Source organism: Mytilus trossulus, chromosome 6 (assembly GCF_036588685.1).
Source record: "Mytilus trossulus isolate FHL-02 chromosome 6, PNRI_Mtr1.1.1.hap1, whole genome shotgun sequence".
Taxonomy (NCBI): Eukaryota; Metazoa; Mollusca; class Bivalvia; order Mytilida; family Mytilidae; genus Mytilus; species Mytilus trossulus.
This window is the reverse complement of record NC_086378.1, coordinates 12,396,497-12,468,585: the sequence shown is the minus strand read 5'-3', so window position 1 is coordinate 12,468,585 and position 72,089 is coordinate 12,396,497. Positions and strand designations below refer to the sequence as shown.

Here is a 72,089-nt window from a genome sequence, read left to right as displayed (position 1 = left end):
ATGTTATATCAATTGAGTATTTGAAAAAGAAAAACACATCACAGAAAAAAATGCTTACTGTACTTATAGTGTATGTAACCTAAGATAGAAAAAAAATAAAATGTTTAGATACCAGAGGTTTAATTGCGTTGTTAGTTTTTCAAACATTTTGATGATTAAAAATAATATTTTTGGGTAAATGCATATTCTAAGAAAAAGTCAGATAGAGCTCAGAAACCTGATTGAAAATTGAATAAGCAAGTATGATGAGAAAAATTAATCATTCCTGACTTGTCCATGTGGAAATACTTACAAAAAGTCTTGTGAATAGACTATGTTTATCGTTGATATGTAAAATGGTATCCCTGCTGTAGACAACATCAAAAGAATGAGGTGGGTATTCTCTCTTTGTAGCATCTGCAACTTCAAATTCCACTTGCTATACAAAACAAAATGAAACAATAATAATAAGTATAGTTTTGAAATTATGATTTGTGGTCTAACTGAAATAATCTGTCCTATAAAATGAACTAGTGTTTTAATGGAACAGCTGTTACTTAAAAGACACAAAACTTTTTAATCTCTTTGTATAAATACATGTTTAAGATCTGAAAAGAAAACTAGTACTATAATATTGATATAAAAAAAAGTATACATACATTTTCAATATGAATGATAATGTATAAATCTTGCTTAAGACAAAGACAAATTTACCTACTGAAATTTGTAAAAGAGAGATAATCAAAGTAATTGTCAATTTATTCAATTTTGGTCAGATTTTTTAAAATGGATTTCAAACTTTAAAAAAATTTGTTACTCAATTTTAGAAAAATGAAAAAACAGTTTTGAATACAATACCTCGACAGAAACTCCAACCTCCTCTCGTCTTTTCAAAGCTAAGTTAATCATATTTGAAGACAGATCTATTCCAACAACATTTACTCCAAATTCTTTAGCCATATAGAATGCACTTCCACCAATTCCACACCCGACATCTAAAACTTTTTGTCCAGGTTTAAGATCGAGTCTTGACACAAATTCCTGAAATCATACAATACAAATTACTGATACTGACTAGATAAAAACAGGTCTAGTTTAAAAGTTAATCTGTAGTTGTATGATACAAAAAGAGAAACTCCGAAATTTCCTTACTGTCTTTGAAAAAAATGAGGTCAAATCATAAAAACATGTTATTTCTGAAAATCAAAAAATGGACAAAATTTGAGAAATTGCCATTTGATGTGAAAATTATTCCTTTTTATTATTATTTCACATGCAATCATATAGTTTGTACCAATCTAAAATTATTTCAATTTCATATCTTGACGTAAGCTTAGATATATCCTCCATAATGACGCCTTTTAACATGTCCTATATTAAATTTAGCTTACTGTAATTTCAACATTTTTGTTTGAAAAGTATTTCTCAATAGAAATTTGTTGTAGCAGGTTAAGGGAGATCACCCAGGAGTAACAAATATGCGGACAATTCAAATGGGTATAAAATGGTCTATTTTCTAATGAATAAAAAGGATCCGATTTTTATCTTTTATTTACAATAAGGGTCATATGATAACAAGAAATTATAGGATATGGAAAATCACTTCCTGTGATCTTTAAGTGCAATAACTCCCAATAAGCATTGATTTGACAGTTTTTAAAATGTGACTTAATTGTAGTTCTTCATGTATAGATTTTACTTTGGACTTTCGATCGGTCGACTGTTGATGATTTAAAAATTTATGAAATGACGATAATTTTGAATCCAAACTTTTCCTATAACAAAAATCTCCTTACCTTTGTTGTTTCATATCCACCAGTACTTATATAAGTATGTCCAAATATTCTTTCATATCGTAACACACCATTCATAGAGTATTGTTGATTATCGAGGAATTCTCTAAATGTGACAAAGCCATGTGTATCTTCCTGTCGTTTAACTTTCTGTACTAACCATACAACCTGGTTGTTGTTCTTTTTATGCTGTAAATTAACACATTAAATTCATAAAAGCTAGTAGACATAGAGAAATATATATAACACAGAAACCCAAAAAATAAAGCTAATAGAAACATTTATCTACGACACAATACTAATTTCCTCATGAAAAAGTTTAAAATGTAAACTTTATAGATATAAGAAGATATGGTATGAGTGCCAATGAGACAACTCTCCATCCATTTAGTCACAATTTATAAAAGTAAACCATTATAGGTCAAGTATGGTTTTCAACACAGAGCCTTGATATACTCACTTTAACATAACTAGTAAGTGGTTTCCTGAACACCAAATCCTTGATATACTCACTTTAACATAACTAGTAAGTGGTTTCCTGAACACCTAATCCTTGATATACTCACTTTAACATAACTAGTAAGTGGTTTCCTGAACACCAAATCCTAGATATACTCACTTTAACATAACTAGTAAGTGGTTTCCTGAACACCAAATCCTAGATATACTCACTTTAACATAACTAGTAAGTGGTTTCCTGAACACCAAATCCTAGATATACTCACTTTAACATAACTAGTAAGTGGTTTCCTGAACAGCAAATCCTAGATATACTCACTTTAACATAACTAGTAAGTGGTTTCCTGAACACCAAATCCTAGATATACTCACTTTAACATAACTAGTAAGTGGTTTCCTGAACAGCAAATCCTAGATATACTCACTTTAACATAACTAGTAAGTGGTTTCCTGAACACCAAATCCAGACCATACACCATTCCTTCCTCTTCTGAGGGCATTGTGACTGAATTAAAGATGGCTTCATATAAAGCTGGATCACGATAATTTGTTGGGTTTTGATCTCTTGGTTTGTCACCTGTAAGTTATATATATTTTTTTATTAAATCCATTTCAGCGTAAATAACCTAGTGATCAAACTAGTAGTTGATGATCTTAACATGGGTTTTTAATATACAAAGGGAAACAACTCTTGTATTTCAATTACATCTTTATAATTCTCTAACATAAAGATTCCTCCATTAAAGGCAAAAGAATCTGAGACTGTTCAGGATTGAATAATTCAAATTACATTATAAAAATTATTCTTCTATGATGACCTTTTAATTTTTTTAACATGAACATACCAAAATAAAAGATTTCTCTGTGTTTCTTAAGGTAAAGTACCTGATTGATGAAAACAAGATTCTCTACAGAAGAAATAACCATCTTCTCTCAGCCAGGTGAGAGATTTTCTTAATAGATCTTGTATCTCTTCATCTTCCAAATACATCAGAAGCCAGTTAGAAAACACAAGATCAGTACTGAAAAAAACGTAACATGTTATAGTTTTATCAATTTTTTTAAAATATCAAATTCTATTTCAAATTCTAATCATGAGCTATTAAATTTGTAATGATAGAAATACACAGAAAATACAATTATTTATTGGAGGACAGGGTTATGGCAATGAGGGGCAGAAAGTGGGAGTCTGTGGTGACAAGCAGAAGTCTGGCAATAGGAACTGAGGGAGAGGGGGAGAAACATAGGGATATTTTGAGAAAATTTATTTGACTAATTTTCGTCTGGGAGTAAAGGGAAGGTTAGTTTGATTTGAAGATAGAGAAGTGAAAATCTTAGACCTAGACCCACAATCCATCCTATCTTTATTTAGTCAATGTTGTTAAAATTGCACCCAAGGTGTAAAAGTATCTCCCCAATAAACTTCTGTTATTGATATACATACCTTTGCTCTAGAAGTTGTAGTTTTGTGACATCAGAACACATGTAATCTATGTTGTTAAATTTACAATTGTTTTCCATGTTTTTATTGAGAAATTTCTGCATAAAGTCAACAGCTATAACTGATTTACTCTTCTCAGCAAATATTGATGTGTACCTCCTGATAGAAAGATAAGAAGTTTCATTTTAGTTTTATTCATCATTATTAGAATGCTTTGTTGCTAATTCTTATAAAGCCTATTAAGGAGACTTGGACTTATAATACGTCATCAAGACAGCAATAACCAACAAAAAACATAAAGGACTTGAAATGGTTTTCAATCTTTATTTCAGTCCTTTCTAAATTTGAACCAATCTTAGTCAATATATCCATTTTGGATGAGTTACCCAAACAAGAGACTTTTACCACACATTGAAATATTGAAGAATGCAGATTCAATTTTCTGAAAATACCCACACTACTATATACATTTCACAAACATCTGTCTTATTGTTTAGGAGCTGCACTTACCAAAGATTATTACAAAATTTAGCAATATTGAAGCAAGAAAGTTTAATTATCTCCCCTTTAACATTTTGGACCTGGATAATGTTCCTTGATATTTTTTCTGCAACTGTGTAAAATTCTTCAATATATGTCTAGCAGTTTAGGAAGAATTGTGCTTATATCATTCCAATTGATAACCACATTTTACAATATTCAAACTTATTTCAATATTGTAAATGTAATCAGACAGACATGGGGATTCCTTTATACCCCAGAAAAATTTGTATTCTTGGGTATAAATAGCCAATTGGTATTCTGAGAGATTTGGTATAATATAATGGGAGATAACTCAAATTTATCATTGAACTTCCATAAAATGTAATTTCGTGAAAAAAAACCACATAATTTCACCAGTAACTTCCATAAAATAATGATTTTCAACAATAACAATTGACAAAACATATTTTTATTTGAATGTCTGAAAAATATATGTAAATTAAAAAAAAAATATCCTGGGTCTGAAATTATTCATTCAACCTGTGACTCTTTGCCATGTCAGCCTCAGAATAAAAATCTTAAACTTCAAAGCCTTTCTGATAATGGAATCATATATCATCATTCCCAACATTAATAAAATATACACACCCAATGCCAGCCCCCAGTTCCACTACATCTTTACTCTTCAAGTTTGGTAAATATGAAAGTATTTCTGGTTCTTCATCTTTACACAGATCTCTGGCTGAGGAATCTAGCATCATTTCCTCTAATGTTGCATCCTGGGAATGTTCTTCCCAGTATTTTGTCATAGCATTCCTTGCTGAAAGAAGAAAGATTAGAATATAGATATAGTTTGGTTATTTTTGTTGGTGGTTTCCTGTCACATTAATGTGTTACCAACTCTTACTCAAAAAGAAAGTTATATCTATATGATAATAGGTTGGGTGTTTTTTTCTTGTCAGTATTAGATTAATTTTTTTTCTAAAATTTATCATTAAAATCTAATAAGTTTATCTGTATGTATTCAGGATCCATGATATTAGGAGGTCTTGGTGGCCCACTAGTCTTAATCAGCTCATCTACTGTTTCTACACCACTGTCAACACTGAGATTTTTAGAGTTTGAACCCTGTATGGGGCAGGTAAGTTTGACTGCAATTAACCTTGACTAGGATTGCCTGCCAAAGTTTGAAGTCTTCTGTCACTCAGATTCTTTGAACACTAAAAGTTGGCTTCCACAATACATCCACTTGTATTGAAAGTGCTGTTAGACATTACCAATCAATCAATCAATCAACATTTTTACTGTGATTTAAATGACTTTGCTTTCTTCTACATTTAGAAAAAAATTAGTCACAAGGACTCATGCACTTGAATTATTAAAATTCACAATTTTACTAATCTAAAAAATCACTAATAATGTGTAATGTTAAAAGAAGGAACAAATAGTCATATTAGATGATCTGTCCTGAAATTTGTTCTATTTCATGCTTTCATATATATCTTACTTTAAATTATAGATTTAATTATTACATGTACTATGACCAGATGGAAAAAATGTAAAGTTTAAATTAGAATATTAAGTCACTGCATAAACAATTACTACTGAGTATTGATGGTGTAATAATAATCTTGCATACCTGTCAATCAATACATAATTTTGATTTCAATATATGTTTATATTTAAATTATTCAAACTAAAAGTTATGACATGCATTAACATCATGATCAATCAAGGAATTTTCAAACAACTCTTTGTTATGAAATCATAGATTATTATCATCCCCATATTTGTCAAAATATCCATATGATAAAAACATCATACACCATAGGCCAATCCAAGTGGTCCTGGGCTCCCTCTTTTGTGGGAAAAATTTGGTTGATTTATCATACAGGGAATCACAAAAACAGGACTCCCCCTTTATAAAAAGTTCTGGATCATCCACAGTACATGTTCTTTATAAAAAAAAAAAGATCTGTGGTTTTAAATCACAAAATGTTTGAATTAAAAAAAACACAGAAGTTGTATTAATATTTGTCTTCTTACTTCTCACACTAATCAAAATTATTTAAACTGGGACACACTTTTGTGTATTGAAACTAGGACAACTTACTGTTTGATTTATAAATAGGATAAAGGAATGATTATATATGGTTGAAGTGATCTTGGTCAAAAGTGTATGGACATACACTAGCCTTGAACTTTAGAAATCAAGTATACTAAACAAATAATTTTTATTTTTTCCCCAATTACAGTATAATTAGACCTTTACTGACTATTAAACATCAAGTACATGTAGTTTCTTTAAACAGGAACATTTTTATTCACTAGCTCATTTATATTTTAAACAAACTGTGAAACATTATATTCCAACATTTAAATAGCTGAATTTGTTCCTTCAAAACCCTTAAATACATGATTAAAAATAGTTTTGGACAATTGATAAAGTCTTTTTGATTAAACTTTTGATAAATTTCAGTCTTAAATTGTAATGTGAATTTTTTTTTCAGACACCTATAATTGTTTTAAAAAATGTTGGTGTCATTTTTGATCTTTTGTGTATAGTTGTCTCATTGGCAATCATACCACATCTTCTTTTTAATATGATCTTTGAACCTTATTAGAACAGTACTATTGTGCCATACAGATTAAGGATCTTTAAAAGGATCATACACACACATTCTAGTGTAATATAATTTATTGCATGTATAAGGATGTCTGCTACTCTGTGACTCAAAAGCCTAGGCTCCCTCTTGCCTTCTTTTTTGAGGGAAACAATTGATGATTTTACAGGGAATTCCTGATGCATGACTGGAGCAGTCTCCCTCTTATGCAGTCAGCAACCCCCCTTTTTTGGGGGGATAAATTTTGTTGATAATATAGGGAATCACTAAAGCATGACTGGAGCAGGCCCCCTCTTGTGCACTCAGTACCTCACCCCCTTTTTTGTATGATAAATGTAGATTATATACGGAATCATTGACGCATTTGACTGAAGCAGTCCCTCTTATATATGCAGTTACGCTGGTCAAATTTGACCAAAAGTGTGTTACCAATAAACTCATCGTCATAGATACCTTAAGCCTGAATATAGTCTGGGACATAATATCATATTTTTAGTTTGGTAGTCCCAGTTAGCATGGTTAGTATAAGTCCCAGATACAGTAAAGTGACTTATGCAGGTCAGCTTGATAGATAGGTCAATATATGGTATATCCCGGACTTAGATTTCTACATAACATTCATCATACTTTACTCACCACATATATCAAAACAAATGAATGTACAGTATGATAAAACTGTCCTAAGATATTGACCTTTCAGTGTTTCATAGTGCACGTGCACTTTAATATGTAAGAGACGGCATAGTTACTTTATCAAGTTAAAAAGTACGTCATTATTTAATTGCCCTGTTCTCGTCATCATTTCAGAATAAACTAATAACTTAATAAAACCTTAAATATAGGAGAAACGGTAGTTTTATATAATATAAGGTTCTCAAGGTGAAGCACCGAAGAAGAGGGTGTAAATAGGTGTCCTTGACCCCCCTCCCCACGTAATCTGAAATTATTTTCCCCTTTATACTTCAACATTTTCCAATATATCCTTACTTTTTATTATCATCCCCTCCCTTACCAGTTTCCGCCAAATTTACTCCCGCTTTCTGCTCCGTAATTCCCAGGTCCAGACCACATGTCCAACCCCTAGCTAGAAGGGATGATCTCGAGCTGTAATTTCGATTTCAGTATCCGACAGTTCCCCCCAGATTTTCACCCTAGCAGGGTCAAAGTCCAAAAGCTATTGAAATTTGAAATTTTGATAAAGAATAGTCTTATAAATTCTAAGGACTTTTCCGACTGTAAAATTATTGATAATACATATTTCGTAAGAAATTGGTTTTAGATCCCAGCTCTTTTAATTGTCTGATATTAAAACGGTTTATCACATTTATAACAAATTTGATGAAAGAGATAATTTCATAGAATCACTTAGCTTTTTCTTTTATCACATTTAAACAGTGTGCTGATGACAAAAGACATAAGATATATACGTTTCATTTAATATTTCAGAACAACCTTTCAAGAATCAATTAATCCCTTTATTAACAAGTAATTTTATTAGATATGAAAATTTAACTTACGAAACAAGCTCATAGTAAATAGTATATATTTGCTCTTTTACTATTTTCACACTATAAAGTCGATCTTACGATACTAGAATGTCATGAACAGTTCACGGTTTATTCATAAGCTCTTTATGTTTTTATTTTTGTAGAAATAGCTACTGCCGCGCATGCTCAAATTTTTTAATCAATAATAGCAAAATTTCTATCAGCTGATTCTGAGACATCGATCTAGAACCGTTATGTAATACTTGTATACTGACTATGATCTCATTTTGTTTATGTTTTATTTGTAAGAATAAGTTCTGGGCAGTCCCTATGCTAAATACTATACTTTTCTTATTCCTTTTTTTACGAATTTCATACCTAGGATTCTTATTACGTCTTAATAACAGTACATTGAGTGCAGCCACGTAAAAGAATCTTCAAAGTTTTAGAAGCACGCCTTGCAATCCACCCCCTCCAAAAACCAAAAGCACCAAAAAAACAAAAAAACAATCAAAGCAAAAATCAAAACAATTAAAACACAAACTGAAAAACACATAAAAAATAAATAAAAGAAACAACATCAGAAAATAAAATTAAAGTAATAATATTTTAAAAAGATTCCTGTACCTGATGTGTCTGTCATTTTGTCCGTTTAAGTTAATTGTATAGTACAAGTTTAAATTTATTAGGGAATTTAGTGAATCTGACGATTTTTTCTATTTATATGTATTGACCAGAGAACTTTCTATGAATATTGATTTCAATTAAAGCTACTGAATATTCATGTCGCACAATTCAGTGGTGGGGAAAAACGTGACGGACAGATGGATAGGTAGTAAAAATTTTCCGTTGACTGGGTTCAAGGATAAATATGTCATTCTAACTTATTGAAGGGAATGTTGTTATAAGGCATTATCTACGTACTTATATCTGCATAAATGTGTAGCGAAATTAGTCATATGAGGCCATTTATGTTATCTGAAAAGTATTCTCAATATTTGATTTGGTTACAGGGAAGATACTTTTTACTGCTGCAATAGTTCGTATAGAAGGCGTGTAGAAGGGGAAACAGTTATAAAAATGAATATTCATTTGGATTCCTACTAAATACATGTAAATATGTCTTTTGCCAATTGGGGCATAGACCTCGACTGATTAAAAGTTGAAGATTTAATATTTACTTTTGTTTAATATTTCAATTCAATTTTCCTTATTTGATGTATATATAAACATTTGCCAAAGTAAACCATTAATTACAGGTCAACGTACGTTCTCTTATACTAAAATGATGATGTGAGTTTTTAACGACGTTGACTGGCTATAAAGCCCTCGTCCAGTCCTTACAATAAGTGTAATTTCAAATGTTCATGTCTTCCCTCAAATCGAAGAAAATGAAAAGACGGTCAGCAGGTTTAAAAGACGGTTAGTTGGTTTAAACAACAGATACATAAACATATAATTATTAAGAAAAAACTGTGAAAAATCAACTCAATCAAACTCTCAACCAACAAAAAATTATATAGAAAAGAGAAGAAAGTCCCGAGAGAAAAATTTAAAGAATACATAGACGAAGAACACCCGCATCAAGACACTTACTCAGCTATAAAAGGCCCCGATAAGACAATGTAAAGCAATTCAAGCGAGAAAACTAACGGCCTTATTTATGTAAAAAAAAATTAACTAATGATACTGACGATCCACCACAAAGTAATATACATAGAACCATACCACATACCAATATTAAGCAAATACATATAAAAAAGAGGTGGTACATGTATGATTGCCAACGAGACAATTCTCCACAAGAGACCAAATCGACACCGAAATTAACAACTACAGGTCACTTTACGGCCATAAACAATGAGCAAAGCCAATACCGCATAATCAGCTATAAAATGCCCTGAAATGACAATGTAAAACAATTGAAGCGAGAAAACTAATGGCCTTATTTTTATTGAAAAAATAAACAAAAAACTAATATGTAACACATAAACAAATGGGCTATGTCTTCAATTTCAGTAAAATTTTGCATACAGCTCTGGCTCGATGAACTTCAACTGAAAATCGAAATAATAATGCATTAATCTCAATTATCATTTGAAATATTACTGATTGATTCATACAAAATGGATGAACATTTGTATAGAAAGCACATAAAATCGGCAAAAACCCTTCTAAAATTTGTCTTAAAATCGCCAAATCTCTAATTCTACTCCATAGATTTTTCTTAAAAAACTCTATGTTGTTGATACATAAATTTCCGTTATAATGATGCAAAATAAAGATAGGGTCACCGACTTCGTTTTTACAGTATACATCATTCAAAGTTGCGTTCTTTGTGAAAAAAATCCAACAAAACGTCGAAATAATCGTAACGTTATCGCGTTGCAGGCCGTAAAACATTGATTTTTGACGTTTTTCACTACCAATAAGGTAATAAATTGATTATAAGATAAAAAACGAAGTCGGTGACCATATGATTATTTTATATCATTAAAACAGAAATTTATGTGTCAACAATATATAGTTTTTTAAGAAAAATCTATGGAGTAGAATTAGAGATTTGGCGATTTAAAGACAAATTTTAGAAGGTTTTTCGCCGATTTTATGTGCTTTCTATACAAATGTTCACCCATATTAAGAGAAATCAATCTGCAACTTTTCAGCAAATAAAAGAGATAAATGTATTATTTTTTCGATTTTCAGTTGTAGATCAACGAGCCAAGGTTGTATGCAATATTGTAGCAAAATCTGCGACATAGCCCATTTACTGTTCCTTTACCTTGAAAAAAAAAAAACACGTGAAAAAAGAACCTATTATGTGTTGCTCTCCTAGCTACAAAATGTATCCAAAATCAAAGATGTAGAACATATTCTATCATAATCATTTGGTAACTAATGTAATTACTGTCTCCTCCGTGCCCGTCTTGAACATAAAAAAATACAAGAAAGTGTCCAAAGTACACGGATCAAAAACTACCTTGACCAAAAACTTTAACCTGAAACTCCCACTTTTATTTTCTATGTTCAATGGACTGTGAAATTGGGGTCAAAAGTCTAATTTGGCTTTAAAATTAAAAAAATCATATCATAATGAACATGTGTACTAAGTTTCAAGTTGATTGGACTTCAGCTTCATCAAAAACTACCTTGACCAAAAAGTTTTTAACTTTAACCTAAAGCAGGACAAACGAACGATCCTACATTTCGTCGTCGGCGGCAGCGTTAACATTTAGATTGAATCAGTCGTTAACCGAGATTTTCTTAAGGGGGTTCGCGGGTCTGAATCATTTATATAGGATTTCTCTATATTTTTCCATAAATGAACTTTATCTTATAGCTAATAGAAAAATAAAATAAAAAGTGGGGTCACCGTTCATTTGCGCTCACAATCTGCTTTCGAAAGAAGCATACATTTTTGTAAAGGTGAGTTTTTTCTGTTGAAGTAATGGGAGATTTAAAGGTAATATCGAAATAAAAAAAGAAAGTTATTACAGATATCGCTCAAATTTTACAATAATTTAGTTTAAGTACAGCTTATATGGAAACTATATTAAAAAATATATGTCACCGATGAGTTAAAAAAGATAATTCAATTTTAAAGCCAAAAAATGGTATTATTCCACCAAAGGGAGATAATTTGGAACTTTTTCCATGATGTATACATTTTAAAAGTCATCTGGGGCCAACACAAATTGTTTGTTTTGAATGATTCTTGTACCATATGATAAGTAACAACTACAAAAGGTAACAAATAAAATTTGAAATGAAAAACAAATGATTATTTTTTTTCTGAAATTTTTATACCCTCGAGCTTGAAATGGTCTATCTAAGCACATTTGTAGGAATAATTAATGAAAACAAAATTTTATATCATCTGATATTTTAAAAAGCGATAAATTTTGATAACTTACCATTTTCAAAAACCTGACCATGGCGAGGATTATTCATTTTTGAAAAAAAACAGCTTTTACCGTTCGATCAACACAAAAAACAGCAATGGCATCATAAATTATATTAGACGTTTATCATTCATGCGAATTTTCGCGGATTTTAAACTTTTTATTAGACCACAAAAATTCCCGCAAAAGTTATTTTTGGGAATAATTTGTTACGTCTGACACGCATATTTTTGACGTTTTGGTAATATTTGTATCATTATTTGGAACTATTATGAAAAGTTAAAGAATATCTTTTTTATATATTTGGAAACAGTAATACCGGCCTAATCTATGGATATACATTTCATAAAGCTGAACTATTTAGTTTTCATAGAAGAGCTTTTTATCAAATTGCTCTGTCGCATTTCACGGCATTGACGCAATAACGTGCTTAACGTCCAATGCTTGGCTTTCGTAACATAACTATCGTAGGCTCGAAAATAAAAGTGTTACCAACAATTTCAGTAGCCCTTATCATACGCAGCTGTGAAGAAGGTGGAGGTTACATCCAAATAAGATTAACCATATGTAATAAAGAGCTCACTAAGCCAGCAAACTTTCATTTTGGAAATAAAGATACAAAAATAGTCTTGATATTATAATTAGAATTTAAAAAATCCAAAAAAAATCCACATCTCGACTAATTGAGGTGATTCAACTCAATTGATTTAAATTGTGTACAACTTTGGAAATAGAGAATTACAGACTCATGGGAGTGATAGATGCTTATAGCGGTCAACATCGTTATAAACAACGAAAAACTATAACACAAATAGGGCATGTATGCGCAGAACAACCATGTTAAGTTCAGGGTTAAAGGGGTACATGTCCTTGAATGGAAGAACATTTCTACTTTTTTTTCAGGGCTTGTTTTCTAACATTGGACCTTTTTCGGTAAAGATTTTGCAAATCCTTGATCCGTCACTGAATTGAATTACCAGTCTATCAAACATCCCATATGACAAAGCAGCATATTATATCATACGTCAATTTATACTACTGACATATTTTATAATCGAGAACAAATACTAAACTAGGCGGTCTGTATTACATATAAGTCTAGATAACCTAATTCACACACAGCATACAATTTACATCAAACTGTAATACTGACCTTTAAATAAAATATGCACATAATTAAGCTCGATTAATCGAGAGGAGTAGCGAGTTGTCCAATAGAAAAAAAGATATTCTTTAACCGAAAGTGTTTGCGCTAAATTTCTCGTTTCAATAAGTAATGCTTTATATCGGCACTAAATTATACACACAGACTGGAGGCGGTCATTGTTTTAAACAGGTATTCAAGAAATGACAAGTAAGCATGTGAATAAAATTAGAGGTTCAATATAGAGAAGGAAAGCCCATTGACCCGAAGGTCGACGCCTTCATTCTTAGTATGCCGTTAAATTAGAATATCAGCTTGGCAGAATCAGAACACCTCCCCGTTTTGAAAATATGTACCTTCACTTAATTCTAATCATTACCAGGCGGTTTCAACAGGATACTTAATAACTAAAATATTTATTCATACAAAATTGTTCAACACTATTTTTATTGATGCTGTTGTTAAAATATTTTCACCGGTATTACATAAGTGGAAGTATTTTAAATTACAAATAGGCAGCATTAATTTTCATACAATTCGCCAAAATGTTGTTTTCTTACTGAATATACTTTAGAATTGAACTAGCTGCTTGCTTGTAAATTTTTAATAGTATATGTAATTACTGCAAAACAAGTTCTATACTGTTAAATTATTGCAGATCCCAAATTTGCGTTACACTACGTTTCGTAATCATCTATATATATAAAATTATGTAATTTTCTACGATAACTTCTTGCTTTTTGCTTTAGTTTCCCAAAATTTATGTTATTTTCTTATATACCGCCGCCTGCACCAAGGTCATGACTGCCTGTCTGATTTTTGTCGAATTTTACGTTTAAAAAAATCTGTAGGAAATGTTAGATGGCTAATATAACTATTTTAAACGAACCTGTATTCTATTAAGCTGTTTTTAAAAAATCAAGATTTATTCCAAGGTACTAGAAGAATAGTTCACTAATGTATAAAAAAAATGGCACCGACATATTATTAAATTCTAATAGTGCCTATAAGAAAAAGACTCATATAATAACACGTATACTATATACTCTTCCCAAAATGGGAACTCCGGCGTTTGTCACATCGTGGTAACACCACCTACACTATGTGAAACGCCTCCTTTTTAACAAAATCTTGATTCAAATATTACTATGCAGTCACATCAATATTTCTTAATGCAGCATAAAAAATCAACATGCAATGGATGACATCTGTTTCATACAAGTTCAAAGGATAAAATATATTGTATTTTTGACATTTTAATTTCAAATATTTATTTGCACTTAAAATCAAACTAGCATATGATGATGGAATCTTCGATCAAATTTTAAACGGGACAATCATATCGATAATATAACATCAAAAGTTTAAACAACCCATGTCTCGATCTCGCATTTATTCGTAGAAACCTTGTATCACTATAAAGTTTAATCTCACGCATTCAAATTATTTAAAGTGTAAGCTCACGCATTCAAATTATATAAAGTGTAAGCTCACGCATTCAAATTAAGCTCTAGTCAAACCAACATTAAAGTATTGATCGACCATTTTGGATCCATATACAAAATGATTGATTTCACAAATTGAAAAAAAAGTCCAAAGAAGAACACCACATCAGCTACAGTATAATGACAAACCCTAACTGGGACCTACCCGAAAGAAGACGATTTACACATGGACTAGTTTTTTTCTTAACAAATCATCCCCTCAATCGTTGCAGTCCCTACCATGAAGTCCAGCCATTTTAAAGAGGGGGTTCACAACCTAGAGTAAAGGGGGGATCCATCTATCTTTATGCTCCTATTCAAATGCATTGATCGTCCAAAAAAGGGTTTCAATCCCCGACCCCTTAACAGATGTTAATGTCTGTGTCATTTTGGTCTTTTGTGGATAGTTGTCTCATTGGCAATCATACCACATCTTCTTTTTTATATAAGTGTAACCTCCGAAAACGATAAAACTGGCTTACGAAAGCACAAATGTAAGGTTCATGAATTTTTTATACTGGATTCATATATTCTATTCACATTATACATATATTGAAAATAACATTAGTTATTGGCAACGCTGAATAGTTCTATACGAACAACTTTTAATTAGTAAACCTGTTTTCATTTTAATTACTGCAACTATTTGTGTTTATTTCCTAAATATAGTAACACAGTTATACATTAGAATCAATTTCTTCGACGCATTGTTTCATGCAATGCATGATAGGTTTGGTTTTAGGGTATACCAGAAGCTGCTCTGATCCCAAATGACTAATCCTTATTGTTACGGTTAAAATGTAGATTGGTGTAAATTTTCATTTTTCAATTGTGCATATGGTTTGGTTTTGTTTGAATTTAAGGGGGAGTGAAGAAAAGTACAGTATTCTCGACTTGGTAAAGTTATGTTTCGAAGAATATTTTGGGTTACTTAAAACTGGTTTAATAGCTAGCCAAACCTCATAGTTGTACCTTATATCGACAAAATGCTACGAGCAACGCACCAGACATACCTTAACGTGACAATAACTGGGATCCAGGAGACAAAACATTAAAAATAAAGTTACCACAGACATATACGAACAACTTTTAATTTGTAAACCTGTTTAGTGTATAATTTTCCTTTCTTCTTTGGATCATTGCAACTTCGTAACCTTGATATGTTTTTAATGGCATTAATTTCCATATTTAACCAAACCATAAAATGATATGTATAATTATTTAACTCCGTTATAAAAGTTTTCACGAAAATGAGCAATCGACAGGTGCAGTAAAAAAAAGAGTCCTGGGCCCTCCGCCTGTAAAGCCAACTTTTGGAGTGATACTTGTAAAAATGCGTTTATTTTATCTGAAACTCCATAACGGTCCGGTGCCCCTGTCCCACTCACTGAATCCGCTTCTGATCGACGAGAAAGGTGAATGGATAAATTCGACTTTAGAATTGGCTATACTGATGTCGACGCTAAAATGTCCACTAGTATATATATAGTTTTGATTTTTAGCTTTTTGTTAATGACATGCGCCCTCTCTATCAAATGTACTTTAGTGTGCAAAACTGCCAGTGGAAAATTTTACACAAATTATGGCCTACAAAAATTGTCTTTAAAATATGACGCAACACAAACTTGTGTACACAAATACATACAATCACCTGACAATTTACGTCGTATCAAATTCATAAATCTGTTTCTAAAATGAGATCATGATTTACCTATATATAAATGACAATGAACTCATAGAAATAAATACCTGGTAATTGTTTATGGCGGATTTCTTTTTTTCTTAAATTAAAAAAAAAAATATACCTACTATTGTTCTATATTGCAAAATTGTATCTAATAAAGCTAATGAATTTAAATATGATCATAGATTTTATTGGTACAATTTGTTAGGTAACCGGTTAAATACATTCCTCCCAGTGTCAAACACATGAGTTGGAATAAAACAACACAAAAAGTTTGAGAAGAGGCATGCAATACAATAATTCTGATTTGATTTAAACTCACAAATGCATTTAAATATGAAACAAAGTTTATATCTTTTGAAGTAACATAACATTTTTTTTATAATTTAAAAACATTGTTTATGCAAATATTACAGTGTTAAACAATGCGTGTAGTGGTGCATAGCATCAGCTGGTTCATTTCTTTATTTTATACAAGAGGGTTGAAAGATACCAGAGGCACAACGGAACTCATATAGATTGGAAAAATAAACTGACAACGCCAGGGCTAAAAAAACAAAATGACAATCAGACAAATAATATTTCACAAGACACAACATAAAAAACTAAAGACTAAGCAACACGAACCCCACTTAAAACTGGGAGTGAACTCAGATGCTCCGGAAGGGTAAGCAGATTCTGCTCTTCATGTGGCACCCGTCGTGTTGATAATGTTATCAAAAACCCGGTAAATAGTCTAATTCGGTAGGTCATATTCATGCAAAGGGAAGGGGATTGTAGTTACGACGTAAGGAACATATATGACGATACGCGCGGTAAAGTGCGTTCGGATTAAAATTATCTTATAGTGTGATTTTAGAACAGCAACCATTCGCAAAAAAAATCATCAACATGCATATTTCATGTATATGTACAGAAAGGTCTTGACGTGTGTTTCTTATTTTTACTCAATTCTATAAATTATTGTACCATACATTTATTTTATTGATCACACAAATCACAGTTTAATGTTGATAATCGCTTGTCCGGCGGAACAGTTTTAGATTGAATATAAAGCATCCTATGATCCGTTGTAATTTTGACAAAACGAGTTTTGGTACATTAACTTCTTACTAGATTTATATTCTGACGTCATACCCGTTTTTTGGCTTTGGTTAAAATTTGAAGCAAGTCATCAACGAAATATTCCGCTGAGGAACCCGTTTGTATGTGTTATGAGAAAAGTTAAATCTAAATTTCGGACTCCATTGTTATCACTAATAATAATATATTTTAAAAATCGTATATGCGATTTCAACTGTGAACCAACTCGTGATGGCGTCCGTAAAATTTACGAAGAGATATTTTCAACTTCACCATTTGGAACTCTTCGTTTAATGTGAGCAGCAACCCTCTATCAAGAAAATCATGATAGGAAACACAGCCCCGGGAGAGTAATTTAAATATCATTAACTACAGATTCAATGTAATAATAATGTTATTCATTCCACTGACAATGTAATTGTATTAAATGAATAACATTGACAATGCAATTGTATCAAATGAATAACATTGACAATGTCATTGCAATGTCACTTGACAATGTCATTGCAATGTCACTAATTCCATTGACAATGTAATTGTAATATCGTTAATAACATTTACGATGTAATTGTTATGTCACTAAATCGATTGTCAATCATGTATTACATGTGTTGTTATTTTAAATTACATTCTAACATGACGTCCTTCAAACGCTTTGAGTACACACCCGTGGTAAAATATGAATATATTGCATTGGCTGTTCCGATCGTACTCCCACGTCATATGTTTTTTTTATGAATGAAGTACCCGACGTCATAGAATGATGACGTTATAATTTAAGCATTTTACCGGAAAATACACGCTTCTGATACCGAAAATCATCACAACAAGGAAACGTCAACAAACGATGCCAAAATGTGGTATAAGCCCATTTTTTTATACATAGAAGACATATAAGTTAATTAACATTAAAATTCATCCAAATCTATCCAAACAAGTTTTGTGAATAGTTTGAGCATGTCACTTTTTCTGTTTGCTCCGTTCTTTTACGCCAATCTAAAAGTGCGTTAATTTATGAGAACGGCAAATAATGGCCTCCACCTAGAGCGCTTCGATCTACAAAAAAATGCCGTATTTGTCCTATTAGAATCGAAATAATTCATGGGGGCTTGAATATATCTAGATTTTACCACGGGTTTTCCCTTTATGCCGATATTTTACCCCTCGCTATCGCTCAGGGTAAAATATTTGTCATAAAGGGCAAACCCGTGGTAAAATAACGATATATTCAAGCCCCCATGAATTATTTCTTAATTCTAACATGACGTCCTTCAAACGCTTTGAGTACACACCCGTGGTAAAATTTGAATATATTGCATGGGCTGTTCCGATCGTACTCCCACGTCATATGCTTTTTTATGAATGAGTTTCGCGACGTCATAATACGATGACGTTCGAATATGAGCATTTTACGGGAAAATACACGCTTGAAAAACCGCAATCTAATTGAAATGTTGATCTCTGATTACGTTATAATGCAGTATAACGTAATCAGAGATCAACATTTCAATTAGATTGGAAAAACCGAAAATCATCACAACATGGCAACGTAAACAAACGATGCTCAAATGTGTTATAAGCCATATTTGTTTAAACATTTAAGACATATATGAGTAAATTATCATTTAAAATAATTCAAAACTATCTATATGCGTTATTTTAAATAGTTTAAGCATGTCACTAATTCAGTTTGCTCCGTTCTTTTACGCCAATTTAATAGTGCGTTTATTTATGGGAATGGCAAATATTTGCCTCCACCTAGAGCGCTTCGATCCAAAAGAATTGCCGTATTTGACCTATTAGAATCGAAATAATTCATGGGGGCTTGAATATATCTAGATTTTACCACGGGTTGTCCCTTTATGCCAATATTTTACCCCTCGCTATCGCTCAGGGTAAAATATTTGTCATAAAGGGCCAACCCGTGGTAAAATCACGATATATTCAAGCCCCCATGAATTATTTCTTAATTAAGGAATGTATCTCCCTCATGCAAAGCTCCGATTTCTTTCACGGATTTGGCTATACTTTTTGGACATTTTGAATTATAGCTCTTCATCTTTTATATAAGCTTTGGATTTCAAATATTTTGGCCACGGTCACCACTGAAGAGACATGTGTTGTCGAAATTTGCATCTGGTGCAGGAAAATTGGTACCGTTAATTTTATTAATGATAGCAGCAATACGTTAAAACACATTTCAATCACCCTCCCTAAAAATAATAAAAATAAGCTTATTTAAGTATAATGTCCGCCATGTGGGATTTGATCAGTATACACTGTGGTAACATGCAGACGATGGTAGCAGTATGTGAAAATTATAGCATTGAATGGAAATTTATGTATAACCCACTCCTAGGATTTACAGTATACGGATATGGATAGTTAACTGAACATTGCTAGAAAACAAAGATATCGTGATGCCGACGTTTGAAACATTTAATTTAGTAATGTAATTCAAATAGACAGGGAATACGAAACAGATACAAAAACCATTAAGAAACAAAATTGTAATCTGCTAACCGAGTCCCTGTGATATATACATGTAAATGTGTCTCTGTTTGTACGTAACAATGTTGCAAGTACTTTATCAGTGTGTGTGAAATTTATTTTAAGATGACATAACTATTATCAAAATGGATTGGACTGAAAATCGTTAAAGTACAAAACCTTGATAATTTTATAAAGCCCTTTATCTGCATAAACACAGTAGATTATTGCTGTTCCATGCACTTAATTTCTGGACTTGATTTGTGAAGCGTTAGAGGAAAACTGGTGTTTCGAACACGTTACGCAACATTTGTGGGCGTGGCATTATTAGTCAATTTAACTTAGAAAAGAGCGGTAATTAAAAATGTCATTTCAACAACCGAGGGCTGTTTAGCAAATCAAGGTCGTTAAAAACGTCCATCATCATCATTTCAACATGCATCGCTATATTTAGCAAAATTTTTAGGAATTTTGGTTCTCAATGCTCTTCAACTTCGTACTTTTTTTGGCATTTTTAACTTTTTTGGATTCGAGCGTCACAAATGAGTCTTTAGTAGACGAAACGCGCGTCTGGCGTATATACTAAATTTAGTCCTCGTTAACTTTTTGGATTCGAGCGTCACTGATGAGTCTTTTGTAGACGAAACGCGCGTCTGACGTATATACTAAATTTAGTCCTCGTATCTATGATGAGTTTATATTCAGATATAAAAAATATAAATAATGATATTCACCTCTTTTATCACAGTACATAGACTTCTTAAGTTGAAACATTGAATCTTAACTACAAGTAGCATTTTTAAAGACCTCTGATGTCAAAGTCGGATAAATCTTGTTAGACAACAACGTACATCTTGAAATTAATAAATACAACAAATATAGTTGACCTGTTTCCTTTAGAAATTGATAACAGAACAAAACATTCTATTAAATTTGCTGACCTTTTGCTATTAGTACTTGAAGATCTTTGAAAAACAGACCAAAACACAAAAACTTGACATCGACCGTTGATTCTTGAAAATAAGGTCAAGGTCAGATGATGTAAAATGTATTGACATGCTTCGTAGAATACAGCTTGACAGACAGACACACACTTTATACTTTGCAATTTTTCCATGCTCCAAATATAATTGATCTGTGGCTTATTGTATCTGATAAAATTACAAAATCACACACACTTATCATTTGCCTATGAATCATGAAAATCAGGTCAAGGTCATATGAAACCTGTCAGATAGATATGTACATCTTACAATCTTTTACTAGTTGAATCATAGGAAAACACCAATTAAGACACAAAAACTAAACATTTTTTGCCAAATAAACATGAAATTAATGTAAAGATCAGCCATGTACACCTTACCCTCATTCAATATATAGCGGACCTTATGCTTATATGATTTATCTATAAGTAAAAGACAACGAACTCATGAAAATTATAATTGATTGTGGCAATTTTCCTTTTTTATAAATGAAAAAAATATACATACAAATTTTATATTGCAAATTTTTATCTAATCTATCTTTTGAATTTACATATGATCATAATTTGATTGGTACACATGCTGTTAGGTAATCGATTGAATACATCTTCCCATTCAAAAATACATGAATTGGAGTATAACAACACATTAAGCATGTTAAGTTTCAATAGATGCATGCAATACAATGAATTCGATTTTAATCAACTCTCAAATGCCTTATAAATTGTATGAAACATAGTTTACATCTTTTGATGTAATATAAAATTTCAAAACTTAAATTGCTAGTGTAAATGTTTCAATGTTAAAGTCATAAGAAACCTCAAATCAATAAAAAATAATGCATATGTTTTTTATAACTCAATGGATAGTTTTCATTGTAAAACTTATGTACATATACTTTTTTCTGAAGAAAACTCTTTAATTTATTCATATTTAGAAGAAGTTTACTTTATTTGAATTGCTTCCTTCCAGCAAGCAATTCCCCCGATATATTTTCCGTATGCAAGGTGACCTCAGTGTGACCCATCTCGTAAAAATCCGGTGACCACAATATGCATGGATGTCCTTAAAATAAACTATTATCTGAATTTACATGTTCAACACGTGCTCAATTTCCATGCTTTTTTGTTTATTTTTCGTCAATTGTTGACAAACATGTGACAATCGTTAAACTTCGGCTTCAAAACACGAACTTTAATTACTTGCCATATTTTCACAACAACACTGACCGATTGAAAAAAAAAATGACGATTATACGAAATTTACACGAAAAAAATGATAAATTCGAGCACAGAAGACTAAGTTTATGATGTTTGTATGCATTGGTTTAAGAATTGGAAGACCATTATTTTTCACCGGTCACTCGTTTCTTATGACTTTAACAAAATGCATGTAAAATTGTACCACATCAGCTGTTGCATATCTTCCTTCATTATGGGAAAGTTAACATTATAGTAAATAAACTCGTCATAGAAACCAGGACTTAATTTGTATATACGCCAGACGCGCGTTTCGTCTACAAAATACGTTATTAATTTCTTGCGTCCGAAGCGCTTTTCTGGATTTACCTTCATCAGTAACGCTCAAAGCCAAACATTTGAAAACCGAAGATGTATAAGTACCGAAACCGTTGAAGAGCTGTATGTCAAAAATACCTAAAATAAATAAGACTCATCAGTGACGCTCGAATTGAAGTATTATATTTACATTACTAGTAATTAAATTGGCAATCTAAAACTACGTAACAAAAGGACGTAAGATACTAGAGGGATAGTCAATGCAAATTATTTGTTGCCAATTAATGTTATTGTATTGGAATTATTCAATGTCAATAATTCCATTGACAATGTAATTGTTATGCAACTTATTCCACTGACTACTAGTATGTAATTTTAATATAGTAGTTCCATAGAAAATGTTTTAACTTTTGATTTTTTCTACGCTTTATACTAATATTCCCCATGCTCAGTTGAAAGATCGACTTGACCATCTCATAAAACAGAGCTTTTTCTATAAAAATGGGAATCGTTGATACAAATTTCTTATTTTGGGTTACAATAATTCATATTTTGTTAAGAATCACACTGAATCTTCCAGAAAATATACTGAAGATGATATTATCAAAATGCTGGACTTTTTGATCGACAATATATTTGTTGAGTTTGAGGATTTATATTTCAACAGACTAATCGGCCTTCTAAAGGACAAAAAGAAAAAGCACCTTGCGAAATTCTTTAATTTTACTTTCCGATATATTGATGATGTTCTATCATTGAATAACCCATACCTCAGCCAATACTTACATCTCATATATCCCAGTGAACTTGAAATTAAGGATATTAATGGAACTAGAAGGACTGCTTAACACCTTGATCCTTTCCTCAATATTGACGTACATGGACGACTTCACACGAAAATCTATGATAAACGGGACGATTTCATACCCCCAATTATCAATTTCCCATTTCTCAGCAGTAACATACCCTCTACCCCTTCGTATTGTGTTAACATATCACAATTGATACGTTATTCACGTGCTTGTTCACTCTATACGGACTTCATGTACAGGAGTGTGCTCCTTACGCAGAAACTGCTCCAACAAAGTTATGAGGAGGAGGACAGATTAAAATTGACACTCCGTAAATTTTATGGACACCATCACGAATTGGTGGATCCATACGATGTGTCTTTTACCAAACTAGCTAAGGACATTTTTACAACATGGTAGATTGTGGTTTGTCATTATGTCGTCTAATCTTTTAATTACCAAACGTGACTTATTCCCGATTGTGACGGTTTTGCTGAATGTGAATTAGCATTACTATAAGACGTGTTACGGTACTTGTCTATCCCAAATTCATGTATTTAGTTTAAATGTTTAATGTTATAATAGTTATTTTCATCGGATTTTGTCAAATGTGTTGACGTCTTTACTATTATATTTATGTGTTATGGAAAGAAAAATTAATCACCGCCTTCATTACACAGATTTAATTTTGTTCAGCGTAATCTGTACGATAATTTACGTTTGAAGTTGGATTCATAACTATAGTGCATAACAAGATTTTGTGAGGTGGACGAAATTGACTTTAAAACGATCGTATTGACTTTTGATGTGCAGAAATAGGCAGATCGGAAAAATTTTGACTTTAAATACTTACTCCTTAAGTTTGGGATTAATTGTAATCAACATATTCCAATGAGACTGAAAAATGCTTTTTTTTATTATGCTAAATAATAATTTTACCAGCCGTAGTCGTGCGTAAAATATATTTCGGCATTTCTCTTACGAAAATTACTTGTTTTATGGAACAAAACGTATTATTTGTAAACTTTCTCTTTAATCTCACTGCAAAAAAAATAATTCTGATTGATGCAGTGGTATTGTCATAAATTGCACTGGAGTGAACAGTGGTACAGCAAACGTCGAATTCCCTCACACAATGTTATCACACACTATAATAAGTATTGCAATATTTGTTTGTGTGTGTAAATGAGGTAGGTGAGCATTTTGTGGATTGCATTTTCATCTGTTGCTAGACGTACGGCTTACCTTATTGTTTCTTAAATATTTACAAAAGATATATTCTCTCTTGTTCTTTTTTAATTCCTACATTGTCTGTCTATTTCTTCTCATGCAGTCTTTAGTAAATTGATTTATTTTCAGTTATTACGAGGCCATAATATTCATTTTCAACTTTTTATTCGCTTTTGTACTTGCACAACATTGACTTTCACTAACAAATATATCATGATTGCAACCGTTTCAGAATAATATGTTTGTAATGAATAAAATTGAGAATGGAATTGGCGAATGTGCCAAAGATACAACAACCTAAGCAAAGTGCAGAAAACAGCCGGAGACCACCAATGGGTCTTCAATACAGCGAGAAAATCCCGCACCCGGAAGTGTGCTTCAGCTGGCCACTAAATAAAAATGTGTACTAGTTCAGTGATAATAGACGTCATACTAAACTACGAAATATATAAAAGAAACTAAAATTAAAACTCCTACAAGAATAACATAGGCCAGCCGCTCCTGACTTGGTTTATGTTTCTGTTATTTCGTAGTTCTCCTCTTAATTATATTTAATGTGTTTCCCTCAGTTTTACTTTGTAACCAGGATTTGTTTTTTTCTTTTAACTCGATTTATGAATTTCGAACTGCGGTAAACTACTGTTGCCTGTATTTTTTATATATCTCTGTTTTCATGTAAGAATGCTGTGAGGACTTTAACAGTGTGTGTGAAATTTATTTTAAGATTACATAACTATTATCTGTGACCTACTAACTAAAGTGCATTGGACTGCAAATTGTTAAAGTACAGAACATTTTCATATTATATTTTATCTGCATAAACACAGTAGATTGCCACTGTTCCATGCATTACATTTATTGACTGGATCTGTGGAGCGTTGGAGGGTATATTATAACTGGTCTGTTTGCATGGATTAGTGAAGCATTTTAAACAACATTTGTGGGCGGAGCATTAAAAGCCAAGTAAACTATAAAAAGCGGTAAATAGGTAATTTTAAAAGTCCGATATGAAAACATCTTCATGAAGATATTCTTCGCCTACTTGAAACATTGAGGTTTAACTACAGGTATCATTTTTACAGATCCCTGAAGTCACGGTCAAATAAATCTTGTAAGACAACACTTACATGAATATCAATAATGTGGACATTTAAATAAATTTCCTGTAACAAAACTTTGAATTTTTCGAAAAACTAAGGATTTTCTTATCCCAGGCATATATTACCTTAGCCGTATTTGACACATCTTTTTGGAATTTTGGATCCTCAATGCTCATCAACTTTTTACTTGTTTGGCTTTATAAATATTTTGAACGTCACTGATGAGTCTTTTGTAGACGAAACGCGCGTCTGGCGTTATAAATTAGAATCCTGGTACCTTTGATAACTATTTACACATTGTATGGATAAATTACTCAAAAAACAGACCAACACACAAAAATTTAACAATGACCAATGAATCGTGAAAATAAGGTCATGATCGTATGGTACATAAATTGATAAAAAGGTCCATAGAGCGCAGCTTCAACGATTGCAGAGGTCTAACCATGAACAGTTAGGGTAGGTAAGGACAGTCACATCATTCAAACTTGTTACAGCTCTGAATTCGAATTGTGATTCAAAATTTGAAACATCATAGGTTTCTGACACATAATGAATGAGTTCCAGGAACTTGGAGATTTGAAATGGGACATTTGTCTATCATTGTGCAATATCTAATTTTTAAATACATGATTCCATTCAGCTTACCATGAAACCCCGAGAATTCAATTTTGTTGAAGTCAAACAAAGTTTAATTTTGGATCCTTAGAATCTTAATGTGGACAAATTTAAAAACAAGACCCAAAATTACAAATCTGAATATACAATTAGATTTGGAATAGTAAAGAACCCCAAACCAATTGAAATCAGTCAAGAAATAAGCAATGTACAAAAAGAATAAGAACAATAATGTCTTTGGTTCCTTTTTCTGGAAACCAAATAATTTCTAACGATAACCTCAAGAATTGAGAATATCAAAGCAGTTACCTTATATTGACCAATGAACCATTAAAATAAGGTAAAGGTTAGATGATACCAATTCAACTAGATAAACATGTTCACACTACAATTATTCAATACATTATTTATAGATGACATATTGCTATTTGTATTTGGAAAACAGACAAAAACACAAAAACTAAATATCGACCAATGAAACCATAACAATGAGACCAAGGTCAGAGGATATTGGCTAGACATACACAAACTATAGTTGTCCTATTGCTTATAGTATCTTATAAACTGGTAAAACCACAAAAACTTATCACTGACCAGTTACCATAACCATGAAGTTCATATGTATCTAACCAGATAATGGAGAGTTGTCTCATTGGCTCTGACACCACATCTTCCTATATCTAATCAATTCTGTACACCTTATAATCATTCCATACACCAAATGCTTTTTCTCTCAATACTTCATGTCAAAATGCCAGTTTATAATTGGTTAATACAAGGGAGATAATTTACTCTATCCCATGGTAAATACAAGATAACTGCTCTATTACCCTTCACAGAGACACTTGCTCAAGTTTGCACTTTATTAGATATAGATGCCATCATGGTTGTCATGTACAAGACATCATAATTTATCCCTTCCAATTTGAATGTTGATAGATAATAATAAGAGAACATTTAGTATAATAAATCCAATAACACACACCAAAGAGGGTTTATATGGAGCAGAGATTTACCCTATATGTTTGTAAGTACTATATGGTCCTTTAAATGTATATGTACTTAATGCTTCTATAGTTTGTGGGCTCTAGCTTTTCCTGCAATTTGTCAGTGTTGAATGCTCCTATAATCTTGGATTGTTATAGCTCATATAGTTTCTAAGTACTGAATGGTCGTTTTATTCATAAGTACTAAATGGTTCTTTAATTTATGAGTATTAAATGCTCCAAGAGTATGTTATTAGTAAATGGTCCTACACATTGTGAGTATCAACCTGTAGTTTGTGAGTAATAAACTGTTTCTAACCTGAAAGATCACAAACAGAAGAAAGTGATCTCCATTTAGAGTAATCAAAGTTACAGCAATGTCATGTCTACACGTTTAAGAAAAAGAATGGAGAGTGGAAAAAAGAAATCTGTCAAAGAGACAACAATCCAACCAAAGAGCAGTAAACAGACATAGACTCAAATGGTTCTTAAATGCAGAGATAATTACACACAAGCAGATGGCCTTCAGCTGACCCATCAGCAATAATGTATACTTGTTCAACACAACAGATACCACACTCAACTCAGAAACATATATATAAATCAACCAAAATGAAAAAGAACACAAAAATATTTTTTAAAATTTTTATTTCAATAAATTGTAACATTGACCAAATACACATGTATGCAAAATATTCTTGATATCAAAAGGCACATCGTGTACAATATAAAGCAATATGGCACTAAACATATTTTGTCACATTTATTTATAGAAGTAAATTAAAGTAATTCAAAACCTTTTAGTGGTCAATCGCTTATCAAATGCATTTGCTTCATAGAACAACCTCAGTGAATATTTTTCCTTTATGAAGTAGAGAACTTTTTTCATATCTATCTGAAGCTGTGTCTTCAAATAGTAAACTGTAAATCAAGAAATTATTGCGAGGTTTTTATTAATAATGCAAATAATGCGACTCAGTGAGTACTGCAATGAACTTGCATTTTGATAACGAAACTATAGATCTGTATGTAAATTTTTCTTAAATTGCAATAATTGAACTTGCATTCTTGTCAATTTTTGAAAAATGGCAATAATAAATGCAAGCAATAATTTCTGAATTTACAGTATTTTCACCATATGACCTTATATGGGTAAAAAGCACAATTTCAAATTAGCTTTAAAATTAAACAAGCATACTTTTCCCTATATTTTTTTAGCATTCAGATTTAATTGTATATCAATCAGCATTCCAACATAGATTTACATAGGAAATCATCAAGTCAGCCTTTTTTTACTTTAGGGGTCCAAACCTTATAAGGCTATACTAAACTTACCCTAACCCAAAAGTTCAAAACTTAACCCTGAACTATTATGAATCCATAAAACCTAAACTTAATATATAAAAAGCCGAACATAACCATAATCATAAAGTATAGGGACCCCTTAAGTGAAAGAAAGCCATCTACTCCACCTTGACTTAAATGGTAACCTCATTGTAACATTTTTTCATGTCTCTAGATAAAGTATAGAGACCCCTAAAGTGAAAGAAAGCCATCTACTCCACCTTGACTTAAATGGTAACCTCATTGTAACATTTTGTCATACCTCTAGATAAATAATCATATCAAGATTTATGTTTATGATGTTTTTTATGTTTAACTTTATGTTTGGATTTATGTTTTACTTTGTTTTTGGTATGATCTTTAACATTGTCAGAGGAATGCATTTTGTCTGTTTTCAATCTTTTAACTTTTTTATGCTTTGATTTCTTTCTCTTTTTATTCATCTTTAATTCATCATCAACAGATAAAGAATGGGAATGCTTTTTCTTCTTTTTCTTCTGTTTCTTCTTTCCATTTTCAATTTCAGAATCTGAAGATGTGCTTTCAATTAATTCTTTTAACTTTTGCACTCTGAAACATACATAAAAAGGTGTTTATTCTGAATCTGTCTCATTTCAATATGTACTATACATTACTTAAATGTTAATAAGCATAGGCAGATCCTGTGGGGCACAGCCCCCCCCCCCTTTTGTGGGAAAAATTTTGTTGATTATATAGGGAATCACTGAAGCATGACTTGAAAGACCCCCACCCCTTAGGAAAAGTTCTGGATCCGCCACTGATAAGATATTGAACTGTTTAATTGAGGATGGCAATTTTTGTCATATTATTTGTGAGCATTTTCCCCTATCTCATATATGTCTTGAAAGGTATTCTATATTCAATGCAACTACTTATTGATTGAATTACACAACAATAAAATAATTTCAAGTTTGTTAAACAAGATGTAATGATTTTGATGTTGTTTTATCTGATAGGTATACTCAACTTAGAAGTATATTTCAAAGAATAAATGTTGTTTTTTAATACCAACTTAAAATTGTCTCATTTTTTGAGTTTTTTTACTTGACCCACAAAACATTTAAAAAATTAATGATAAAAGAAAAGAATGTGTGTTGAGAGGACACCATGCCCAACTCACACTATCACTACTATGTTCAATGAATAGCAAAATCTGGGTCAAATTCTAATTTGGAATATATCTTAAAAGACAGGAAATACTGCATACACATGCATATGAATGCAGACGCATTTCCTAAGTGTGACGGTTGTCAAAATACTGAAGCTGCAACCCCTTCAATCAAAGTTGGCATTAGACAGCCTTAGATTTTATATTTGTACTAGTACTGCATATTCATATGTATTTGAGCATCACCTTTTCCATAACAGGTAACAACACTCATATTTTTCAACTTAGTAAGAAAATGGTGGTTTAAACCTGTTTTTTTAGCTAGCTAAATAAAGAGCATAAATTTATATAGCTTTTAATTGCTATTAAAAGAGAGAATTATTCTTTAACAAGAAAATAATAAAGATTAGGTATTACAACATATGGGAGGTAACTCTTCACAAAATTTACTTATCTGTCAACAAAAATGTATAATTAAAACCAGAGTGCTCTTTTTTAGTACATTTAGTAAGTAACATTCTTAATGTCATCAGTCACTAAAAGTTTATAAACATGCACAAGATTTGGGCCGATCCATGGTAAAATAAATGGTGAGTATAGTGAGGTGAAATTTGTTAGGACAATTTTAAGCCAAAAAAAATATGCTTTCAATGGTTTATGATTTTTCAAACTAGGATTTTTCAAGTTTGTGCACACAACAAAGCAAAAAAATATATCATCTTCCCTAAAAGCATATATCATTCAAAAAGAATAATAATATTAAATACCACAACATTCATAAAAAAAAGTTTGTACCTTTCTTCTTTTTCTTCCATTTGTTTTCTATCTCTCTCTTCAAAATAGTGCTTCATAGGATCCTCAAAACTCTGAAATCAATATCAATCATTTCCTCACCAAGCATTTTAAGAATTAAAACATAAGATGCTGACCTGATAAGTAAAGTACTAGACAAACTAGGTCCCCTCAAATTATAATATTATTAATATCAATAGTCTTATACTCACACTTCATTCTGGAAAGGACAAGGTATAATAAGGCCTGTTTTTTTTCCCCCAATTTTCTCATTTTCTAAATTTTGCTTTGGAAAGCTACCTATCAAGGTAAAATATACCCTTAAGTTTGAAGTTTGTTTGGATGAACTTCAAATCCATTAATTTCAGAAAATGGGTGAGGTTAGGGGGGTGAAAGGTCATCAAAAACACCAAAAGAAGGGAATATAACAATTTTCTGCCATTGTTTCTTAAAATTCAATAACGTGTGCCTACGTGACCCGGAAAAAAATATATGGCAATTTAGACAGCAAAAATAGTTCTCATGACATTGGAATAAAAAAAATCCTGGCTCACATTGGCGCAGACACTAAAAAAATAAAAAAAATTGTAAAATCAGCTGCAAAATGAATAATATTTACAATATTTGAATAATAATAGAAAGTTACCCCCCTCACCTCACTCAATTGCGAAAATTTATGGTTTTGAAGTTCATCAAAACAAACTTCATCCATCAGGGAATGTTTTAACATAATAAGTAGCTTTCCAAATCAGAATTAGAAAAATGAGAAAATAGGGGGCCAAAAACAGGCCTTATCATACCTTGTCCTTTATCATTGAACTTTTACATTTAAATATGTCATGTATGTAGCATTGTAATTTTTCTGTCCTATTCTAGGTGCAAGCATTTTGCAGATTAAAGCATCTGGTTTCCATGGTTTTGTTTTTTTGTTATATTATCAATTCAAATTCATCTATTTGTCATTTCAATGTAGTATACTTATATGGTGAACGTGGTGATATACATCATCTTTTTAGAAAATGGTGTTTTATTAACAATCTTTGAAGTGCAGATCAAGAAGGTTTGAAAAGTTGGGGGGATCAACCTATTTGTTTTTCTTTTATTTAGAGAATTAAGAACTCGAAAATACTGGGCTCTTGCTTTAAATTTGACTTTCATGTTGATCTTTGTTTTGAAAATTTTAGCCTCCATCAATCTTTTACACTGTCTAGAGAGGTTTTTTATCAGGATTCCAATGCTTAGAAATTGAACTTAAACTCACCCATTTCAGTCTTTGATGAACTTGTGGAGGTTCTATTTGTTTTCCTTTTTCAGGGCATTTGTCTTTCTTGTGTCCATTCTTCTTACAATAAAAACCTAAAATTATAATTTCTTTTTAATAGAATAACAATAATCACAGCATTAACAAGTATTGGAAACCTATAAACAGTGATAGGGCTTCTTAGAGTTCTTTTGTGCAAAATCTAATTAAAATTAAATCCTTTTGTTGTTCCTGTTCTGTTATTTCCATCATCAGGTTGTGCCACACATCTATTTTTTTTTAATTGTGACACGTGAATCTGCAAATTTTCATTTTCAAGATGAGCTGCATTATACATGGAACTTATCGCCAAATGATATCAATGTGTTGACAGTTATCTCCTCTTTCTGTTTAAATAATTTCTTATGAAACTGAAACATCAAATGAGAAAATGAGAAAACAAAATGTAAATATGGATTTATTCTTACACTGAATTGAATCTTTATCCTTTTCTCTTTCCATTTATGTAAACTCTTTTGATAAAATCATTTCATCTTCTGTTAGAGATCAATCTGCAATGAAAAATGTCCTTTCAGACAGACTCAAAAGCAATAAAAGAACAGCGTTCCTGCATCCTCCATGTTGCATATATTATCTTCAAGTTCAACAACTCCAAAATTATTTTTGTTACCCATCTTTTAAACTTGTTGATAAATATCTTATAACAGGGGCTTATACATAATATAATTAGAGTCCAAGCTTACAAGAAATGCAGATATGTCCTGATTAGATTGCAAAACATGTTTAAGCCCACCGTATTTTTGGTCCTGTCCCAAGTCAGGAGCCTCTGGCCTTTGTTTGTCATGTATTAATTTAATTTTAGATTCTTGTGTACAATTTGGAGTTTAGTATGGCATTCATTACCACTGAACTAGTATATATTTGTTTAGGGGCCAGCTGAAGGACGTCTCCCGGTGCGGGAATTTCTCGCTACATTAAAGACCTGTAGGTGACCTTCTGCTGTTGTTTTTTGTATGGTCAGGGGGTGTCTCTTTGACACATTCCCCATTTTCATTCTCAATTCTACTCTATTCAGACTCTGAGCTGATCAATCTTGGCTTTTACTCTAAATGCTGTTTAAAAATTGGAAATAAATAGGTACAGATAAAGAAGTACACTTCCAAGACGTACTGAATATGAGGTTGTCTGCATGTTGATATTGTAAAATATCAGCTTAGAGTCACAATATGAAGTTTTTTGTTGAATGAGCGCAACAAATAAGATAAAAAGTCTTCATATTGTGTCGAGCAGCTTATATTTGACAATATCAAAATGCTGATAACCTTTTGGTTTTAGTGAATGTCATTTGTGCGTTTAGGGGCGTTGTCACTGCCATTCCAATGTTGAGTGAGTGGTTGGAATATTGTACGAATTATTCGGCAAATTGAATTCTTAAAATGGACAATCGATACTGCTGTCATGAGGGAATAGACAACTTTCGAGTTCAATGCAGTTCTGTCAAAAACTCTGGTTTTAGTGATAGTCATTTGTGCGTTTAGGGGTGTTGTCACTTCCATTCCAATGTTGAGCGAGTGGTTGGAAAACTATAATTCTATATTGTACGAATTATTCGGCAAATTGAATTCTCAAAATTGACAATCAGCATTGCTGTCATTAGGGAATTGTCAGTAAGTACCTACAGAACAACCATTATTTCTATTTTATCCTGCACAATGACGATCACTAAGACGCTTGATGAACGTAAATAGTGCAGGAATACAGGCGACCCCCTCTATCTGGTAAATGACGTCATAAAGGCGCGTATAATTGTTGAGTTTTTTACGGTGACGGATGAACTCGAAAGTGGTCTATTGTCAGGAAGTACCTACAGAGCAACCAATATTTCTAGTTTATCCTGCACAATGACAATCACTAAGACACTTCATGGACGTAAATAGTGCAGGGATACAGGCGACCCCCTTTATCTGGTAAATGACGTTATAAAGGCGTGCATAATTGACTAGTTTTTGCCGGTGACGGATGAACTCGAAAGTGATCTATTGATTTATTGGGCTGTATTTGGGTCTTTTGGAAGTGTTATTTAGTTACACCAGCAACCAGAAGATGACCCGATAAGTTCAGGTCAATCTTAACAACGTGGGTTCAAACATTCTGACGTCTCAGACTCTCTGATATATCCTGGTCAACATAGTGGACATCATAAAGCTGTAATATGCAATTTTATTAAGAGCTGAGTAGCGTGATATAGACAGTGGGACGACTGACAACTTACCAATGTAAGACTAGTATAATATTTCTACGTTGTGATGTTACACTAGTTATAATTGTTTTAGATAAGGGTGAAGGTTGGAACCTATTAAAATGTTAAAAACCACTGAATTTGTTTGCACCTGTCCTTAGTTTGGAACATGATTTTATGCAAATAAAATGTTGTTTTTTGGTCCCATGTTGTTAAAATTGCAAATAAAACGATATGCATGAATAAAATGCAGCTAGTGTCAGCAAAATCCTGATATATATACAACATTTGACATGGTTCATGAACTTAAATACTGGGGTTGTAAAAAAGTGTGCTAATTTCATTTGAGAACTCACTCAGGGAAAGAGTGGTTTGATACACCAATTAGGGTATGAATAGATACTTCAATTAGGATACAATAGAGGGGGGATAGGACCTTTGACAGGACTTTGGGATTGGGGGTTTTTATGCTCTGGATTTCAGGATTGACCCTTTCAGGATCCAGGAATTCTTATTTCGTATTTTGGGATTTCATTTTTATAAGCCTGGGATATCAGGAATTCATGTTTTTAAGCCTGGGATTCGGGATCAGGAGCCCTCCTATCCCCCTAACAATACCCCAATTAAGGTATTCCCAAAAAAAAGCATGCGGGTACGAATAGTCAAATTGCCGTTCTAGGCTGCGCGTACCCACATCCGGTTTTCTAATAAAATGCCATCGGATCGGGTATAAAACGTGAAATATCTACGAAAATTGTCGATAATATGGAGATATCGTGTAGAACGAGTGAAAAGTATGAAAAATAATATTTTCAAATTGTATTTATTAGATAATGATACATTATAAACATTGCAAAATTAAATGCACAATGATGGAAAATGAAACTGTATGTACAGTCCCTGCAAGGACTTATATACGTCCCTGAGTGCCTGTAAAAGAAAAACATGATAGAAATTAATACTATCATAATATTTTAATGCAAATTTAAAGAATACAATTTTTATAAATTAAAAAATATACCCATATGATATTTTAAAATAATCTTTTAGTAATATGTAAAACAGAAACTAAAATTTTAAAATATATAAAACTTCTAAAATTAAAGCTTGAGTTTATAAAAATTAAAATTTAAAAAAGCAAGTAATCATGAATAATGAAACATGAACGTAGGCTGGCAACATTTGAAATGTGCAGCGGGGTTGAAATCTGTGCCAAAACAATCATATTTGATATGAAAAATGTGGTCCAAATCTTAATTATTTACATGAATCTTTTATAATTGGTTAAAATTGATATTATTACTTGCTTCTTTAATTTTTATAAACTCAAGCTTTAATTTTAGTAGTTTTATTTTACTTTTTTCTTTTCAGGGACTGTACAGTTTCCATCATTGTGCATTTAATTTTGCAATGTTTATCATGTTTATTATGTATCATTATTTAATAAATACAATTCGAAAATCTTATTTTTTCATATTCTTCACTCGATCGTTCTATACGAAATCCCCATATTATCGATAATTTTCGTATTTATTTCACGTTTCATTCCTGATTTGATGGCATTTTATTAGAAAACCGGATGTGGCTACGTGCAGCCTAGAACGGCAATTTGACTATTCGTACCCGCATGCGGGTATGCGCAGACACTACCATTAAATATAGATTAGTCACTGATGTTTTGATGTGTTTATGGTTTACACTAGTAATTTGGGGGGCCTTTTCCAGCTTGCTTTCTGGTGTGAGTTAAGGCTCAATGTTGAAGACATACAATTCAATAATCAATAAACAGATCTAATTCCTGTAAATAGGTAAAATTTTGGATTTTCTTTTCATAGTTTGTTCAACTTATCATGACATTATGATGAAACATGTCATGTTTGGGATTCTGAACTTGAGCATTTTTCTAATTTTCATTTCATTAGTGATAATTTACAAACTAGGAATGATACACAAGGTCCATGATAGATTTAAAATTCCTAATTTTTAAATCTACCTCAAGCTTCTCTTACAAAGTCAAATCGGATACCAGTCCGTCCCCGTTTCGAGTTTTAGTATATACAATTGCTAAAAGAAAGAACATTTTGGTACAAAAATAAAGAAATCACAATAAATTTGCACACATCAGATTGACTATTGATTTAAAAAATTTCAAAACAAATCTTTGTTCTGTATTTAAGTTGATAAATAATATTCTAGCCATTTTAATTCGGTTCATAATAGTTAAAAGAATGAGCTGTACGGGATCAAACTCCAGTTACTTTAAAATACAAAGCGAAAATACAAACTGAAAGTAGAATTTCTCAGCAGCACTCAACCTCAAGGGAGATATGATATGAACCAGAGACATATTCCCAATAAACACTAATCAACAACAAACTAAAAACCATATCGCAAATTGTTATCAGTGTGTTTTCTTAAAGAAGGTAAATTTAAGCAGCTCAATTAATTGATTAATTGAATTAAATCTATTTTTTGCATTTAGCAGGTCAGGAATAACCACCAATTGGTGGATTATACCTCAATTGACGTATAATCCACCAATTGACGTATAATGGTATAGACCAATTGGTGTATAATTGTTTGTTTTTCAAAACAAATTATTCTACTAAAATGGAGCATTGTTTTCTTAAAACCATATTATGGTATGATAACTTGTCAAACATTCCTAGTTTAGTATAGTGACATAACATACTGCATTTAATCAATAATTGTATTTGCAGTTTCTTCTATTGTTATCTTGTCAATTCTTGATTGGAAAATTTACCTGTAATCAACTGTCAATGGACACCATTACTGTCTGCAGTCATGTGATCATGAGTACAACTCCACAAATGAATGGAGCTCTTTGTTATTACTTGACTTTCATTATAAAGACACAGTGTAGATACTATTCTGTACGTTATCCGGAAGTCGCGATTTTCGAAGCGAGAACTTTTAAATTTTACATTTTAAATTTGATAGATACACTAAATTAACGGTAAGTTGATCATCTGAACATTGCTTAATAACTAAATCAGCTGATATCAATATTCTCAAATGGTTTAGAAATAAATACAGCACATTCATTATTCGTATCTTTGCCTTAATCAAGAGATTTTCAAGTGCATCACTATGGAAAATCAGTCGGTGAACATAAAAACAATATTTGTACCCTCTTATTGTACAAATTAATGTATGAACCAGACTTAGTTAACTAAATGAAGTAGATGTCAAGTGGGGGTAAAAGTTTCAACCAGATCTTTGAAGCCAGAAATAAGAAATTTACACTTGTTTGAATTTCTCACTGTACGATCAGTCTCGCTTGTATATTTTTAAACTGTATGATCAGTCTTTATTTCACTGTATTCTAGTGGTGATTTCCAAAATTATATACGACATATTAAAAGGTGGTATTTTTCTAAATAACACAAATATATTTCAATAAATTCACATCCTAAAAACTTATGAAACATGTTTTAGCTTGATAGGGTGAATTCGACTTACTACATTAAGTATAAGGATGTTTTTATTAAATGTTGCTAAAATAAGAAGAAGGTTTGTTTATAGCTGACTATACGGTATGGGCTTTGCTCATTGTTGAAGGCCGTACAGTGACCTATAGTTGTTAATGTTTGTATCATTTCGGTCTTTTGTGGATAGTTGTCTCATTGGCAATCATACCACATCTTCTTTTTTATATTGTTGTATATATAAGTTTTAGAAATGTCCTCCGTTATACTTAAAATTGTACAAACACACAGATTTAATTGTTATATAAAAATGCATGTATTTACAAACATTCGAAGCCGTACCGATCCGTACAGTAGCCTACTGTTGATCACAGTTCCTTCACTTTGTTTTGGATGTAGATCTGTCTCTTTCACACTCAATTGTGCACCACTTTGTAAACCGGTGGTTTATAGTGATAATGAAGTCCGTCTTTCCGTTCGTCCGTTGGACCGGTACAACATGTTTCGCCGGTTTTGTAAGCGCATCTCCTCATAATACACTTAATATACATTGGGATTTCCAGACATTTTTAAATTGAGAGGGGGTCCATTCAAGGAGAAAAGAGAATTCCAAATATATGTTCCCATCCAAATGCATTGAAAGTTAAAAAAAGAGTTTCAACCGCCTGATCCCAATTTTCTTGAATCCGTCACTGAGCTGAAGTTGCGATATCATTGCCAATGAGACAACCGTCCACAAGAGACCAAAATGACACAGACATTAACAAATATAGGTCACCGTAAAAACTATGGTCTTCAACAATGAGCTAAGCCAATACCACAAAGTCAGCTATAATAGGCCCAAAAATGACAATGTAAAACAACTCAAACAAGAAAATTAACGGCCTTATTTATATAAAAAAAAGGAATGTATTTCGAATTTTATTTAAAATCTCCAAAACAAATTGTTAAACTTTTCTAAAATTGCTCCATTTTTAATCAATTAATTTATTATGGTCCTTCTATTTTGAATTTTTGGTAAACATAGTTTTGATGTTTCTATATCTAAAATACGGACTGTGTCATAACCTATTGTATATCCACAACTTCCTTCAGACACTTGTCATAACTTAATGAATCTTTTTCAGATTCCTTATCATTTAATTCAATTGTGCACCTCTTATTTTGATTTTTTGAAAATTCAGCAGTTTTCTATTTCCATGATAAGGACTTTTCCACTACCTTATTGGGTGGTACCCATTTACTATACGCAACTTTCAAAAACATATATTATTAAAACTTCCTCATATTTGTTATTAAATGATGTCCTTGTGCACCTATAATTTAGTTTTTTTGTGGTTTATTTTTTTTTGCAAAACATGGACTATAGAAGTGGCGGGGTATAATTTCGTTAATTCTTTCCTCTATTCCTAAAGTTTTTAAATAAAACTTTCTCTATCTATTTTTTCGTCATTTTAAAAGAGACAAGCTTGATGTATGTTATCACCAATTGGTCATTGGCAGACGGTGTAAATAGTCTTAAATGTAATAGTTAAACAGATAACTGCAACGACACACTAATACAAAGTCCACAAGCGAATCATGTATTGCCTTTTAGGCATTTGATTTTAAATAAGACTGACAGAACAAAAATATAATTATTTTGCCGTCTACAAAAATCATCGAAAATATATTTGTATTGTCTGATGAAAGAAATTACACGTTATAGTTCCATGGACACAATCATAATATCACATAGACACGTATTTACCTTCAATTTGCCGTTGTTTTTTTCCTTCAAAATCTCGACTGGTCATACAGACAAAAAATCTGAAATCACTACTAGAATACAGTCAGTTTTAGACTGATCGTACAGTAATTGATTTTGGGATCCTCAAGGAAAGCATATTTTTTATTTGAAATACGAACATTCTACTTAAATACGGTAAGAATATTGAAACAGTATATATTTAACTGTAAACTGATGCAAATATTTGCAATAAAAGATTATTTGCTTTGTACTACGAGAGCAAAATTGTCCATCGATTTCACTTTTTTCTATGAAGTTGGCGTGATGCACACGTATATTTTATATTCTACTGCATGTTTTTGTTACAGTTACTCATATTTATGATGCTATACATACATTTAAAATGTGGAAAGCACTTTATAGATATAGGAGTAAACAAATGATGAGAAAAGGCACCAAAACAAAACCGTTCTGTTAGCCAGTTTGAAATCCTCGCTTGGAAAATCGCGACTTCCGGATAGCGTACAGAATAGTATCTACACTGTGTAAAGAGTCAATCATGGTCAATAGTACAAATGTTTCAACAAAAGAATTGTTGTACTCCTGCATTCTCAAGAGATGCAGCAGGCTTTGACAAAACTAAAACTTTTGGAGGACTCGAGAAGGGTCATTAAATAGGTAGCAAGTTGCAAAATCATGCTCCTATCTCACACTAGCATTTTATTACCCCAAAAATGCATTATACGTCAAATGGTCTATACCAATATACCTCAATTGGTGGATTATACGTCAATTGAGGTATAATCCACCAATTAGTGGTTATTCCTGACCTGTTTAGAATTTTATCCAATTTGCTCACTAGCTGACAGATGCATTGGCATTTTTTTGTTTAGACCATGCAGTTTTAACTTGGTAGATTTCTACACTGGTGAATACCATAGAACACCTAAGTTATACATGAGAGACACACTTATCATCTTGTAATGTGTTTTCGTACTAATAACAGTTTTTACTGCTTACGGTTTTCACTGTTTAGTTTTTATTCAGGTGTTTACTCAAATTTAAAAAGCATGTCCTGTAGATTGATTTCAGGTATATAGTTTTTTTGTCAAGGCTTACTACGATTTTTTACTGTTTCCGATTACTTTGCGATTTTTGTATGTCAAAAAAACGGCGTCATATGTTTTCGTATGAAATAAAAATTGAATCAGTACACGGACAGGAAATGACTATAAAATCCGGAAATTAATATTTTCCAAAGTCATGGTTCTGGTGATCGCTTGAATCATAAAAAAAGTTATTAAAGACTTTTCAGTACTAAAAATTACTAGCAAATAGTTTTAGGTTGGTGTTTCATGTGCTGAAATTGTTAGATTTTGATTAGTTTCAGATTGGCACCTGGTTTGTACAAAATACATTATTTTTTCTAAAATAAAATGCAGTTTTCAAAATTTAGGATTAAATATAAAAAAGTTAAGACTGTATTCATCTTCAAGTATCAATGATGTACATATAAAAAGAATTGTCAATAAAATATTGAATAATTAGATTTTGAACAACCATTTTATATAAGAACCCTGTTAATTTTAACTCGCTGGTCGCTGGTTTGTAATTAAAACGGCCAAAAAAAACATATGGCAGTCGTATGCCTTGAAGATCAGATGTCTGACAGGCAAAAAACACATCTGGACTTTATTTTAACCCCTCTGAATTTTTTCCACAACTATTCTAGTGATGCATATTTTTGACATTAAATAACAATGGCTAAATAGGTCAGTTTTATCAAATTTGTTCTAACGTCTTTAAAAAGCCCTGTTGAATATGTTTTAAATTTGTCAAGTTGTAGTAGTGTTATTGTTTTAAATATAGAAACCAAAAAACACACAACAATATACGCGTATGCAGTTGAAACCGACAAAATGTGGTTGATACGAAAAACATATGACATACGAAAACATATGACACGACGATAAGCTTTAAAATTGCATGATTTTTTTAACAAGGTTCATCATAAATAAAAAGACAAATATGGGTGTATTTTCTCTTTCAACTAATATGTGTACAGACTTACAAGTGCAATTTTGAAAGTTTGAAGGCCTGGCATCCACTAGATTCGAAATTTAAATGCATTTAGTGTTAAGTAAATTGTACTCTGTTTTCGTTTAAAAAGATGCATGAGTTGTATTTTTATTCATGTATCAATCTGATTAGTTAATTGGCCTTTTTCAACTGATTTTTATAGTTTGTTCTTTGTTGTACTGTTACAGTTACTGTCCAAGGTTAGAAGGAGGGTTGACGCCTTCAAGCTAAAAGTGTTTAATCCAGCTTCATTCTGTATGTGCCTGTTGGTTCTAATACTAATCTATGGGTTGCTTTAAAATACATATACAATGTATATAAAAGTAAGCACTGAATGTGGTTGTTAAATTGGTTATAATTGAGATTGTGACACAGTGATGACTGCTGTACTCCAATTTTAATAAATTAACCTATTATGTCTTTTTTGTTCAGGCATTGTTGTAAATATAGTGGATTTTGATGCGACTGTCATACAAGTGAGAGGTTTAGCGCTATAAAACCAGGTTCAATCAAACATTTTCTACATTTTGAAATGCCTGTACCAAGTCAGGAATATGACAGTTGTTCAACGTACGGTCCATTCATTTGATGTGTTTTGATTTTGCCTTTTGATTAAGGACTTTCTGTTTTGATTTTTCCTTTGAGTTCAGACTTTTTTTTCTTTTTTTTCTCAAGTTAGGAGCTTGTTATTGAGTGGTTGTCCGTTGTTGCTGTGTAACATACTTGTTTTTCTTTCAATAATTTGTACATGAATTAGGCCGGTAGTATCTCTGTTGAATTGTTTTACATTTGTTGTTTCTGGGCCTTTTATAGCTGACTATGCATTATGGATTTTGCTCATTGTTGAAGACTAAAATCTTTTAAAAAAATCCTTTGATATTAATTTTTCATAATTTTTTAAAGAAAAAAGATGTCAATGTTAAATGTATGAAAAATCTAGAAAATATCTTTTCCAGCCAAATTTTTAATTGTCTTTATTTTCAGGATCAACAATTATTTAACATTATACCAGTTTTTTTGTCCTTATAATATTTGATTTAAGAATACTTGTTTCTTGGTACAATCAATATATTCTTGTTCTTGTTCTGTAAACAGAAATGGTAATTGCAATTGGCTTTGAAGGAAGTGCCAATAAGATTGGAATTGGTATAATACAAGATGGAAAAGTGTTATCAAATCCAAGACGTACCTATATAACTCCACCAGGCCAAGGTATGTAAAGACTTAAAATTTGATATTCATGGTTTTGAAATAAGTACTTGCCAATAAACTATTTCATATAACAGGCTTTTGACTATGAGGTTTATATTTTATTGACAGGTTACTTGATCTGTTGTAGGAAATCCTGGTATTCAGTCAATTGCAAGTAAGAGCAACTTAAGGTGGTACCCAACACTTTCACTTTCACTAAAATTAATTTGGCTCGTTTAATTTTCATTAAATTTTGTCACAGTATTCACTATGACCCTTTTACAAAAATATCAAAATTTCAAAATTTTGAACCGTTTACTCAGAAAAATTACACTGGTTATATAGCAGTTTGACAAACACTAATTTTGATCATTGAGGAGCTTAATATTCCTTTTACAACACAACGTAATTAAAACGTTTAGCTGACTTTACAGAGTTATCTCCCTGTATTGTTAGGTACCACCTTAAAGAAGTAAAATCAAGCTAAAATCAGTAATTTACTGTTTCTTGTTGTCTATAGATGACAAAATCATTGGAACATGTGGAAAACAGCAAACTTTCCCCCACAATTCTACTGATTGTTTGTTTGATTTTATTTCTTTTGATTGCTCTAATTTTTAAGGTTGCAGTATGTCTTATCAAAGCGAAGGTAATCTGTCCAAAAATTATATAATTCAGAGTCAAAAGTCAGTAATATGAAAAAAGTCTATCAGCAAAATATGAACAATTTGTATTTGGATATTAAGAAGAGATATGGTATGAGTAAAAATCAGACACCTCTCCATCCAAGTCACAATTTGTAAAAGTATAGGTCAAAGTACTTGGCATATTGAAAGTTAGGTACAGTTTGGTGTTTGACTTGCCGATATACCTTATATTAATTATTCTTTGAGAACCTGCATTCATTTATAAAATCTTTAAATTATTACATTTTTATCAAAAGAAATTTAAAAAAGAAAAACTGAAATATTAAATTATGATCCTTTTGGTACTAGTATAATATCACTTTTTGTGCGTTATAGGTTTTTTGCCCAGAGACACAGCTAAGCATCATAGAGCCAATGTTCTAGTTGTATTAAAGGAAGCTCTTGATGAGGCTAAAATAGACCCCAAAGACATTGATGTTGTGTGTTATACAAAAGGTCAGTTTGAGATTGTTTCTTATAAACTGTATTTACATCATGTTAATATAACCAACTTTTTTCAGTTTGACCTAATTGTTTTTTCCATAACTTTTTTAGGGTCAATGTTATATAATTAAAATTATTATTGTTCATCAAATAAAATTGTGCATTATGTATTTTCATTTTTTTTGTATTTTGTTTTTTGTGTATTTTGTATATTGTATTTTGTATATTGTATTTTGTATTTTGTGTATTTTGTATATTGTATTTTGTATTTTGTATTTTGTATTTTGTATTTTGTATTTTGTATTTTGTATTTGATTGTTTTAACAGGTCCAGGAATGGGTGCCCCGTTAGTATCTGTTGCCATAGTTGCACGGACAGTAGCACAGTTATGGCAGAAGCCAATCATTGGAGTAAATCACTGTATTGGACGTATCCTTTACTGTATATAAACCTTAACTTTATATCATTGGAGTAAATCACTGTATTGGACGTATCCTTTACTGTATATATACCTTAACTTTATATCATTGGAGTAAATCACTGTATTGGACGTATCCTTTACTGTATACTACTTCTAACTACTATATGTATATATATACTTCAACTTCATGATAACTATCTGTCATATTAATGAAAAATTACATACCTATGAATAAAAGGAGATGTGGGAAATACTAACTACAATGACAGCAACAGAAAAATATAAAACAAACAAAGGATATGCTGTCAACTACTGATATTTTAGAATATCTATACAAAGAAAATCTGACTATTTGTTTATGGTTATATTACGGTAATGGTATTTTTCCTCTCCCTCAGAAAGTTGTACGCTTGATGAAAACAAGCTTGATAATGTCTCCCCACACATTGTGACATTGCTGATAAGGCCTGCTCTGGCCTGGAAGCTGTGATACTAGAATTACATTTCGACTGGGCAGGGTGATATGGCCATAGGGAAGGACAATAAGCTATTTTTATAATGTTTAAACCTTAATTGTAATTCAGATATAGAGATGGGTAGATTGATAACAGGTTCTGAAAATCCTACTGTTTTATATGTTAGTGGTGGAAATACACAGGTAATTCTGGAGATTTCGTGTTGCTAGGAATGATTGTAATATTTACAAATGTAGCAAATTAAAAATTTGATAGTACGAATTAACAAAAAAATTGATATTACAAAATGTATTATTAAAACTCAAAATTGATAAATTGGTCCTAAGATAAATTAATCAAAACAAATGTATGCCAATTCTTTTCTTAGAAGGTAGCTTTTCCTGACATTTTCCTTTACAAAAGACAAATCAAGTGGTAAAAACTGTACCTTGCATTTTGTATAAGTGTTATCCAATTTTTCAGTTGGTATTTAATTCCAAATTTAATTTTATTGGCAAATGTCTTAATAAATGCATAACCTTTGTGCCAAAAGTCACAGTAGTTGTAAAGTACTGAAGAACAGTTGAAACATGCAAAGCAAGTATTCTTAAGTTTTAATACTGTCTATTTATATTTAGGTGATAGCTTATCTACAAAAAAGATACAGAATATTTGGAGAGACTATAGATATTGCTGTTGGAAATTGTTTAGATAGATTTGCCAGAGTACTCAAGGTAAAATTCAGATTGGATGTATTCAATGTTAAAAATCTGATACAATATCAAGTATGCATCCGTGCAAATAAAAAGCTTAGAAAAAAAAAACAACACAGGATAACAGTTGTTTTATTAAGCAATCATGGTGCCCAAAATTTTAGCTATATAATGAAAGAAACTATAAAATAAAGCACAGTGAATGATTAGAACTAAAACTAAACTAAAATGTATATGTTCAAGACCATATGAGTATTTGGACCCTACGCATATGGTCCTGACCTTATATGTATACTCATACGGTCCGACCATACACGTACGGTCGGACGGTATGAGTATACGCATACACACTCCAGTACGATCTGACCATACATGTTATTTGATCATATGGGTTAAATTGAAACAATCTTTATTTTTAGTTTTACAAATTGTTATTGATAATTCATTACAATTAGATAGATAAAATGAACAAACGAACAATTGAAATTAGGTATTTGTTTAATTGTATATCTAAATCCTATTTTAGTACTCTCGCCCAATAGTCCAGTCATTCTATGGTTATACCTCAAACTAATTGCAACAGAAATGTTTTTTGCGGAATTTGTGAGAAACATAACGTATAAGAAACATATCAAAAATCGAGAAAAATCGAAATAGGGGAAAGTCGTCAATTTTGCCCCCAAAAAAATCTAGATTTTACCTCAAATATTATGTAAAGATATGGCGCCCGTAGATTGAGAATGACGATATGGGAGACAACTCGTAATGGTCAACTGCAGACGACGCATCTAGGTTTCATCCTTTTCATTCCGGTAAGTAAATATAAAACTTATATATTAAAGTTTTATACGTATTTAACATTCTTCAGAGTAAAAGCTACCATGCAAGGTATTTTGGATGTGTTTTGAAAGGTGCAGATACACGGGAAACGTCAAAATGTAGCACACGACAAAAATGAGTTCATTTCGGTTTGCCAAGGTCTCTAAACCAGGAATTACATATAAAACAGCTCTAGTTTTTTTTATATTTGAACTTCAGTATATACATTACACAATTGCAATAGCCCCGTAGAAAGGAAATTTTATTCTTATTGCTGACGAAAAATAGTATGTAACGCCGTTACTACCAAAAAGGTTACAATCTAACTAAATTAATTCATGGAAAAATGAAGTTGTACCGATAATTAGATACAAAATCGATGCAGACAAATTGTGTTAGGGAGCTGCTTTTTAATTTTTCATGTTTGTATGGAGGCTGGGATAAAATAAAATAAAAATATGGAGGACAGAATGAGACAATTTCCATAAAAATCAAATAATAAAAATTGAATATTTATTAATAAACCAAAAGGGGGGAATTGAAATTCAACAAAAATACCATTATACAATTCAACTTAGAATAAACACTACATCGGAATAATTTATTGTTTATAAATCAACATATCTTTTTTTAATATTATTGTAGTCAAAACAAATCCTAAATGATAAAAAAAAATATGAAAGCAAAATCAAAATAATTGAATCTCAACTTAACAGTTTTATAATTTTTTAGGTAATGATGGATGCTTGTGTTTTTTGTCGGGTGTCTCTAAAAAATTGTGAAGAAATAACACAACTAAGAGAAAAAGGATGTAAAACTGTTAATAGGGCCAGCCAAACCAATCGATTCAAAAGCTGTGTATCCGTCTTTTGTTGATATAAACTCAGAGCAAAACATTGCCTTTGTGAATGTCCCAGATTCGTTACAAACATTACCACGTGCATTATTTAGTCAAAACGACTCTACTGTTAAAGTTGCTTGCATCTGTTGGCCAGGCTATTATGCAGGCTTCCTGACCTAGAACAGTTATTGCACCGCTTCAAATTACCCTCAGTGTACAAACGTAACATCACCTTGCATCAAGATTTTTATTGGACACTTTGAAAACTCTTTGTTTGGCTTCTTCCTACACAGAGGTTCAACGTTTTGAACTTAATGCTGCTGCTGCTGATCATGACAGAACCGACACACAGTTTGGGAATGGCACTTTCGTCCAGTACATAGCTGATAATGTAGACCATAATCTGCGAACTTAAGATGGTTGTCATGGAACATTTCATGGTATGGGTATGATTGCAGCTGTCACTCCAGGATTCAGACTTGACAAAGCTGTCCCTAGGCTGTCTCGCACACTAAAAGGAAGTCTGTGACCTTGCAAAAATTAACATAGAATGTCATAAGATGCAATCTAGACAATCGTTACAGGCAAAGTTCGCAACAATGAATTATGAGCCAAATATGATAGATACAACGTGGAAGTAAGACCTTCTGTCAAAAGTATGCTGGCCTTTGACATGCATCCGACCCAGTTGGTCAGCAATTATGCACACAAAGTGATGGTCGGTGACTACCCAGGAAAATCATCTGTTGTTTTTTTTTGCCAATGATAGACATGAATCCTAGTGATCTCACATCTATAAATTCAACACCTACCTTCATAGGCAAGCAAGCAAAGGCTCAACATTGTGTTCCTATTTTGACATTTGATCAACCCCTCTATTGGAAGACAATGACCATTATTAAATATGAACCATCGAACATGGTCACTTGAGGGAAGGATCAGGAATAATTGAGCTACTTGAAACAGTGAATGCACCAAATACAGTTACTCATATGACTAGCGGGAAGGCTATTACACGAGCAATAGGGCACATTTTCTGATAAATACAGCTCTTACGTCAAGATTAATTGATTGATTGTTGGTTGTTTAACGTCCAGTGGCAAATATTTCATGTATATTCCGGACGAGAACAAGTTCACAAGTTTCACTGGAAAATGAGGGTATATTGGATAGGGACATTTTTGCCTTACAACAAACCACCTACAGGCCCTCAAAGAGTTGTTGTAAGGATTCTTAACGTGCAAAGAGCGTGGCACTCTCTTTACACGAGACGTCGGATTTAACGTCCCAATTCTGACCGGACGTGACTGCGAACTTAATGCATCCCGCACAGCCAAACGGACGCCCCACTTAGGCAAGCGTTTTGTAGCCTGTCGGGAGAAGACCAAGTGACCATATTTCTATTCCCTAGTCACCTTTGAGGGCACGTCAAGAGACTGTCAAGATTTGAATTTTTTTTTATAGTTTCTTATTAGCAGAAATCCTTTTGAACAGGAAACGAGTTTGCGAAACATAGAAACAGGGGTCTCGGCGGACAAATTTGTCAATGTTGATAATTCGAAGGAATTAGGTATTCAAATATTGAAGTCCATGGACGAAAAAAAAAAAGATGAATTCTCATTTAAAATTAAAGAACTGGCCATTATCTTGAGTGCCGCACAATCAAAGTTGATGATGCTGTCATTATTGTAGATTCACAGCTTCTCTTCCAGAGTTTTCTTGCTGCATCAAATGGTATATATGAAGAGCAGTCGAAACATTCACCTTTGAACCCTGTAGTCATCCCAGCTCAATGTTTGATCCAAATGATCGAATGCGAACAGCACAAAAGTCTATTCTTGCAGATGCTATTTGGGGAAAGGGCGATTGTTGCGCATTTGAAATGAACGAAAACGACGAAACTCAGTAAAGTTTCATTCACAGATAGAACTCTTTTCAAATCTAAATTATGTACTCGTAGAAAAAACCGACTTGAATGTTCAGTAGCTTGTGGCAAATGTAAACAACTGGTTGTACAAATTCGAGCAAAACAGTTGACATGGACGATTAAGTGATAATCAACTTCAAAAGATTTATGTAGAATACGCAAAAAACATTATAAGCACAATTAAGGGGTTTTGGTCAAACTATTGCATTTTTTTTGTTATCCTATAGAGTAAATATTTTGGTTTTAAAAAAAAACTGCATCATATCTGTCAATCAGTTTTTATTGTTGTTATAAGATCTATTGAAATAACGAATTGATCATTATTTGATCCATCCAAACACTTAAGACAGATATAAAATGAATTTGAAGACCCATGATATACTAGTAATTTGATATTAATTACGAAAACATAAATTCCCAGTTTTTCATGATTTTTCACTAAAATACTAACATTTTCACCCAAAATTTTTGCTTCCTTAACTTTAAAATTTATCATAGTTTTAAAAAATCATTACTGTTATATAAGATCTATTGACTTGATCATAGATTATGTACGTTGCTATTTTCGTTTTTTAGTCACAACAAATTTCCAGTTTTCAGCGATTTTTTTCATAAAAATCCAAAGTTTTCACCCAAAATTTTCGATTTCCAGAACTTTGCAGTTCATCAAAGTTTAATAAAATCATTACTGTTGTAAGATCTATTGACTTGCTTAAAAATTGTGGATATTGCTGTTTTAATTTTTTAGTCACGGCAAATCTCCAGTTTTCTGCGATTTTTCATCAAAATCCAAGGTTTTCAGCCAAAATTTTTAACTTCCTGTACTTTGAAGTTCATCATAGTTTTTTAAAATCATTACTGTTATAAGATCTATAGACTTGATTAAAAATTATGCAAGTTGCTATTTTTGTTTTTGAGTCACGGCAAATTACCAGTTTTGAGCGATTTTTCACCAAAAATCAAGGTTTTCACCCAAAATTAACAATTTCCCTTCATCCAACCATTTTCGATTTTTTTGATGTTCAACAGTAGACCTAAATCAGCTAGAAAAACTAGAAGAACATTCTGTTGCAATTAGTTTGAGGTTTGGACATATTTTGGCTAGAATGACTGGACTACAAGGTGACACAATTCAAGTAACGTAATATTTTCAGCATTTTCATGTATGCAGTTCATGCATGTTCTTTTGCATTTGCATTGTTTGGTAAAGTTGCTAAATATTCTAAAATAATTGAACTACCACTTTATGTTTACTTCCGATATCTTCAATTTCAGGGTTCATAATACAATTAATGTACAACTGATTGACATGCTTAATACAAGAGATTAGCATATTTAATTAGCGTGAATTAAAAAAAAAAAAAATATAAAGTTTTTGTTTCAATTACAAATGAACTTTTTTATATTAACTTGATAGTTAAGTCATGTTGATCTGCTATTTGCATTTGTATTTAATAAACTTGAACAACTTTTTAATATTAGTCAGACCATACGCATATGGTCCAATTACTCATACGGTCCGAACATATACATATGTAAACAAAGTAATGTCAAATTATTAAGTAAAATTGGCAGCAACCATGACTTGGAGAAAATATGTTTCTTAATCAATGGGAGACAAATCTCGATCTATATATATTTTAAAAAAAATCAATTTTTCTATTTTATAGAACTAATATTGATATTTTATAGACCTTAATTTTGTTCTATAAAAAGGGAGTGCAATAATTTAGATAAGTTTGAAGTAACAAACAATTCTTCAGATTGAAGAATCCAAACACAATTCATTTTAAAAGTAGATATCTGTGAACAAAATTTGAATTTAGGATTTAAATTAGACCGATGTTGAGATCTTGTATCTTTTAGAACTGGACATTTTAAAAGAACATGTAGTACATCTTCTACTGCATTTTTACATAGCTTACACATTCCATGTTCAGCTTTGATACCAATATACTTCCCTCTTTCAATATAAAGGTCATCACAGGGCCTAAATTAATATATTGTTTGTTTCCCCAATCCCGACCCTGCCAAGCCAGGTGTGGGTAGGTAGGTAGGGAATTAATTTTATTTTTCCGAAAAGCTTGAACAATATCGGCCAATGGGGCAAGCCTGAAAATCAGAAATGAATAAAATAATTTTCTCTTTAGTTCTGACAATAAAATTTTATGATTAGCACCATTTTTGCAGGGTCGGTCGGGATTGGGGAAACAAACAATATTTTATTTTAGGCCCAGCTAGTTCTAAACCTTGTTATAATTTGCTGGTCTATTTTTGAATTTATTGTTAAATATTTTTCAAACACATAAAAATATTAAAAAAATTCTGTAAGTTCTTAATTGATTGTCTAATCTTATATTGGCATTTTTCCAATAATTGCTTTCAAAATATCATTTTGTATTAGGTCAGCTGTTTCTATGATTAACACAATCTTTAACTTTCTGATGGCAAGTTTCTCTTCAATCATACCTGCCAACTATTTTTGTGTTCAAGATGGCTGTCTTAGTCCTAAAAAACCTTCAAGGGGGCCTGCAAATACATTTTAGTGCTGTTTTTTGGCTTCTTCATACTTTTATAAGCCTAATGTCATTGTACAATTAATTGTTTTGTTTAAATTGTGGACAAAATTGCACTTTCAAAATTTCAATTTGGGAGCCTTCATGGGGGAAATCCCCCGCAAATAGTAACAGTGGGTGGTATGTCTTCAATCAGATATAAATAGATATAAATTTTCATATTATTTAATTTTGTTCCTGGATGTGAAGCTGACAACGATCAAGTAATCAATCTAAAACGTTAAAATTAAAAAATATGATATGGGCACAAAGATATCCTCTTAAGCTCACGTGATGACCTCTGGAGTCTAGATAGCTTTAATGTATGCATATATTTTACAGCTTTCCAATGATCCAAGTCCTGGGTACAATATTGAACAATTAGCTAAAAAGTAAGTATTATTTATAAGAAGATGTTGCACGAGTGCAAATGAGACAACTTTCCATCAAAGTCACAATTTGTAAAAGTAAATCACTTCAGGTCAAAGTAAGACCTTCAACATGTTTTTTTGGCTCACACCAAACATCAAGCTATGATAAGCTTCAATTATTACTAGTGCTAGACCAATCAAACAGGAGAACCAATGGTCTAATCTATATAAAAACGAGATTATCTATTTCGGTTCGAATAAAATAAAGAGAGTATCTTCAATTATTTTTAATTTTATTTTCCCACCTAAATTATTTATGATAAAAAGTGATATAAAGTAAATTCTGTTTGATATTGCTGCTAAATATGTTATAACTTTGGCATTTCATAAATTACTGTTCTATCAAATTAACCAAATACTTTTAATGTGGACAATTTTGATGCACTAAATAATGTTGTTAGTGATACCTTGAGCCAAATAATTGTTACAAAGGCCTAATGTTTAAGGCATCATAGCTTGGTAAGTAAAAGATGGTTTTATAATAACAAAACTGAATTTTATTTTGGAAAGTAACTTACTTTCCAAAAAAAAAAATCAGTTTTGTTATTACAATTTTCCTCATGAAGATACCTCAATTAAAAATCATATAAAAATTTTGGAAAAGATGAATTCTGGTTAACTAATTCATAGGAGGCTTGTAAAATGAAGATATTGATACCCTTTGATATCTAAAAAAAAAGCCATATTTTTCAGAGGAAAGAAATATTTAGAACTTCCCTACACGGTAAAAGGAATGGATGTGTCTTTCTCAGGACTCTTGTCATTTATTGAGGTAATTATCAATTTAATATTAATACTTTAAGCAAAATATATTCATTGAAAATTTATTAAGTTATTATTTTGCATTTGGAGAAAACAAATTTCACAATTTCAAGTGATTCAAAAGCTCTAAAAACCATACCCTCAAAAATATTATTTATATGATATTAAAACGTTTTATTAACACCAAAATATAAGCTTGGAAAAAAAGCCACTCTAACTTACAAAAATATTAAAATTGATCACCAAGGAAAAACACAACTAACAACCAATGTATTTGACAATGTAAATAAATATATTATGGCATTTAATACATTATTCAAGAAAGTTATAAAACATAAATATGAGAAGCAGTAGTATGATCAAGTAATAATTCATGGGGGCCTGAACATATCATGATTTTACCATGGGTTGTCCCTGTATCCAGATATTTTACCCCTAGCTATCGCTCAGGGTAAAATATTTGTAATAAAGGGCCAACCCGTGGTAAAATCATGATATATTTAAGCCCCCATGAATAATTTAGGTTCTAATAGGGAAAATACAGCAATTCTTTTGGGTCAAAGTGCTCGAGGAGGCAAATATTTGCCGTTCCCATAAATAAACACACTATTAAATTGGTGTAAAAGAACGGAGCAAACTGAATCAGTGACATGCTTAAACTCTTTACAATAACGTATTTAGATAGTTTTGGATAAATTTAAATGATAATTTACTTATATGTCTGATATGTTTAAAAAAAATGGCTTATATCACATTTTAGCATCGTTTGTTTACGGTTCCTTGTTGTGATGAGTTTTGTTTCACAAGTGTGTATTCTCCCGTAAAATTCTTATATTCTTACCTCATCGTTCTATGACGTTGGGAAACTCATTCCTAAAAAAGCATATGACGTGGGTGTACGATCGGAACAGCTTAAGAAATATATTCATATTTTACCACGGGTGTGTACTCAAAGCATTTGAAGGACATCATGTTAGAATTGTAAATTAGACCACTTACCACCTTGAATCCAAAGAACTATCAGGTGATCATCTTCATGTCAATGGATTGCTAATTTTTAAACTATTTTAGAAATACTGTAAAAATACAAGTGAACCAACACCTGAAGTGGTGATTGTGTGGTAAAAACTTGAGTGTTTTTGTTTTTATTGCCGACATATTTTAGAAATAAGTTAATCCCTCAGATTGTATGTTGAGAAACATTATCATTACATTGTTGGCTGTGAAAAAAGAAGGTTAAAATGTCTACATTTAAATCCTACTTCCAGGAAAAGGCACCTCAGGTTCTAAAGACAGGTGAATATACACCAGAAGATTTATGTTTTTCTCTACAAGAAACAGTATTCTCTATGTTAATTGAAATTACCGGTAAGAATGATAAATCCTCTATTTCTTGTGTGTTTTGGTAAATTAAATTCTAGAATCATTTTAAATATTTGTGCAGGAAAAAAAAGGTATTTTTATAAAACTAATTCCCTTAATACATTCTTTTTTGTTAGTTAAGAAAAAAATAATGCATTTATTTATAAGCTCATACATGTAAATGCATGTAGTATTGTCCTAATATAACAAAATCTGACAGCAAATAGAAAAGAGTGTTATCTCTAAAAAGTTAAACAAAAGATTGAATTTATTTTTAATAAAAACAGTCAGCAGGTAAATGGGAGGAAAATGTAAAAATTAACTAGTAGCCATTTAAAGGCTTTTTACCAAAGGAAAAACAATCAAGAACAAAACAAAAAGAAAAGAAAAAAGCTTAAATGCATACAATGGTCAACAATATATTGCACAGAAATAAAAGATTAAGAAAAATAGAACACAATAACATAGAACATGTGTGTTCTAAGGTTTTCCAAACACTAAAGATGATTTTGGTTCAAACTTAGCACTTCTTGTATTATCTGCAATGTGTTTTTGAAATACTTATTTGCTAAAAGATGCAAAATAAAGTTTTTTTAAAGGAGTATTTTTTAAGTTACATGTAATAATATAACTATGAATGCGGTTAACAAGCATCCCTAGGCAGGTCTTGTTTTATTCTTGCCTCTTTATAATCTTGTAACTAAAATGATATTTTGTTACAGAGCGAGCCATGGCACATTGTGGATCTCAGGAAGTTCTCATTGTGGGTGGTGTAGGGTGTAAGTATTTATTAGCAAATTTTAGGTGTGCCTTTAGTTCAGTGTTTATTCTGTTCATTTCCTCTTATGATTGATGAGTTTCCTCAGTTTAAATTTGTCATTTAGTGCCGAAAACAGAACATTAAGGTGGTATGGGTGTCTTTCGCCATCTTGGATTGTAAAAAACAGAGAATCTAAGGTCCATATTTTCCATCAAGTTAGCAAACTTTGATGCAGGAATGCAGATATTTAATGTGAATTTTCATTTAAAAGAACGAATTTATAAGAATATAAATTAGAAATATTAATATTTTTTACAAGTGTAGATTATTTTTGGTTGTTTTTAAATATTTTCAAATTGGCATTTTAAGGGGAAGTAACTCTAAAACAGTGCATTTTCTGAAGGACTCTTCATGAAATTTTCCTATTTTGTCTTTTAGCCGGAAAAACGTACAGTGACACTATCTTTTCTTTTGATATTCTAAAAGCATTGTCTGAAAGCTATCTTTTCCTAACTTATTATACAATTCTATCATTTTGTTTAGTTTCTATTCGTAAAATTGAGTTTTTTCCTGTATAATCCATACAAAATTTGTCATTTTGTCACAACCTGTAGCTTGAGAAAATGCGCGGTGACCTATCATTTTTATAATATTTTTGAACATGTATCTATAGATACTACATATTGACAAAGTATGGACAAATTCTATCATTTTAGACTCCCATACCACCTTAAGTTAAATTGAACATATAAAAATGGTATCTCAAAATTAATACTAATCAGACACAAATTAGCAGGATAAAGAGCACATCAAGCCCTATTTATCTTGTAAATTTCAGAAAAAAATTGTCAATCTGATTTTGAGTTATTGCCCCTGAAATGTTTATTCTTTATTTATTTGCAAATCTTTGCCATTGTCTTAGAACAGAAGGAGCTTAGTTTAAACGATGATTGATTAATGGATGGGGGTTTAATGTCCAGTTGCAAATTAAATGCATATATTTCTCTATTTTAATTTAAAAAATTACTAAAGTTCATAGTTAACCTTTTTTTATGTCAACAGTTGTAGTACATATGTGATTTTTTGCTGCTATATTTGATCAATTATTTTGAATAAAACTCAGTTCTAAAAGTTTTGGAGTACATGTATCATTTTAATTGGGAAACTTAAATGAATTTTATTCCATGTTGCTTCTTCTATATATTTCTGTATTGTTCATCATTTTATTACTTTTTTTTTTTTTTATATAAAAATAAATCAAGAAACAAAACTAAGATGTAAGAGAAAACAAAGCAAGAATTTGTCATTAGGTTGGGAAAAAATTCTGCTTGTAGGCAATAAAAGACTTCAAGAAATGATGGAGATAATGGCCAAAGAAAGAGGGGCCAAATTATTTGCTACAGATGAAAGGTAAATTTTCGTTACTGTGTACAAGGATTTGTATAGTCGAACTATACAAATCCTTGCTGTGTATTAAATTATTTTTTAGGGCACCCTTCTTTGTGGATTGACTAAAAAATGTTTTTTATTTTGTGGTTTTGCAAAAGTCTGCATACAAACCTATTATATGATTAGATAAGTGGCTATTCATTCAAAAGCTTAAGGTGGTACCTAACACTACAGGGAGATAACCCTGTAAAATCAGCTAAACATTTTAATTACATTCTGTTGTAAAGGGAATATTAAGCTTCTTAATGATCAAAATTGGTGTTTGTTAAACTGCTATATAACCAGTGTAATTTTTCTGACAAAACGGTTGGTTCAAAATTTTTGATTCTTTTTATATTTTTTTTAAAGGATCAAAGTAAATACTTTGTCAAAATTTTATAAAAATTAAACGAGTCAAAATAATTTTAGCGAAAGTGTTAGGTACCACTTTAATTCATGGTTTACAGAAGAGAAAGTTGGTGTATGGAATGATTGTAAGGTGAAGATGTTGATATGGCATGTTTCATCTGACCTTGACTTTATTTAAATGGTTCATTGTTCAATGTTCAGTTTTGGGATAAGATTTTTTTCCAGACCCAAACTTTCTTTGATTAAAAATTTGATAAATCTTAACACCTTCATGAACTATATAGATGATGGAACAAAATAATCACTAAAATTCATTATTTGATTTGAATACATGTAGTAAATAGGACTTTTTGCATATGTTTTTAGAAAGGCACTCAAACTAGTATATATTTGTTTAGGGGCCAGCTGAAGGACACCTCCGGGTGCTGGAATTTCTTGCTACATTGAAGACCTGTTAGTGACCTTCTGCTGTTGTTTTTTCTATGGTCAGGTTGTTGTCTCTTTGACACATTCCCCATTTTCATTCTCAATTTTACTCAACACAGAAGCCCACCTTCCCATCCGCAAGGGATAAAAAGAGAAGAAATAAGAAATAACAGCTATTCCAAACAAATGAATATTTTTTTTTTATAAAAATCTGCCACCAATCCATAAAAATTCCTTATTATATAGATATAAGAATGTGTGGTATGAGGCCAAGGAGACAACTCTCCATCCCAGTCATAATTTATAAAAAGTAATCCAAAGTATACCTTTACGATGATTTATAATTTTTATTTCTAGATTTTGTATAGATAATGGTGCAATGATAGCCCAGGCTGGATGGGAGATGTTCAAATCCGGCCAGATAACACCTTTTGAAGAGACATTTTGTACACAGAGGTTTGTTTGATTTTTTTTAAGATAATTTTTCCCAATTTCTGATATTAGAGTAATCTTAGAGTCTTTTATACTTATTCTGTAATTATTTGTCATGTTTTATGATTATATTGAGTTTTCACCAAGATAATACAAATCAGCAAGTAAATCTAGCACATCTTAGAAATTCTACAATACTGCATTTGTTTTATATACTTATAATTAACAAATTGTAACCCCAAATATTTCAATGATGAATTTCATTGAATGTATATAATTCCTTAAGAAAATTGTTTATTTATCTACTCAGAACTTTAGCATGACAACATATAAAAGTAAAATAATAAAAATACCAATTTTATGAAAAATTAAAAACTAAAAGTCCATAATAAAATGGCAAAATCAAAGTCTTAAAACACATCAAACAAAATTAATGGATAACAACTGTCATATTCTTGACTTGGTACAGTAATACCACTTTAATATTACACTATAAGAAGTTAATTTCATCTTTCTGAAATAAGATATAAACAACATATAAAGTCACAGATGTACATTTTTGTTTATATATTTTTATTTTCAGATATAGAACTGATGAAGTAGAGGTGACATGGAGAAGTTGACAGAATCTCACAATGAGCTTGTCTAATCTTGTAATAAATATTTGTAATGGATTTGATACTTTAATAGCCTGATAACTAACCCCTTTATATTTGATCATACATATAGATGAAAGAAAGCAAGGCATCCTGGAAAAATCTCCAATTTGTGTCATTTTGCTGAACAGTGAGCTAGGATCACAGCCTTATTGATTCTGTTCACAGCATCTTATACCTGACATTTTAATTTATGAAATTGAGAGTTTAAAAAGGTTGATTTCTGATCCTATATCTAAACTTGAGGTGGTATGGGTGTCTTTTGCCATCTTGGATTGTAAAAAACAGAGAATCTAAGGTCCAGAATTTCATTCAAGTTAGCAAAATTTGATGCAGGAATGCAGATAACTAATGTGAATTTGCATTTAAAATAACAAAATTTATATAAGATTATAACTTATAAATATTGATATTTGTACAAGTGGTGATAAGTTCTGTTAGCATTTTAATATTTTTGAATTGGCATTTTAAGGGTAGGTAACTCTGAAATAGTGCATTTTCTGAAGGAATCTACATGGAATTTTGCTATTTTGTATTTTAGACAGAAGAAAGGCACAGTGACCCTATCTTTTCTTTTGATAATTTCAAAGCATTTTAGAAAAGCTATCTTCTCATATTTTATTTTACAATTCTATCATTTTGTTTAGCTTCTAATCACATAATGGTGCTTTTTCCTGTATAATACATACAAAATGTGCCATTTTGTCACGACCTGTAGCTTGAGAAAATGTGCGGTGACCTATCAATTTTATGATATTTCTGAACCTTTATCAAAGAGGGACGAAAGACACCAAAGGGACAGTCAAACTCGTAAATCTAAAACAAACTGACAACGCCATGGCTAAAAATGAAAAAGACAAACAGAAAAACAATAGTACACATGACACAACATTAGATACTATGTTTTGGCTAAGTATGAACAAATTCTATCATTTTTAATTTAAACTCCCATACCACCTTAACTGGGTTGTTTTGCTATGGAAATGTACCTATCTGATTAACTCTTTTACAAGCACTACTAGATTCATTCGTCAGGTAAAAGACTTCAATAATTTGTATGGATAGGTGCTGTATTACTCCTTATACCAATTGGCCATCACACCACAGCTGTCCAATCTAACAGACTTCAATAATCTGTATAGATAGGTGCTGTATAACTCCTTATACCAATTGGCCATCACACCACGGCTGTCCAATCTTATAGACTTCAATAATCTGTATAGATAGGTGCTGAATAGCTCCTCATACCAATGGGCCATCACACCAGAGCTGTCCAATCCAATAGACTTCAATAATCTGTATGGATAGGTGCTGTATAACTCCTTATACCAATGGGCCATCACGCCAGAGCTGTCCAATCCAATAGACTTCAATAATCTGTATGGATAGGTGCTGTATTACTCCTTATACCAATTGGCCATCACACCACAGCTGTCCAATCTTATAGACTCCAATAATCTGTATAGATAGGTGTCGATTAGCTCCTTATACTTATGGGTCATCACGCCAGAGCTGTCCAATCCAATAGACTTCAATAATCTGTATAGATAGGTGCTGTATAACTCCTTATACTAATTGGCCATCACGCCACAGCTGTTCATTATAACGTCCATTCTAACAGACTTCAATAATCTGTATAGATAGGTGCTGTATAACTCCTTATACCAATTGGCCATCACATCACAGCTGTCTATTCTAACAGACTTAAATAATCTGTATAGATAGGTGCTGTATTACTCCTTATACCAATTGACCATCACGCCACAGCTGTTCATTCTAACGTCCATTCTAACAGACTTCAATAATCTGTATAGATAGGTGCTGTATAACTCCTTATACCAATTGGCCACCACACCACAGCTGTCTATTCTAACAGACTTAAATAATCTGTATAGATAGGTGCTGTATAACTCCTTATACCAATTGGCCATCACACCACAGCTGTCTATTCTAACAGACTTAAATAATCTGTATAGATAGGTGCTGTATTACTCCTTATACCAATAGGCCATCACACCACAGCTGTCCAATCTAATAGACTTCAATAATCTGTATAGAGACGTGCTGAATAGCTCCTTATACCTATGGGCCATCACGCAAGCTGTCCAATCCAATAGACTTCAATAATATTTATGGATAGGTGCTGTATAACTCCTTATACCGATTGGCCATCACACCACAGCTGTCCAATCTTACAGACTTCAATAATCTGTATAGATAGGTGCTGTATAACTCCTTATACCAATTGGCCATCACACCACAGCTGTCCATTCTAACAGACTTAAATAATCTGTATAGATAGGTGCTGTATAAATCCTTATACCAATTGGCCATCACACCACAGCTGTCCAATCTAATAGACTTCAATAATCTGTATAGAGACGTGCTGAATAGCTCCTTATACCTATGGGCCATCACGCCAGAGCTGTCCAATCCAATAGACTTCAATAACATTTATGGATAGGTGCTGTATAACTCCTTATACCAATTGGCCATCACACCACAGCTGTCCAATATTATAGACTTCAATAATCTGTATAGATAGGTGCTGTATAACTCCTTATACCAATTGGCCATCACACCACAGCTGTCCATTCTAACAGACTTAAATAATCTGTATAGATAGGTGCTGTATAAATCCTTATACCAATTGGCCATCACGCCACAGCTGTCTAATCTAACAGACTTCAATAATCTGTATGGATAGGTGCTGTATAACTCCTTATACCAATTGGCCATCACACCACAGCTGTCCATTCTAACAAACATCAATAATCTGTATAGATAGGTGCTGTATAACTCCTTATACCAATTGGCCAGTACACCACAGCTGTCCAATCTTATAGACTTCAATAATCTGTATGGATAGGTGCTGTATAACTCCTTATACCAATTGGCCAGTACACCACAGCTGTCCAATCTTATAGACTTCAATAATCTGTATGGATAGGTGCTGTATAACTCCTTATACCAATTGGCCAGTACACCACAGCTGTCCAATCTTATAGACTTCAATAATCTGTATGGATAGTTGCTGCATAACTCCTTATACCAATTGGCCATCACACCACATCTGTCCAATCCAATAGACTTCAATAATCTGTATAGATAGGTGCTGTATAACTCCTTATACAAATTGGCCATCACGCCACAGCTGTCCAATCTAACAGACTTCAATAATCTGTATAGATAGGTGCTGTATAACTCCTTATACAAATTGGCCATCACGCCACAGCTGTCCAATCTAACAGACTTCAATAATCTGTATGGATAGGTGCTGTATAACTCCTTATACAAATTGGCCATCACGCCACAGCTGTCCAATATAACAGACTTCAATAATCTGTATAGATAGGTTCTGTATAACTCCTTATACCAATTGGCCTTCACACCACAGCTGTACAAGCTTACAGACTTCAATAATCTATATTGATAGGTGCTGTATTATTCCTTATACTAATTGGCCATCACACCACAGCTGTCCAATCTAACAGACTTCAATAATCTGTATAGATGGGTTGTTGTAAATGTGTGTTTTGGTTATTTCCAAGTAAAAGAATATTGTTATTTATTGTAATAAGAGAATTTATATAAGTTGACAGAAGTTATTTCTAGTGTTTAGTATATCGAATGAGTAATTAACGTACGTTTTACTTTATGTTTTTAGTTGTATCGATAACGTCGTATATGGCACAACTTAGTCATGTATTGTTCAGAACGTTACCGTTGGGTCAATATTTTAAGCGTGAACCCAAAAGTGTTCATTTGTGAGCTCTTAACTGGAAGAATTAATATGTCTAGATTTGATTCTTCATAAGATTGTATTATAATAAGCATTTTGAGTCGAGGACTCCTATATTTTATGTAAGCGTTTTACGTTATGTTTTTCTTCCTGCTTAGAAGATTGACTTCCGGTAATTTGAATTAAATACCAGTGCAACGTCACGTTCGTTAGTCTTTGCTGTGTTTACGTTTGGCTTGCAGCAAGGCTCATCCCGGGGGGGGGGGGGGGTCCTAGAGGTAAGAAGCAGCGCATTGGCTGTATGCCTTGCATTTTATTTATATTGTCTTTAAAATGTGTAGTATAATCCCAGTTGACCCGTACGAAAATACATCAGAAAGATTATTATTTTAGTAGCTTCGCCCCGTATGTTTATTATATATTATTGTTGGAATATTGTACTTGTATGGAAACATATCGGCTGTTTCATAAAGGTATTATTTTTACTATTGATTATATCTTCACGCTAGCATTGATGAGAGAGAACAGACAACAGTTTTGACGTCCGTATTTATTTATTGCCCCGTGTATTTACTAGTTTTATGAGATATTCGTATTTGCTGGCTTTATAACTATATAAAAACATAGCAAGAAGCAGAAATTACGACAAAGGTGCCGAATAGGTCCTTATACCTATGGGTCATCACGCCAGAGCTGTCCAATTCAATAGACTTCAATAATCTGTATAGATAGGTGCTGTATAACTCCTTATACCAATTGACCATCACGCCACAGCTGTTCATTCTAGCGTCCATTCTAACGGACTTCAATAATCTGTATAGATAGGTGCTGTATTACTCCTTATACCTATTTGCCATCACACCACAGCTGTCCAATCTAATAGACTTCAATAATCTGTATAGAGAGGTGCTGAATAGCTCCTTATACCTATGGGCCATCACGCCAGAGCTGTCCAATCCAATAGACTTCAATAATATTTATGGATAGGTGCTGTATAACTCCTTATACCAATTGGCCATCACACCACAGCTGTCCATTCTAACAGACTTAAATAATCTGTATAGAAAGGTACCTATAAATCCTTATACCAATTGGCCATCACGCCACAGCTGTCCATTCTAACAGACTTCAATAATCTGTATGGATAGGTGCTGTATAACTCCTTATACCAATTGGCCAGTACACCACAGCTGTCCAATCTAACAAACTTCAATAATCTGTATAGATAGGTGCTGTATAACTCCTTACCAATTGGCCACCACACCACAGCTGTACAATCTTACAGACTTCAATAATCTATATGGATAGGTGCTGTAGTATTCCTTATACTAATTGGCCATCACACCACAGCTGTCCAATCTAACAGACTTCAATAATCTGTATAGATAGGTTGTTGTAAATGTGTGTTTTTGGTTATTTCCAAGTAAAAGAATATTGTTAATTATTGTAATAAGAGAGTTTATATAAGTTGACAGAAGTTATTTCTAGTTTTTAGTAAATCGAATGAGTAATTAACGTACGTTTTACTTTATGTTATTAGTTGTATCGATAACGTCGTATATGGCACAACTTAGTCATGTATTGTTCAGAACGTTACCGTTGGGTCAATATTTTAAGGGCATACGATACAGTTACAGGGAAGGTAATGACGTTGCTAACGTAATTTGTTATTTTCGCGACGTCATCACACCACAGCTGTCCAATCTAACAGACTTCAATAATCTGTACAGATAGGTGCTGAATAGCTCCTTATACCAATGAGCCATCACGACAGAGCTGTCCAATCCAATAGACTTCAATAATCTGTATGGATAGGTGCTGTATAACTCCTTATACCAATTGGCCATCACGAGGCCACAACTGTCCAATTATGTGCCTGATAGCTTGAAAGTGTTTTATATCATTTTTATTGTTTTTTCATTTTGTTCTGGTTTGTGTCATTGATTGATGCGCCAAATCCTTTCTTTTCCATAATGTATGAACACATCGTAAAATTCAGTTGAAAAGAGTTTGACTAATTGTATTGATACAAAAGTGAACCAGATGCTCCGCAGGGCGTAGCTTTATACGACCGCAGAGGTTGAACCCTGAACGGTTGGGGCAAGTATGGACACAACATTCAAGCTGGATTCAGCTCTAAATTTGGATTGTGATTAAATAGTTGACACAGCATAGGTTTCTGACACAGAATGAATGTGTTCTAATGAACTTAAAATTTTTGTTTTCTCTTAGAGCAATTCACTATGCTGTTGAATATTAATCCTCTCAAAAAAATGTTTGAAGAAATTTTCTTTTTATTTATGAAACTTCAAATGAGAAAAATTGAACCCAATTTTTTAATCACATCCCCCTTTCCCTTATTCCAAAACTAATCTCAATTAAAATATTCTAATGGAGTTTGCAACAATAACTACTCATTTAAATACATCATAAAATATTAAGATGTAAAAAAACTGCTTGTTATCACTGAATGGTAAAGATTATTTAAATTTATCAGTTGGTAGTAAAAAGTGAATATACATTGTATATTGTATATAACAAAGATTTAGGTTGATTCTGGACAAAGAAAGATAACTCCAATTAAAAAAAAATCTTGCTTATTGTGCAATAAGATATTTCTTGCTTACTATTCTGGACAAAGAAAGATAACTCTAATTAAAAAAATATTTGCTATTTCACAATATTGTGAAATTAGATATACTGTGCGATTGAAAAGACTTGCTATTACACAATACTTAATATAATAATTTTAGATCCTGATTTGGACCAACTTGAAAACTGGGCCCATAATCAAAAATCTAAGATTCAGCATATCAAAAAGGCCCAAGAATTTAATTTAGGTTAAAATCAAACTTAGTTTAATTTTGGACCCTTTAGCCTTAATGTAGGCCAATTTGAAAACGGGACCAAAAATGAAGAATCTACATACACAGTTAGATTTGGCATATCAAAGAACCCCATTTATTCAATTTTTGATGAAATCAAATAAAGTTTAATTTTGGACCCAGATTTGGACCAACTTGAAAACTGGGTCAATAATCAAGAATCTAAGTACATTTTTAGATTCAACATTTCAAAGAACCCAACCAATTTATTTTTTGTCAAAATCAAACTAAGTTTAATTTTGGACCCTTTGGACCTTAATGTAGACCAATTTGAAAACATGACCAAAAGTTAAGAATCTACATACACAGTTAGATTCGGCATATAAAAAACCCAATTATTCAATTTTGATGAAATCAAACAAAGTTTAATTTTGGACCCTTTGGGCCCCTTTTTCCTAAACTGTTGGGACCAAAACTCCCAAAATCAATACCAACCTTCCTTTTATGGTCATAAACCTTGTGTTTAAATTTCATAGATTTCTATTTACTTATACTAACGTTATGGTGCGAAAACCAAGAAAATGCTTATTAGGGTCCCTTTTTGGACCCTAATTCCTAAACTGTTGGGACCTTAACTCCCAAAATCAAAACCAATCTTCCTTTTGTGGTCATAAACATTGTGTTTAAATTTTATTGATTTCTATATACTTAAACTAAAGTTATAGTGCGAAAACCAAGAAAATGCTTATTTGGGCTCTTTTTGGCCCCTAATTCCTAAAATGTTGGGACCAAAACTCCCAAAAATCAATACCAACCTTACTTTTATGGTCATAAACCTTGTGTTAAAATTTCATAGATTTCTTTTCACTTTTACTAAAGTTAGAGTGCGAAAACTAAAAGTATTCGGACGACGACGACGACGACAACGACGACGACGACGACGCAGACGACGACGCCAACGTGATAACAATATACGACGAAATTTTTTTCAAAATTTGCGGTCGTATAAAAATAACTAACACGAAGACCAATATGATAACAGAAAGTACTGATAAAAGACTCAAACAAGTGTTCACTTTTCTTTAAAACATGGCAATATTCGACTTTTTTCAGAACCTGATTCAAACCAAAAGTTCTCTGTGAACATTTTCTTGCAGAAGCTTTGTTCCATGCACTGATGTAAGCTCCTCAATAAGGATAAAGGTACAATCAGTTCTGGTATAATAAAGACTCATAAGACCCAAACAGCGTAGAGTTGGTTTATCAAGGACCTACACAGATTGGAGTTGGTTTATCAGGGACAATTTATCTAAGATATTGATCACACTTTTCTCAAACACAAGGGAAATATAACCCTTAAAAAAACTATATTGACCTTTCCTCTATTGCTAAGAGCTATATGTATTCTAAATAGACGAAAACTACACAGCCAAAAACTATTTTCAACACAAAAGCTATAAAACGACTAACTTTTTAGTAAAAGCTTTTCCCTATTTTACACATGCATAGATTATTTGTGTTTTACGCAACTTTCTACATTCTACGTTCTTTCATGATAGCAAGTTTTTTAGTTGACCATGTCGTAGTGGCCAAAGAGAATCTATGGTCTGTAACAGCTATTATCGTAATGCCAGCAAATTAAAGGTTTGGTTGGCTTGCTTGCTTTGTTGGCATTATTGTTTACTCAAGTATCTTAATTAAGATTGACATCTGCAAAAAATAGAAGTAGACAGAGTTTAATCTCCCTTCATTATATTTAAATTTGATTGGACATTATCAAATAATAAAATTTACCTATTTATATACAGGTTTAAATCTGCCTACTTGTATTGTTTGCAGATGTAAATATTATTTACTATGCTTGAGCAAACAATTATACAAACAAAGCAAGCAAGCAAAACTAACCTTAAACTTGCTAGTGTTAGAATAACAGCTGTAAAAGGTAGCCTGGCAATTATCATGCACTTTACATAAACACAGTTACGTAATGAACCAAGAATACCTATAACATATATGCATGTCCATAAATCAACCATGCAATATACAAATGTCCTTGAACATATCATGCTATAATTAATCATATGTTGCATTCATTTATGTAATAATAATTTATAAATAGGACACAGCTGCATTAAAATATAGAACAAACACACTTAGATACACCGAATACATATACTAAATATAATTCCTAATCAAGGAGATCATTCGTAAGTATAAATCAACCTGCAGACATCCTACAAGTTCAGGGATTTCACATCCCATCTTGGGATTGTAATATTCTTTATAAGGCACAAACATACTGAAGCCCTGGAGTGCCACTCAAAAAAATAATTACAACTTGCGCGCACAAGTTGATAACTCGTGCGCGCAGGTTTGTAAATCGTGCGCGCAAGTTTTTAACTCGTGCGCACAAGTTATGTAACTCGTGTGCACAATATAGTAACTTTTTTTTTGCATGGCACTCCAGGGCTTCCGTACAAACATTCATCTAAAAAAAAATTAACCAAACTTTTCAACAGACTTATTTATAGTTGCTGTTGTCAGGTTAAGATGACATTTTTTGAATTAATAATGATGCATTCATAGTTTCTTTGTATAGGAAATAAATATATTTATTCTAAAATCAGTTCTCGGCATGAAACGGGTAACGTTCTATCGTATATCAAATGATACTAAAAAACTAACTGGGAGGGTGGGGGTTGATTGTGCTTGATCTTCATATGATAAAGACATAATATTAAAACAGTTTGCATAAGGTCTAAAGTTTGCATTTAAGTAACTGCAAGTATTCCGTTGTTAAGTTATGTTATTATTGTCATTGTGCTTTGTTATCTGTTATTCATTCTAACATCGTACTAGAACTTCTTTTAAACTGAATTTAACTTATTTTATTGTTGTTTATTTATTGCACATTTGGCTTGAGGTATAGTGGGAGGTTTGATATATCACATAACAGATCATAACACGTTTAACCCCCGCATCATTGAGGTATTGGTCGATAAACCCAAGCGTTATCCACTCATTTTAACCCTACTGCACAATCATCACTTCATGTGTTGTTTCTTTTATAGAGACTCTATTCATTTGCTAGTCAGATATCAGTATCATGACAATCATAAAAGGTCAAACTCCTGGAGAAAATTATAGGGTACTTACAATAGATCTCATATATATGGATTTATTTATACAAGGCTCCGTGTTGAAGGCCGTACATTGACCTATAATGGTTTACTTTTATAAATTGTTATTTGGATGGGGAGTTGTCTGATTGGCAATCACACCACATCTTCCTATTTTTATTAACACTGACAGTGTGAACCACATACTGTGTGTTCGTTAGAAAAAAAATGAATAATGAACTGGCATTGTTCATTTCCTCTTTGATGTTTTTCGTCATAGTGCTTACTGAAGAATCCACCTGGTTAATTTTGCTTGTTTTTAATACGACGACGATTAGTAGGTTGTTGTAGTATGTCCGTATTTGGTCAATCTGTTTGATCACAGCTCGTACGCAAGTTTAGCTGATTTCCCGCTAGTTGGTGCTCCTCCACAAACAGTTGTGTTTTTGCATAAGAGCGAAACAACATCAGTTTTCCAGTTTAAACATATATATAAATACGTATGATATACAGCACAACATTATGATTGACAACATAAACCTCCCTTCGACAATTTCCAGTTTTATGGGACTTGGGAATGCTGTACTAAAACTCAGCTTTGATGCGATACTTTGTCTTTTAAATATTAAAATTTAGATTATATCGAGAAATGCATTGTTAACTGTTTATTTCAGACATTTTTTCAATTTTGTTTTACGTTTTATTATGTTATAAGTCAAATATGAGAATTTAAGTCAAATCGATGAATATGATATTGACACCAATGACCCTTTAATGCACAAAATAATAAACGACCAAGGGAATTGGGGAAAGGGTAATTAGACATTATACGTATAGTGTCTTGAAATATGAAATTTATTTGTATGAGGCTTAGAAACGGGAAAATACGAGGTTCTACCGAGCATTTTCCCGTTTCGTGCCGAATACAAATAAATTTCATATTTCAAAACATTATACGTATATTGTCTTTATACTGAAATCGAAAAGAAAAATTTGAAACATGTATCAAAAATTGTTAAAAAAAAGTGTTTGGAATTTCCCTCTTGGGGTACCATTTTGGGTTATTTCCCTATGAGCGTAGTCCAGGCGGTAAGACATTGACATATTAAGGAATTAGAAAGGGAAAATGAACTTAATTAATAACATTTGATAAACATGATATATAAATAACCAATTTGAAGACATAAAAGTTTAAATTCATAAAAGTTTGACCGTTGTTACTTAACGTTGTGATGGTCGTGACGTGACGTTGTTGATGAAATACAGTAGATCCGGTAAGGAGGCGGGGCTTATAGGTCAGTTGAGGTCATTAACGTATAAAGCTAACGTTTATACGTATAGCTTTATCTGTATAGTTAAATAGCACTGATTTTTTTAACATGTAACTAATGGTATCAATTTACAGGAAGACATGATCACCATGCCAGATCTCATTAATCTAACTTGAAGAAAACCAAACTTGATCTTTTCGAGGTGATGGAGATTAAACAATATAATAAAACAGTGACAAGTGATCATGTTAAAAATAATCATCATAATTGAATTATTCTTTTTTTAGTTGTTGAATAATTATGTGAAAACAACACACTTGAGATACACAAAAAAATATCTTCACTATGCGCAAGTTTTTGATTGATTGATTGATTGTTTATGTCTCATGCCACTTTAAGCACTCTTGGATATGTCGGGGCGGCCAGGTTTCTCCTAATTGTGTTTTATTCACTACTTTGTATTTGTAGAATGAACAAAAGGTAAATATTCAGGAATAGAATGTATAGTAATACTAGAGGATATTCTTATCAATGAATTAAAATACAGTTTTATTAAACCGGAGAGCCAGAACAAAAACACCGACCTTTTACAGAAAACTTCATAATCCGCATGCACTTGAAACAGAGTAACACAATTAACGTTATGAACCCAGCATACTTTTATAAAATATATGTATGTACATATATCACCCTTCCATTACGTAAAATGTCCTTGAACAAAATGTTATAATTAATAATATGTTAAGTTCATTTATGTAATAATTAAGATCTATGGATATGTCATAGTGCATACAAATATAGGGCCAAACACCTAAAAATACATAGGATACATTTACCATGTGTATGCTAATCAGAAATACTAAATCGTCGCATCATTAGAATAATAAAGGGTCATACCACAGGCGTGTATTTTATGAGAAATTTTCATTTAACCTCATATCTCCGTTAGATATATTACGTTTACTATTAACCCTGAAAGTTTAGAAAATACTACTGTTTGTTCATTTAAGAAAGGATGAATAATGAAATAGCAATATGCAGTTTCTATCGATGTCTTTTTTCATCATAGTTGTCACAGAAAAACTCGCCGGATTTTGGTAGTTGTTTTTCATAAGACCAGTTTAGACGTATATAAGGTAGACCGTAGACTTCTTTATTGGGTCCATTTGTTTAAAACACTTCTTCAGATGACTCAAGTTTGTTCTTTCCGGTTTTTTTTAAATTTAACACACTATTAGTATTGACAAAACCCCCCAAAAAACTTCTTTTTGATTTTGGCTATTTTCAATTTTGTCATATTAGAGATATAGGACTTTATTCATGGAAAAAGTAAAATCACAAAAATACTGAACTCAGAGGAAAATCAATTTTGAAAGTCCATAATCACATGGCAAAATAAAAAAAACAAAACGCATCAAAAACGAATGGACAAGAACTGTCATATTCCTGACTTGGTACATGCATTTTCAAATGTAGAAAATGGTGGATTAAACCTGGTTCTATAGCGCTAACCCTCTCACTTTAATAACAGTCTATACAATAACGCAGCAATTAATGCTGTGGTGCTTTTTTCAAAATTTTGTAGCATGGATAAAATGAACCAAAATAAGCTTAATAAATCTTTCAAATGGGACTGTCTTTTATTTGATTATATTAGTTTTATTATAGGAAATGTTATTCTATGATATCTTCATGCAATTTATTCTGAAGAGACAGGTTACTTACTTCTAATAAGATGCATTTTATTACGGCAACACATTCATTTTCTATCAGACGGGCGTATTATGCATAAACCTGTGTATATTCATAATTATGTAGATGCATCTAGTTTGTCCGATATCAGATATCAAATTTTCATAACTTTTTAAACTTGAAAAGATTGTTAAGTAACTCAATATATGATCATATCCCTTAAACTGATCTATTTTTTATTTTGTTTATTCTAATTGATTCAATTAGATCTAAGAGTTCCTTATATCGAATCAATGACTTTTTTGTTTGTAATCTCCCTTACACGTAAATTGTGTTTTCGTTAATGCTCACAAGTTTTAGAAGAACGTAGAAAATAAGCCAATTTCACGATTTCCAAACTTACGTTTATTCCTACATTCTATTTTAAATCAACAATATTTTATTGAATAGTAAATTACCAGTGACCCAAAGCTCATCTCTAGATATGACTTTTAACAGGAACAGTCAACCCCTAAAAAAAAAAATTTATAGAATTGCTCATTGTCTGTCTGTCCGTATAATAAGGTAATCCCGCTCACTGATATTATTTTCGTTGGAATTTATCATCACTACTGGTTCAATAGAGGGATGTTGTTCGTTATATTATTTTTTTTATTGAACATTCACACATCTAACCAATTTTACATCAATATTTCATCAATACTCCAGTAGTCAGAACTTTTTGTGCTGACATGAATTGTCATTGATATGGTTATATTTATAAACTTACTGTTTATTTTTGAATTTTTTGAAATACTAAGGCTTTTCTACCTCAGACATAGATTACCTTAGCTGTATTTGGCAACACTTTTAGGATTTTTTATCCTAAATGCTCTTCAACTTCGTACTTTATTTTGCCTTTTTAACTTTTTTGGATTCGAGCGTCACTGATGAGTCTTTTGTAGGAGAAACGCACGTCTGGCGTATATACTAAATTTAGTCCTGGTATCTATGATGAGTTAATTTACAACCACTTGGTCGATGCCACTGCTGGTGGAGATTCATTTCCCCGAGGGTATTACAAGCCCAGTAGTCAGCTCTTTTTGTGCTGACATGAATTGTCATTGATATGGTTATATTTAAAATTTACCTGTTTACCAATTTTTTAATCTTTTGAAATACTAAGGATTTCCTACCTCAGACATAAATTACTTCTGCTGTATTTGACAGCACCTTTAGGGATTTTGGTCCTCAATGCTCTTTAACTTCGTACTTTATTTTGCCTTTTTAACTATTTTTGGATTCGAGCGTCACTGCTGAGTCTTTTGTAGACGAAACGCTCGTATATACTAAATTTAGTCCTGGTATCTATGATGAGTTTATTCATATCAGATCATTCTTTTAAAAAATGCACAGTTAAGGTGCATACAGGTTTTTAAGCATGTGACATCACTACGAATGCATAAAGATGGCAACAATCTGC

At 31.9% G+C, this 72,089-nt stretch overlaps 3 protein-coding genes across 7 annotated transcripts in view; 1 reads left to right on the top strand and 2 right to left on the bottom strand.

The window, feature by feature from the left end:
* Window positions 1-8,974, bottom strand: part of LOC134720811 (uncharacterized) — a 14,038-nt gene extending 5,064 nt beyond the window's left edge. The window contains exons 1-8 of one of the 2 annotated variants that reach the window (XM_063583329.1): window positions 8,894-8,974; window positions 4,804-4,975; window positions 3,676-3,831; window positions 3,117-3,253; window positions 2,657-2,808; window positions 1,776-1,961; window positions 838-1,020; window positions 293-418 (exon numbers count right to left, since the gene is read on the bottom strand). In XM_063583329.1, the coding sequence (XP_063439399.1) occupies window positions 293-418; window positions 838-1,020; window positions 1,776-1,961; window positions 2,657-2,808; window positions 3,117-3,253; window positions 3,676-3,831; window positions 4,804-4,975; window positions 8,894-8,909 (1,128 nt within the window). In that variant the 5' untranslated portion in view covers window positions 8,910-8,974. Of the gene's footprint in view, window positions 1-292; window positions 419-837; window positions 1,021-1,775; window positions 1,962-2,656; window positions 2,809-3,116; window positions 3,254-3,675; window positions 3,832-4,803; window positions 4,976-8,296; window positions 8,415-8,893 lie in introns of those variants that run through there. The other variant, XM_063583330.1, reaches the window with a different exon arrangement.
* Window positions 8,975-27,974: 19,000 nt separating this feature from the next.
* On the bottom strand, window positions 27,975-36,099 carry LOC134720810 (retinitis pigmentosa 9 protein-like). 2 transcript variants are annotated; one of them, XM_063583326.1, is made up of 5 exons: window positions 36,037-36,099; window positions 32,272-32,355; window positions 31,805-31,899; window positions 30,547-30,617; window positions 27,975-29,192 (listed from the first exon to the last, which is right to left on the bottom strand). In XM_063583326.1, exons 2-5 carry the CDS (start codon window positions 32,303-32,305, stop codon window positions 28,904-28,906), a joined length of 489 nt encoding a protein of 162 aa, XP_063439396.1. In that variant the 5' UTR covers window positions 32,306-32,355; window positions 36,037-36,099; the 3' UTR covers window positions 27,975-28,903. The 2 variants fall into 2 exon arrangements, with proteins under 2 accessions (XP_063439396.1, XP_063439397.1); XM_063583327.1 differs by having other exon boundaries at window positions 36,053-36,095.
* On the top strand, window positions 33,747-57,996 carry LOC134720808 (probable tRNA N6-adenosine threonylcarbamoyltransferase). Of its 3 annotated transcripts, none has more exons than XM_063583325.1 (13): window positions 33,747-33,771; window positions 42,396-42,512; window positions 43,514-43,633; window positions 43,949-44,050; window positions 44,627-44,700; window positions 45,136-45,231; window positions 51,695-51,744; window positions 52,477-52,555; window positions 53,814-53,913; window positions 54,630-54,686; window positions 56,002-56,077; window positions 57,248-57,346; window positions 57,906-57,996. In XM_063583325.1, exons 2-13 carry the CDS (start codon window positions 42,398-42,400, stop codon window positions 57,943-57,945), a joined length of 1,008 nt encoding a protein of 335 aa, XP_063439395.1. In that variant the 5' UTR covers window positions 33,747-33,771; window positions 42,396-42,397; the 3' UTR covers window positions 57,946-57,996. The 3 variants fall into 3 exon arrangements, with proteins under 3 accessions (XP_063439395.1, XP_063439394.1, XP_063439393.1); XM_063583324.1 differs by lacking the exon at window positions 33,747-33,771 and adding an exon at window positions 35,714-35,851; XM_063583323.1 differs by lacking the exon at window positions 33,747-33,771 and adding an exon at window positions 36,311-36,466.
* The last annotated feature ends 14,093 nt before the right edge of the window (window positions 57,997-72,089 follow it).

Bases quoted from the DNA above. Each gene is read 5' to 3' on its own strand.
- LOC134720810 (XM_063583326.1), bottom strand. From the start codon at position 32,305: ATGGAAAGAGAAAAGGATAAAGATTCAATTCAGT. The intron at 31,900-32,271 runs GTAAGAATAAAT...TTATAATTTTAG, and splicing joins GGATAAAGATTCAATTCAGT to GTTTTTATTGTAAGAAGAAT. The intron at 29,193-30,546 runs GTACAAACTTTT...TGTATGTTTCAG, and splicing joins ATGGAAGAAAAAGAAGAAAG to AGTGCAAAAGTTAAAAGAAT.
- LOC134720808 (XM_063583325.1), top strand. From the start codon at position 42,398: ATGGTAATTGCAATTGGCTTTGAAGGAAGTGCCAATAAGATTGGAATT. The intron at 56,078-57,247 runs GTAAATTTTCGT...TTTTATTTCTAG, and splicing joins TTATTTGCTACAGATGAAAG to ATTTTGTATAGATAATGGTG. The intron at 57,347-57,905 runs GTTTGTTTGATT...TTTTATTTTCAG, and splicing joins GAGACATTTTGTACACAGAG to ATATAGAACTGATGAAGTAG.